Source organism: Arachis hypogaea, chromosome 9, assembly GCF_003086295.3.
Source record: "Arachis hypogaea cultivar Tifrunner chromosome 9, arahy.Tifrunner.gnm2.J5K5, whole genome shotgun sequence".
NCBI classification, from domain to species: Eukaryota; Viridiplantae; Streptophyta; class Magnoliopsida; order Fabales; family Fabaceae; genus Arachis; species Arachis hypogaea.
Window position 1 is genome coordinate 19,803,528 of NC_092044.1, and position 72,089 is coordinate 19,875,616.

The following is a 72,089-nucleotide window of genomic DNA, read 5'->3' on the forward strand; positions in this document are numbered from 1 at the left end:
TATGTATATATTGATATATGCTCGGACCGGTTATCTTCGCAGTCGGATTTTGAGTCTTGATATTCCTGTTTTTGACACTCCTTTGTATATATATAATCTCGCGTTAGTTTATCCTTGTTCGTTACGTTATCGATCGGAGTGTTGCGCTTTCGAGTTGCGATTTTTGTTACCCCTTTTTCTATAAAGGCTCCTAGTTATAATCAATCATTCATACTACTATAAGTACTAAATTTTTATTTTAGAGGTCGTAATACCTTGCCATCTCTGAATTATGACTTAAGCATAAGACTCTGTATGGTAGGATGTTACATCTTTACTATGTCTTTAGAACCGACAGGTCTACCACGCTTCTAGTATGAATTTGTTTCAGTGGCCACTTGTCCAATTAGGACATCTATTTGAATTGGAGCATTTTCAGTAGGTATAGGATTTGGTTATCCTTTTCATATCAGGAAATGTATTGGGCAATTCATTTGCTCTTCCTTGCAAATGTATAATCTTTTGAACTTCTAGTTCACATTGCCCTGATCGAGGATCTAAATGTATCAATGATGATGCATTCCAATTAAGTTCCGTTTTAGGAAGTTTTTTCTCTCCCCCTAATGTTGGAAATTTTGATTAATCAAAATGACAATCTGCAAATCGGGCTTTAAATATATCTCCAATTTGTATCTCAAGATACCTCACTATAGAGGGAGAATCATATCCAACATATATCCCCAATTTTCTTTGGGATCCCATTTTGGTGCGAGAAGGTGGTGCAATGGAAACATATATCGCATACCCGAATATTCTTAAATGGGAAACATTTGGATTATGGCCAAAAGCTAATTGCATAGGAGAGAACTGATGGTAACTTGTTTGCCTTAAATGAATAAGTGTTGCGGCATGTAAAATAGCATGCCCCAAGCCGATGTTGGGAGATTTGTTCTCATAAGTAAGGGTCTAGCAATTAATTGGAGGCATTTAATAAGTGATTTTGCTAACCCATTTTGTGTGTGAACATGAGCTACTGGATGTTCAATGCTTATTCCATTAGCCATACAATAAGCATCAAATGCTTGGAAAGTGAATTTCACCAGTGTTATCAAGACGAATTATTTTGATTGGATTTTCTGGAAACTATGTTTTTAATCGAATAATTTGAATAAGTAATCTCGCAAATATCAGGTTGCGAGAAGACAATAAGTACACATGTGACCATCTCGAAGATGTGTCTATTAAGACCATACAATATTTAAAAGATCCACATGCTAGATGAATAGGTCCACATATATCGCCTTAAATCCTTTCTAGAAATTCAGGGGACTCAAATCCATTCTTTACTAGTGATGACCTTAAAATTAACTTTTCCTGAGAACATGCAGCACAACAAAATTTACTAGATTTAAAAATCTTCTGCCTCTTTAGTGAATGTCCATGGGAGTTGTCAATAATTTTTCGCATCATGGTTGTTCCTGGATGACCCAATCGATCATGCCAAGTTATGAATTCATTTGGGCTAGTAAACTTCTGGTTTACAATGACATGTGATTCAATTGCACTAATTTTGGTATAATATAACTGGTGCACGAAATTGTGATTTCTAACAATGGCGCTCAACTTGGTATGAGCGTTTATAACTCAGTACTTTCTTCACAACTTCGCACAACTAACCAGCAAATGCACTGGGTCGTCCAAGTAATAAACCTTACGTGAGTAAGGTTCGATCCCACGGAGATTGTTGGTATGAAGCAAGCTATGGTCATCTTGTAGATCTCAGTTAGGCGGATAATAAATGGTTATGGAGTTTTCGAATAATAATAATAAATAAACAGAAAATAAAGATAGAAATACTTATGTAAATCATTGGTGAGAATTTCAGATAAGTGTATGGAGATACTTTGTCCCTGTTGGATCTCTGCTTTCCTACTGCCTTCCTTCAATCCTTCTTACTCCTTTCCATGGCAAGCTGTATGTAGGGCATCACCATTGTCAATGGCTACATCCCATCCTCTCAGTGAAAAAGGTCCAAATGCTCTGTCACGGCACGGCTAATCATCTGTCGGTTCTCGATCATGTCGGAATAGAATCCATTGATTCTTTTGCGTTTGTCATCACGCCCAACAATCGCGAGTTTGAAGCTCATCACAGTCATTCAATCCCTGAATCCTACTCGGAATACCACAGACAAGGTTTAGACCTTCCGGATTCTCATGAATGCCGCCATCAATTCTAGCTTATACCGCGAAGATTCTGATTAAGGAATCCAAGAGATATGCGTTCGGTCTAAGGTAGAACGGAGGTAGTTGTCAGTCACGCGTTCATAGGTGAGAATGATGATGAGTGTCACGAATCATCACATTCATCATGGTGAAGTGCAACGAATATCTTAGAAAAGGAATAAACTGAATTGAATAGAAAATAGTAGTAATTGCATTGAAACTCGAGGTACAGTAGAGCTTCACACCCTTAATCTATGGTGTGTAGAAATTCCACCGTTGAAAATACATAAGTGATGGTCCAGGCATGGCCGAATGGCCAGCCCTCATGGTCTAAGAACTAAACATCCAAAGATGTGGTCAATGACTATACTGTCAAAAGACGTTTAATACAATAGTAAAATGTCCTATTTATACTAGACTACCTACTAGGGTTTACAGAAGTAAGTAATTGATGCAGAAATCCACTTCCGGGGCCCACTTGGTGTGTGCTTGGGCTGAGCTTGAGCTTTACACATGCAGAGGCTTCTTTTGGAGTTGAACGCCAAGTTGTAACGTATTTTTGGCGTTCAACTTTGGTTCGTGATGTGTTTCTGGCGTTTGACTCCAGAATGCAGCATGGAACTGGCGTTGAGCGCCAGTTTATGTCGTCTAATCTCGAATAAAGTATAAACTATTATATATTGCTGGAAAGCTCTGGATGTCTAATTTCCAACGCCGTTGAGAGCGCTCCATTTGGAGTTCTATAGCTCCAGAAAATCCATTTCGAGTGCAGGGAGGTCAGAATCCAACAGCATCAGCAGTCCTTTGTCAGCCTTTTATCAGAGTTTTGCTTAGGTCCCTCAATTCTAACCAGAAAATACCTGAAATCACAAAAAAACACACAAACTCATAGTAAAGTCCAGAAATGTGAATTTAGCATAAAAACCAATGAAAACATCCCTAAAAGTAGCTATATCCTACTAAAAATTACCTAAAAACAATGCCAAAAAGTATATAAATTATCCGCTCATCAATAACCCAGATGAAAGTGAGTGTAACTTTTCTAATATAACATTTTCTTTTAATCATGAATTGTGATACATAAGTACTCATGATTTCTCTCATTCGTAATTTCAATATGATATCCATTTCGGCGAATATCTTTGAAACTCAATAAGTTTCTTAGAGACTTAGTAGACAATAGTGCATTATTTATTATGAATTTTGTTCTTCCAGAAAAAAAATTATAGCTCTTCCGGAGTCTTCTATCACATTACCGGAGCCAATAATAGTATTAAAATATTCTTCTTTTGGCACAAGATGAGTAAAATATATATTACTTTTGAGAATGGTGTGCGAACTTGCACTATCCGCAAGACAAATATCTTCATTATATGTTTTTGTCATTTTCTGAGTCTTCCTAAAATTTGATCAGACTCTCGTGCTGATAACATGTTGTAAAATAAATAAAGAAGATATAATAAATATAAAATAAAGAAATAAATATAAAAGACTCTAGTATTAATATTTACCACAATTAATATCTCAATATAATAAAAATTATATATATATATATATATATATATAAAGAAGAGAGAAAAGTGTTTTAGTATAAAAGAGAGATAGAAAATTTTATTGATTGTGTCTATTCTTATCTCAGAATTTGTTCTTCTATTTATATACTTACAGAGTCATTACTTTCAAACTTAATTAAATATATATTTTTTTAATTTAAATTTTATAAAAAATAGACATTTACCTCAAGCTATCTTATCACAATAATAATATGGTATTAGAATGAATTATCATTTCTAGTGTTAAAAAATTTGAATACCGACAATTCTAATTATAAAAAGTATTAATTAATTTGATATCTATAAAAAAATTAAATAAATGTATTTTAAGAAGATATTTAGATAAATTCATTCGAGAAAATCACCAATGTCTAGATTTTTCTCTTGGACTTAATATTTTAGAATGATCGAGTTATATCTTCTACAGTCAAAATTATTATTACTCATTTTTTTCATGGTTAAAAAAATACTAATTTATTTATAAGATAATGTCAAATTTATTTTACGATATTTTTAACACTCATCTAAATAGTTTATAATTTTTAAGAATGACGGAATTGATCCTTAAATTTATAAATTATGACTCTTAGTTCATCCTCAATTTAACTACTATTAATACAGTATTAATATAATGTTAAAATATCCATGTGACAACGATAAAATGACATAGTTTAAATTGTAATATAATTAAAAAAATAGACAAAAGTACATATAAATTTTTATCCTTCTATCACTTGAATAATTTTTCCAATAATAGTGATTGCCAGATAATATCTTATTTACCATAGTAGTTCTGTGCATTATAAGAAAGTTTAATGTAGCTATTAGTTACTGCACTAATTTTTTAATGCTCTTCAATTCTTGATTAATCTCATTAGTTGTATGTAACATCTTAATTTTTTTTACCTTCCATTTACTTTCTTCTACAAACTTCTATTTGTTCTTCATTTTACTCCTAAATCTCCCAATTTACAGCATCAACAACTTCATCAACTCAAACAAAAATAATTACACATCAATTCAACACTTTGCATTCATGAATTCAAGGATAATTTCAGCCATTTCACATAAGTTGCATAACATTTATCGTCACAAACAAAATAAAAATCACATATTTTTCACAACAGACAATGAAAAAACAATCTTCCTAAGTTTTACTTTGTTGCAGACTCAAACACCACTTCGTTAAGTTCATGCAGACACTTGTCGTTGCTATAGTCGAACTCCTTTTTCTTCTTCTTCTTTTTAATTTTTTGGCGCAAAAGAAAAGCCACCACAACCACTCGCACAAAACATAGAATATGTTTTTCGATCGTTGATATTGTGACATTTTGGTATGTTAAGGTTTACAAATCCCTAATATAAGAGATGCGAAAAAGATTTAGATCGAGGATTTTATTTTAATCTCATAATTTTTTATTTTTATTTGTTAAATCTAGGTCACACAATGTATAGTGCTACCATGACAAATAAGGTGCCATCTGCCAGTAATATCGTCGAAAAAATTATTCAAGTTATAAAAGAATAGAAATAACTGACAAAACTTGATATAGGGTGTGTACATAACTCATTAAAAAAATTAGTCTATCAATAATGTAAAAATTTATGTATATTTTTGCTCATTTTTTTTATAATCAAATAAGTGTTTTAAAATTGCTTAGTTGAACTCATTTCGATTAGGCTATCAAGAACCCAATCAAAGATCGCTAGTAGGGGGTGACAATGGGTAGGGTAGAATTTGGAGCTGACTCTAACTCTATCCACAGGTTGAGAATATCTCATGCCTAATCCTATCTGTTTTTAACTGATGGGTACTCAACCCTACCTGCGAGTTATAAAAAAGATGCACATTATTATATAAATTGAAATTGACTTTTATATAAAAAAACGTATTAAATTATTAATTAATAATTTTTTTTAGTGATTAAAGATCTTTTGTATTTAGTGAAAAGTGTTTGGTTCAACATCTATTTAAAATATATTTTTATATAAATATATAATATATGCATATATTGAGTGCATGTTAATCAGATAAGATTAAAGCTCAACTTACATTCTATCTGATTCATACAAAAATTCTATTTGCACTCTATTTAATCGTTGCCAATCGAATTAGATACCCACTAATAGAATGTATGTTGCCACTCCTAATCGCCAGTGCCTCCCGTTCGACAACGCCATCAACATCAAGGGTGCTAGTGTGGGCGCTACAATTTCTTACTAAAAACAAAAAAGATCTAATGCAACCAAGTTCTTGATTATGTCATGTTTGGTTCCTACTATATCATCTCTATATCATCCTGTAGCAACCCAACCTAGATGACGTGCTACTCTATTACAAACAATGGAGAACAAGTACTCATTCAAATTCCAACAGCCCTAGCAAGTACTTTTCTTTGAAGTGTAATTTTTAATTTGAGATGCGATAATTATTTTAGTTTTCATAAAATCAAAGTAGTTTTTGTAGGTTGATTTAATTCATGTTTAGGATTTGATATGATTCATAATTTCATATTTATTACTTATAGAACCTATCTTTAACACATTTAACTACTAAAAGAGCTTAGACAATTAATGTAGCTTTGGTTTTCATTCACAAATCAATTAAATTCTTAAGCTTTCAAAGAATCAATTTGGTCTTAAATTTTATAACTAGTAATCCTTTCAACAAATTTCGTTCCTAACTTTTAGAATAAAAATATTATATTTATAAAAAAAGCTAACCACTAAAGTAACTATCATATATTTATAGGTAAATATATATTATTTATTTATTTTTAGAGTGAAGTATTGTTTTTGTCCCCAACGTTTGGGGCAAATCTCAAAATTGTCCCTAACGTTTCAATCGTCCTATTTACGTCCCTAACGTTTTAAAATTGACTCAATGTTGTCCTGCCGTTAGGGATCCGTTAATAAAATTAACGGCGGGACAAAATTGAGACGATTTTGAAACGTTAGGGACGTAAATAGGACTAAAACGTTGGGGACAAAAACGATACATAGAAATAAATTTTAATTTTATTCTTCAATAATATCAATTTGTTACTGTACATAGTATTCAATTATTTTTAATCATATTTACACTTAATCACCTTATTTTCATTCTAAATAAATTTATTTTTTTAATTTTACACTTAAAGTAATGTATTTTTTATAAATAAATAAATTTTACACTTTTATTCTAAATAAACAATGTAATGTGATTAGAATGAAAGTGTAAAACTATAAAAAAATATAAGTAATGTGATTAAGTAATGAAAGTAAAATTACATTATTTATTTAGAATGAAAGTATAAAATTTATTTATTTATAAAAAAATTATATTACTTTAAGCGTAAAATTATAAAAAAATTAATTTATTTAGAATGAAAATAAGGTGATTAAGTGTAAATATGATTAAAAATAATTGAATACTATGTATAATAAAAATTGATATTATTGAAGAATAAAATTAAAATTTATTTCTATGTATCGTTTTTGTCCCTAACGTTTTAGTCCTATTTACGTCCCTAACATTTCAAAATCGTCTCAATTTTGTCCCGCTGTTAATTTTATTAACGGATCCCTAACGGCAGGACAACATTGAGTCAATTTTAAAACGTTAGGGACGTAAATAGGACGATTGAAACGTTAGGGACAATTTTAAGATTTACCCCAAACGTTGGGGACAAAAACAATACTTTACTCTATTTTTTATTTTTATATATATTTTATATAAATAATTTATTTGATAATTATTTTTTTGTGAATACTCAGAATGGTTGCTTTTATAATATATAAACAAAATTAATCTTTTTTACACATTCTATAATTTCTATTTTAAAGGTATTAAAATAGACTTTAATTTTGATAGAGTGTGAAATATTTTACTCAGTTGTATAAATCATATTCGTTCTTTTAGATGATCATTCACACGATTAATATAGAAGGTAGTTATTTTTGTTGATGTGACATTACGGAATTGAATGCACGTGTAAAACTATTTTATTAAAATAACGTAAATATTAAATAATAAATATTTTAAGACACCAAAAAATCAATGTTTTTTATATTTTAATATTTAAATCAATACTAAAAAAAGGATAAATAGGTTTTTAACTTTTTGATCTGCATTTGAGTCCTGAAAGATTTGAAAATATATTTAAGTTCGTGACATTTTCAAAACTTAGACATGCTAATCTTTTATGTTGGCAAACCTAAAGAAAAATCAAATGTGACTCTCATTGTATTGACCTGATTGATACAGATGTATTTGTGAGAATTTTTAAAATTTGACAAATTAAACTCAAAAACCAATGTGTCCAAATTTTGAAGAGGTTAGAAACTTAAATGTTCATTAACAAAAAGTTAAAATCTATTTATCCTTTTCTCCAAATTTATTTTTTCACAAAAATATTTATAAACATTTCTAGATCAACTTAATCTCTTAGGTAGCATTTGTTTTGAAGTACTGAAACAGAGATTGAGAGACTGAGACTCAGTATTGTGTTTGTTAGTTTAGAGACTGGTACTAAAAGTTCTGTCTCTGTTTCTAAAATTTTTAAAAATAGGAACACAGAGGACTGAAATTTTTAGAGATGGGGACTGAAATTTTCTTAACCTTTGTGCAAATTAAATTAGAGTTTTATTATTGTTTCAATTTCTGTCTCCCATTTTACACCAAACAAAATACTGAAATTTATTTCAATCCCTGTCTCTTAATATTTGTCTGTCAGTCTCAGTCTTTCCGTTTCTGTCTCTCCACCAAAAGCTACCTTATAAACAAAAATACAAAAAATACAAAATTTGATTAGCGTATGTATATCTCCCGGTTTATGGGTAGGTAGGTTGGTGTTGGTCGCATACCTTTTATGAAGGGTTGGCAACTTTAACAGAAAACAAACCCAATCTCCGGTCTCCATTTTCTCTGAATCTCCATTCGTTGAAGCTGCTTTCTACCTTCCGTCGCTTCCATAACACGATCCGTTAACCCTTCTCTGTCTCTGCCTTTCACCACGTGAGTTATTTTCCCCAAATTCTATTTGTTTTTCCCCAATTCCTTTTGGTTTAATATATATTTCTGAAATTTCATAATTTTTCTCTGATTTAGTTGTTTCTGTTGCGGCTGTATAGTATAAATTGCGCTCCGATTTGCGTAGTGGAAAAGATTCAAAACTATAATGGATTTGGTTTCATGCTTTAAGTATCACCGATCAACTAGTATGTTAAATCTTTTACCTTCTAAAAATCCACTTGACGTATAAGTAACTAATAATTAGATATTGAAAATAGGAAGATTCAGTGATATTCAAGTATATATAAAACGGTTATGGAGGCTATCACTATTCTAGACTAGTAGAATGCATGTAAAATTTAATATTATTTGTTTTATACCATGATGACATGTTTAACAATTATAATTCTAAATTATTAAGACAAAATTAAGAAATGCATTGGAAAGTTCGTCACTTCTAAACTCCTTTTTTTGGGGATAACTTTCTCTTTTTAAGCTTTATTCTAAAATTACACCAATTAATGATTTGAATAGAGATTTTAAAAAATATTTTTGGTTGCAAATGTTAAAAAGCGGCTTGATTGGACCACTGAAAAATAGAAAAGCAGCTTTTGCTGTTAGTGTGAATAAAGAAGGTGGTTCAATAAAAGCAGGAGGGGATATGAATCACATAAAATTTGTAAAGGAAGTGTGTAAACGGAATAGCAGCTTTAGTTGGGGAAGGGTGAAATAGGTTTTTTATATGGAATAGAGGGTGTTTTATTAAATTATGTAGTTTGAAAAAATTTGACATAAATATGGACTATCATGAAATTTGCATAGACACTTTTAAAAAAGGTACTGATGAAATATATAATTCGCTAGATTAGCCAATGCCTACCATTTCTCTGTTTTTTTCCCCTTTGGATATGCTATATATGTGTGAAGATATGATTTCAGTATCTGGTTCTATGTGTGGCTTTTAGATTACTTTGTTATGTAATTTGTAAAGAATGTTGTTTGTTGATGATTATGGTTCTTGTGACTAGGTTTGCTTTGTTTGAGTTCAAGGTTTCAAGTAAAGCAAGATGTTGCGTGCTATAAGGCATAAGGTAGGTACCATTTCCTACTTTTGTCTGATACGGTGCTTGGAAGCATCTTACACACTTTTTGCTTTGCAGAGTATCTGCCCTGCCTTCGGTGCATTTAGAGCTTTCGCTTCTGCAGCTAAAGAGGTATGCTTTCTTCCTTTAGTTTATCTCACCTTTCATTTCACGCCTAACTTAATGCATGTTTTATGTTTTCGAAAGAAAATATGTTTCTAACATATTCTAATCTATGATATAACATAACAGATGACAGTGAGAGAGGCTCTGAACTCTGCTCTTGATGAGGAAATGTCTGCTGATCCTAAAGTGTTCTTGATGGGTGAAGAGGTAATTTAGGTGCCTGATTCATACTATCATATTTTTATTTTCGAAAATGAATTCTTGCTGGTCTCTTTACTATTTTCTGTTTCTTATGATAGTTTTGGGTGTATTTAACTGCAGGTCGGAGAATACCAGGGTGCATATAAGGTTAGTTATGGGTTTCTTGGTGGCTGTGCATTTGTGAATTTGTTTTGCTATCATCTGTTTAACTTCTACTTCTTCTTACGTGTAGATTTCTAAGGGGCTGCTGGACAAGTATGGCCCTGAGAGGGTTCTTGATACTCCAATTACTGAGGTTATTTTTTTAACAAACACTTCCTTACTCGTTGATATTTGTTCAGGCACTTATTCGCAAGATCTTAATTCTGTCATTCTGCACCTCCTCTCAAATGTTTACATGTATATAACTTATCTATCCTAAATAAGACTGACTGCAACAGAAAGGGAAAAGTTTAATGCCGACAAGAACAAATAAAACAGAATCCGAATTATCACATAAGGGATAAACCCTATCCATCATTGTCACTGCTTCTGTTTTATTTTACTATTTTAGTGAGGAGACTAATTTGTTTGCTAAATATATTGCAGGCTGGCTTTGCTGGGATTGGAGTCGGTGCTGCTTACTATGGTCTAAGGCCTGTTGTGGAGTTTATGACTTTTAACTTCTCCATGCAGGTTAGAGTTTAACTTGATTAAATCCTTGAACAAAGTGTGAAGTTAAGTGTGTTGTTTTACATTTTTATTAAAGCACCTATTTAATTAAAGTACTGTGATGTCTTTTGAAGTTGGCCAAATTCTTCTTGCCCGATGCTTTTTTTATTTTTTTTATTTTTGGGGATAAAAGAAGAATATACTTAAGACAATGAAAAGAATCAAATTCTTTGTGATTTGAATATCTGGGTCACATTATATGGACATTATTGAGTTCACATTTGAGTCTTGATTACATATATAAATTTTGCCTTTGTGATTGGAGGCAAACTGTTGACCTCTCTCTATATTGGAACAATGTATTCAAGTTACTGTTGGCTGTACTAATCATAAACAATATATTCAAGTTACTGTGTGGTGTTTGACTTGCAGTTTTAGTATCACTGAAACTCCATATGCATTAACCAGGCTTCATAGATGTTGGGACTCATTTTTTGAATTTTTTTGCTTCTTAATTCTGTCCTCTGTTTTAGCCACAGTTCTTAATTTCTCAGAACATATTATGTTAGAATGTGAAGTTTCTTTTCTCTGCATGACAGCAATGTTGAGAAAAAATGTTGCATCAACACATGTAATGAAAGATCACCTTACTAGCTTCTTCATTAGGTTCATAATTTAACCGCTTGCTGCATTTTAATTTGTCCATAGGCAATAGATCACATCATTAATTCTGCTGCAAAATCAAACTACATGTCTGCTGGGCAAATATCTGTACCTATCGTCTTCAGAGGACCCAATGGGGCTGCTGCTGGTGTTGGTGCTCAGCACTCTCAAGTATGGACCTCTAGGCTTTCTACCTTTATGTATAAACTTTCCTCAACTAGTTTTGTGTTTCCTGTTGAGTATGCTCTGGTTACAACCTGTTGAGCACAGATATCATGGTTTTTATTTTTTATTGTATATCCAACAACTTTACTTTTTATGCAGTGTTATGCAGCTTGGTATGCCTCGTGCCCTGGGTTGAAGGTATTGGCACCATATTCATCTGAAGATGCTCGTGGCTTACTTAAAGCCGCTATAAGGGACCCTGATCCTGTTGTTTTTCTTGAAAATGAGTTGTTGTAAGTTGTGCTCCTTGATTGATAATGCCTTTGTTCTTTTTCTTTCCCTCTCACCTTAGCTTATATTTTCCATTCCACAATATCTATTATTCTATTGTCTATGCAGCATTTTTTGTTGAATTATTAATTAAACCTTGATCTATATAAGTGTTCAAAATTATTCTACTATCTCTTTCCTCATTTATTAAGGGTTGCTTAGTAATTTTTCTTTACATTACACTTGATTTTAATTTTCTTAATAATTCCATTCAAATAAAGTGACGTATATAAAGGAATGGAGGGAGTATGTGAAACTGAAAATGAATTTGTGTATTTCCGCTTTAGATATGGTGAGTCATTCCCTGTTTCAGCCGAAGTTCTTGATTCCAGTTTTTGCCTTCCCATTGGAAAAGCAAAGGTAATATTATCTATAAACTATAATATATGAAATACCTGTCTATAAACTCTGAATCCTTGTTTTTCATTATGCATTTTATTAACAGATTGAGAGAGAAGGAAAAGATGTTACTATTACAGCCTATTCAAAAATGGTTGGCTATGCTCTTAAGGTATCTAGATATGTATTGTTTGCTTTTATATCCAATTTATTATTACTATTTGCTGAGGAATATGATAAGATAATTGGGTTCCTTGCACTAACAGGCATTGTAAATTTTGGAAGGCACTGGTCTGTTATGTGGTGTTATACAAACTTTTTAAGAACATTAGAATCTTTATTCTTTCCTTCATTTTTTATTTTTTGTAAAAGATTCAGAATCTTTTTCACACACAGAAGATTTTGGATATAAATAACTCTCTTGCTTGGTCCTTAGGCTGCGGAGATACTGGCGAAGGAAGGAGTCAGTGCTGAGGTAAGCTTTGCCATGGTTTGTGATTGAAAGTCTTCTCCCGATGAAACCTGTGTTTCTGTTATGATAAAAATACTGAGTCAAGGATTTGTCTGCATAGGTTATAAATTTGCGTTCAATTCGGCCACTTGATAGAACCACAATTAATGCTTCAGTCAGGAAAACCAACAGATTGGTGACAGTTGAAGAAGGTTTTCCTCAGCATGGTGTTGGCGCTGAAATTTGGTTAGCTCTTTGCATTGACCTTTTAACTGTTAAACTTGTTAATTGTTGGAAATAAACTAACCTTCTTGCATCTCTTGAGCAGCACATCTGTAGTTGAGGAGAGTTTTGGTTATCTCGATGCACCGGTTGAGAGAATTGCCGGGGCTGATGTTCCTATGCCTTATGCTGCCAATTTAGAGAGAATGGCTGTCCCACAGGTGATTCTTCTAAAGTTAAATTTTATTTTCAGTGAATTTGCCACCCTGATTTGGATGATTCATTCTCTTATGCATATTGATTCAATAAAGCAAATAAGTATTATATATTTCTAACCTAATAGTGTTGAGATGATTGGCTTGGTATGACACAAGTATGTCATGGAAATCAGTGTTAATTTACTGAAAGCTTTGGTACATGTGTATTGGTTAAATTTGGTTTGTTCTGTATGCCGATGTGTAGGTTGAAGATATTGTTCGCGCTGCAAAGAGAGCATGTCACAGATCTGTGCCCTTGGCTGCAACAGCTTGAGTTTATAAAGTACCAGATTATTTTATTTTGATCTCCCGGTTATGGTTAATTCTTCGGTAATCCTAGATATTACCAAAAACATTTTTTGCTCCATTTTTCACCATAAAACAGCAGAAAGAAATTGCAACCAGAGAATGCTGGTTTCAGTATGCGTAGTACTGCAGCCTAAATTTTCGGGAGTTACAGATGCTATATATTTTCTGTAAATTTCGTTTATAACAATGACACAAGGCGGAAAGTTTTCTGTGTCATTTTGTAATTGGCAATAACAGAAGAAATCAACTGCTCGAATTAATTTTCCTGAGTTCATTCTATATTTTCTGTAAAATTTGGGGAATGGCAAATTGGCAATGGCATGCTAACAGAACCACTGCAATTGGTTGTTTCCCTGCTTCCTTTACGATCGAAGCTAGTCTTTAGATATTTTATTGCTTACCCTTTAAAGTTGCAAGTTTTGATAATGTTCCTAATGCATCCTTATTCTTCATATGCTAAAATCTTTTAACTCAGAGCAGAGACTATTGATGGGAAATAATAGGCTAAAACTGATTATGAGAGAAAGGTATTAATACAGAGTTTTTATGAATTTAATTAAACATGATACATTTAGGAGCTCAATTTTACAAAAGAGAAGAAATGCATCCGAACTCTTAGTATGTGTTTGGATTAACGTTCGTAAACGGAGATTTGTATAGAATTGATTTTGTAAAATTGATTTTGTTCAGAAATGAGTTGGTATTAACGTGGTTTATGTTTGGTAATTTTTATTCAAAATAGATTATAGTAAACTAAATATTGTTTGGATTACATTATTCAAAATCATTTTTAGATTAAAAATTATAGAAAATAACATGAATTTAAATAATTATTTTATATTATCTTATAATTTTATTTTATATATTAAAATAAATTTTAATATTTTTTTAGTACTCTCATGTTTTTTAGTATTCTAATAGGATTAATAGAATCATAATACAAAGCAAACAAAATATTCTATACAACAAAAAAAAAAAATAACAATAATGGTAAAAAAATCTCAAGCAAAATATTCCATAATAGAAGTTTTATAAAAAATAATATATACAAGAGAACATTGAAAAAATATTATAAAAAAATAAACATATGAATAGTAAATGACACAATTGGTACATAGAAAATAAATTTTAGTCCAACATAGTCCCAGAACCTTTGGACCACTTAATGGTCCCATTAGAAAACATATTTTTAGAGTTTTTTTAACAATTGTTACATAGTCCTTGAACTAATTTTAATTACAAATTAACCCTATATATTTTATTTAATTATAAAAATTGTTTTTTATTTTATAAATTATTATTTTATCAATTATCTATTATATTTATTAATAATCAAATACAAAAACAACAACCAATTATATCCTCTATTGATCCTAAAAAAGCTTTTGGCAATTCCAATCGATTAAAATATTAAATTTGATCTCGTGACGTTCGTCCATGGCTTCCAAATCGTGTTTCCTTGAAATTCAATCAATTGGTTTATCAAAACAATCGATTGAATTGTAACTCAGTCGATTGAATTACAGTGTATCACAAAACAATCGATTGAAAGTTGTAAGGTAGAATGATTTTCACTTAAACCAATCGATTGTTTATGCTTTCTAATCGAATGAATGCCAAAAAACAATCGATTGTTTTTGTTACTCAATCGATTGAATTCACGAAAACAACATGAATTTGCCAAATACAATCGATTGGAAAGTGATGACATTGAAGTTTTAGCCAAATTCAATCGATTGGTAATGTAATCCAATCGATTGGAAGGTGATGAAGTTGAATTTTTTGGCAACTTCAATCGATTGGTAATGCTACCCAGTCGATTGAAATATGTCCTACGCCTATTTCAATCTTGTTATCTTTTTAGAAATTATCTTATTATTCATCTATCTTATCTTTAAAATTCTATCTTCAATTTTTGCTGTTTTATTTTGATGTAGATAAACCAATCTTATCTTTTCCTTAATATTAACATTATAAATTGGTGAATAATCCATCACTAATTATTCAATCCCACCATTGAAATCGTGTATCATTTTCTTTGATTATAAAAAATTTAATTGTTTTTCTTTGGAACATCCATCTATTTAATATCCACTATTTCTTCATCGTTAATCACCGTTGCAGTAATCAGCAAAGGTCCAATCAAGTTTTTCATTGTAGTGTTCAAAAAACAAACCATTGTTTTGATTACAAATCGAGGCCAGTGAATAGAATATCTAATTTTGCAATTATTTGTTTGGATACTTTATTCGTGAAATTGATTGTGTAAGGAAAAAATATTTTTTTATCTTTTATTAATTCACAAAATTAAGAAATACTAAAAAGTAAATAGATGTTTTTATTTTTTATTATTAATTAATTAGCTAGTAATCAGGGATGGACTTAGAGGGGGCAAGTAGTGGTCTGAACACCCCAAAATTTTAAGAAACTATACTTATCTATAACAATTTATATTAGGAATACAGAGGATTTGGTGTCGAATATTTTTTTCCTATTTTACTCTTATGTTTATAATCTAAAACAACATACTCAATCACGTACTCACGTTCTGTAAATTTTGCATTAACCCATAACAGAATGATGTAAGTGTAACTGCTCGTTAAGATATTCTTATTAGATGTAAATTATTATTACAAATATTTTTATTAAGATATGTTTTGAATGAATAAAAGTAGAATAGTTCAATAAGGATTAATTTTTAAAAAAAATAAATTTACACTAATAAATTTTCTCTTTAAATTATTAACGTACTTTTCTAATATACTCTAAGTACCTACACAATATATAATATCAATTAGCGTTCAAATTTAAGTTCCAATATTGTTATTAACGAGAGATGATAAAAAAAATTTACACACAATAAATTTTGTATCAATATATCATGATTCATTTTAAAATTAATATTTATTCATCTAAGTTATAGAGTGTCTTGAAAAATTATATTTAAATAATTTTTTATTTTTTAACTATTTTATATTTTTAGATTGAAAACTTTGTATTTTTTTATTCAAGTTTTATTTTTATATTTTATTTTAATTGTCTTATTCAAAACTATTAATATGAATTTTTATTTTGTAGGATAAATAAAAAGATGAGATTTTTTTAATAAATTAAATTATTAAAAAACTTACTTATTATAAAAGAAATTAAGTATATTTCTTGATTATAAGAATACATATAATTCATTTTTGAATGTAATCAAAATAAATATAAATTTATTCAATTTTTTAAAATTTACATTAATTATTAAAATTATAACATAATGAATGTACTCCTATACAAATTTATTCTTATTTTTGTGCTTTATTTTAATTTTGTTAAACAAAAAGTTTAAATATTATTTACTTTTAATTGGGTAGCATTACCAATCGATTGAAGTTGGCAAAAAATTCAACTTCATCACCTTCCAATCAATTGGATTACATTACCAATCGATTGAATTTGGCTAAAACTTCACTGTCATTACTTTCCAATCGATTATATTTGGTAAATTCATATTGTTTTCGTGAATTCAATCGATTGAGTAACAAAAACAATCAATTGTTTTTGGGGCATTCATTCGATTGGAAAGTATAAACAATCGATTGGTCTAAGTGAAAACCATTCTACCTTACAATTTTCAATCAATTATTTTGTGATATACTGTAATTCAATCGATTGAGTTACAATTCAATCGATTGTTTTGATAAACCAATCGATTGAATTTCAAGAAAACACGATTTGGAAGCCATGGACGAACGTCACGAGATAAATTTAATATTTTAATCGATTGGAATGGCCAAAAGCTTTATTAGGATCAATAGAGGATATAATTAGTTGTTGTTTTTGTATTTGATTATTAATAAATATAATAGATAATTGATAAAATAATAATTTATAAAATAAAAAACAATTTTTATAATTAAATAAAATATATGAGGTTAATTTGTAACTAAAATTAGTTCAGGGACTATGTAGCAATTGTTAAAAAAACTCTAAAAATATATTTTCTAATGGAACCATTAAGTAATCCAAAGATTCTAAGATCACTGAATCCTGAGCCAACTTTTAGTAAACGTGAGTTAAAAGTAGGGGTGTGCAAAAAAACTGGTTTCACTAAACTGAACTGAAACTGAACTGAAACTGTTTTAAATTAACCAGTTTTTTTAAATAAAAAACTGAACTGAAACCATAGTTTTTATGAAAAACCAGTTTATTAAAAACCAGTTTTTATGGTTCAGTTTAGTTTTAAACCAAATTAAAACTGGTTTTATTTAAACTCCAAAATTAATTTTACATACTCTTTCTTTCTCTTTCTCCCTTCACTCTCTCTCTCCCCTTTCTCTCTCTCTCTCTTTCTCTCTCTCTCTCTCCCCTTTCTCTCTCTCTCTTTCTCTCTCTCTCTCTCCCCTTTCTCTCTCTCTCTTTCTCTCCCTCTCTCTCCCTTCTCTCTCTCTCCTCTCCCTCTCTCTCCTTTCCCCTCTCCCTCTCCCTCTCCCTTCCTTCCTCTCTCTCTTCCTCTCTCTCATCTCCCTCCTCTTTTTCTCCCACTCCCCTCTCTCTCTCTCTCCCTTCCTTTTTCTCCCTCTCCCTTTTTTTCCTCTCTCTCTCTCTCTCCCTCTCTACCTCTCCTTCCCATTCCTTCTTCTCTCTCCTCCCCTCTCTCTTCCTCTCTCTCTCTCCCCTTTTTTTCTCTCTCTCCTCTCCCTCCTCTCTCTCTCCCTGTCCTCTTTCTTCCTCTCTCTCTTCTTCTCCTCTTTCTCCCCCTCCTCTCTCCCTTCTTTCTCTCTCTCTCTCTCTCTCTCCCTCTCTCTCTCTTCTGTTTCTTTCTTCTCTCCCTTCTCTATCTCTCTCTTTCTCTTTCTCTCTCTCCCCCTCCTATTTGTCTCCCTCTTTTTCTCTCTCTTCCTCTCCTTCTCTCTCTCTCCCCCTCTCTCTTTTCTCTCTCTCTCTCTCTCTCTCTCTCTTCTCTCCCTCCTCTCTCTCCCCTCCCCTTTTTTTCTCTCTCTCTCTTTCCCCTCCTCTTTCTCCCTCTCCCTCCAGTCCCCCTCTCTCTCCCCCTCCCCCTCTCCCTCCCCTTCCTTCTTCTCTCTCTTCCTCTTTCTCTCTCTCTCTCTCCCTTTTTTTCTCTCCCTCCTCTCTCTATCTCTCCGCATCCCCTCTTTCTTCCTCTCTCTCTCTCTCCTTCTCCTCTTTCTCTCCCTCATCTCTCTCTCTCTCTCTCTCTCTCTCTTTTCTATCGCTCTCTCTCTTTCCTTTTCTCCCCTCTCCCCTTCCCATCCCCCTTCTCTCTCTCTCCCTCCCTTCCCCTTCTCTCTCTCTTTTCCCTCTTTCCCCTTTTGTTTCTCTCCTCTCCACCCCCTCTCTCATCCTCTTTCTCTCTCTCATTTTTCTCTTTTTTCTTTCTCTTTCCTATTCTTCTCTCTCTCCTTCCCTTATTTCTCTCTCCTTTTCTCTCTTTCTCATTCCCTTCTTTCTCTATCCTTTTCTCTCTCTTTTTCTCCTTCCTCTCTCTTCTTATTCTCTTTCTCTCTTTTTTTTCTCTTTTTTCTTTCTCTCTCATATCCTTTTCTCACTTTATATCCCTCTTCTCTTTCTCTTCCTCTTTTCTCCAAAATAAGAGAGAGAAGGAGGAGAGAGAGAAGAAGAGAGAGAGGAGAAGGAGGAGGAGAGAGAGGAAGAGAGAGAAGAGAGGGGAAAAAGAGCGCAAGGAAAGAGAGAAAAAGGAAGAGAGAGAGAAAAATTGAGAGAGAGAAAAGAGAAAGAGAGAAATGGGAGAGAGGGATAGGGGAGAGAGAAAAATGAGAGGGAGAAAAGGAGAGCGAAAGAAAGGGGAGGGGAAGAAAGAGGGGCAGGGAAGAGAGAGGGGAAGAGAGAGAAAAGGAAAAGGTGGAGAGAGAGAGAGGAAGACAAAGAGAGGGAGGGGGAGAAAGAAGGGGAGCGAGAGAGAAGAGGAAGAGAGAGGAGGGAGAGAGAGAGAAGGAGAGAGAGAGAGAGAGAGAGAGAGAGAGAGAGAGCAAAGAAGAGAAAGAGAGGAAGAGGGGAAGGAGAGAGAAAGAGAGAGAGGAGGGAGAGAAGGAGAGAGGGAGAGAGGACGGAGAGAAAGAAAGAGAGAGGGGGGAGAGAGAGGGGGGAAGAGAGAGAGGGGGACAGGAAAGGAGAGAGAGAGGAAGAGGGATATGAGAGAGAGAGAATGAGAGAAAGGGATAGAGAGGGAGAAAAGGGAGAGAGAAAGAGAGAGGGAGAGAGAGAGGAAGACAAAGAAAGTGGAGGGAAGAAAGAGGGGAAGGGGAGAAAGAGGGAAAAGGAAAATAGAGAGGAGGAAGAGAGAGAAAGGAGGGAGAGAAAGGGAGAGAAGAAGATAGAGAAAGAAAGAGAGAAAGGAGAGAGAGGGAGAGGAGAAGAGAGAGAAAAAAGAGAGAAAGGAGAGAGAGGGGAGAAGGAGAGAGTGAGGGAAGAAGAGAGAGAGAGCAGAAAAGGAAAAGGAGAGAGAGAGAGAGAGAGAGAGAGAGAGAGAGAGGGAGGGAGAGAGAGAGGGAGGGAGGGAGAGAAAAAGAGAGAGGAGAGAGAGAGTGAGAGGGGAGAGAGAGAGTGGGGAGAGAGGGGAGAGAGAGAGGGAGAGTGTGAAAACTAGTTTTAGCCTATAAACCAGTTTAAACTGGTTTTTTTAGTTAAAACCAGTTTTATTTTTATGAACTGGTTTAAACTGGTGCACTGTATTATAAACTGATTTAGAACCAGTTTCATATGTGACAAAGCAGTTTGGTTCAGTTTTTAAACCATTTAAAATGGTTTAGTGCAGTTTCAGTTCAGTTTATAGAAAAACTGAACCATGCACATCCTAAGTTAAAAGGTAGAAATTACCTTTGCGGTTAGAAAATAAAAAAAAAGTTGACAAATATAAAAATAAAGCATTGAATAGACGCAAACCAAGCTTTTCTCTCCTCCAACACAAAACCAAACACACTATAAATTGTCTTTTAAAAGACAGTTTCCTTAAATTATTTAAAAAAATAAAAGTTTTACCAAATTAATTTTATATCTATTATGAATGATTTGAAATAAATTGAGACAAATTATTTAAACGAATAAATATAAATTCTTCTACTATTTTATCTATCTCATATAATCAGTTCAGTTGTACATCTTTCCGAAAATTTAATTCATAACAAAGGTTTCAAAACAATGCAAACCATCAAAGTGTGGTGCCACACTTGGTTTCTTAATAGCCTTGGTTTGTTCTTCCAATACTCTTGTTGACCTTGTTTCTTGATCAGATGCTGAAATTCCTTTTGTAAGTTTCTGCGTTTATAGAAATCTTGATGTTACTTTTTGGAATTATATGACATTTTATATGAACATAAATAAATAAATATCTTTTTCTTACCTTCGTATTATAGAAGAAGAATCCAACTCCTGCAGCTACAGCAGGAGAGATGCATAAATCTTTCGCATGGCCATTGGTGTAACGATGGATTGATAGAAAAGAATAAGAGCCTTGTGATGATATTAATATACATATATGTATGAGTCCAGAGAAAATATTAAGAAGATCAGATACTTTGTTAATGATGAAAATTTGGGAAGCAAACAATGGTTTATAAAGGGACGTAACGAGTAGAAAAAAGAGAAAGCATAGCGTTTTATCTTATCTTATTTTAATTTAATCCATGTGGTAATGAATTAAATTTTTTGGTGACTTGGTAAGGAATTAAATTTAGAAGTGCTAAAAGATTTGTTCTGTTTTAAAATTTGAGGGATGAAAATGACTTACGTCTACACTTTTAAGGACTATTTTGACTAATAAAATTTTTTTTATATGTCAACTGACACGTGACATGCCACGTGTTACTGACTTGCTACATGACGTGTCACGTCATCATGACACGTGGCACTTAACGTGACACATCATCATTCAATTGATGGAAGAACTATTTTGACTAATAAAAAACTTGTTTATATGTCAAGTGACACGTGGCATGTCACGTGTTACTGACCTGCCACGTGGCGTGTCACGTCATCATGCCATGTGGCACTTAACATAACACATCATCATTCAATTAACGGAATGACTAATTTGACTAACAGTTTATCTTTCAGGGACTAATTTGATTAAAAAAATCATTCGGGGGACGAAAATAAAGATCACGTGATCTTTCAGGGACGAATTTGAACATTAACCCTAATAATATACGTTATTTTTATCTTTTAAGTTTAAATTTTCTAAATTTAAAACTATTTTTTAAATCAACTTTTTTTTTAAATTAATGATGTGTCAAAATATAAACGAAATAAAGTAAAAACTTTTATCTTTCTTAAAATATATCTAAAATTTTTTTAAATAATTATTAGTTTTATAAATTAATTCTGTATTTCAGATTTTAATTATGATTTTTAAAAAGACTTCAGTTAAAATTTAAAATGCTATATATTTAATCAAAATATTCATAGATAATATTTTTTATTTGATAGTGATAAAAATATTTTATTCTTATATTCTTAAATATAATTTAATGATCGTATAAATTTTTTTTGTTGTTGTTTTAAAGATAAAATTAATTTTAGTCCAACAAAATCAAAGTCAAAATTAAGTTAAAATAAAAAAATTAATTTGTATCAAATCTAATCAAAAGCAACTAATTTATCTATATCCATTTAATTTTTCTTTAATTTTATCTACCGCTATTTTAAAGTGAATCTGAAATCTCTTTTTAAACAGTAAACATAAATTAAGGATCAATCCTGACTTTTGATTCATTAGAAATTTGAATTAAGTTAATAAATCCAACTAATTTTAAATAATAAAAATAATTATTATCAAATTATAGAATTAATAAACCGATCATAAAAATAAAATTAATTTAAAAATAATTATTTTTTATATAAAAACTGACTTTTTATTTAAAAATCAATCTTGTGTTTAAAAATAGTTTTTTCCTTTAAACACATACATCTCATATATATATATATATATATATATATATATATATATATATATATATATATATATTTTGCTGAATTCACATAAACTACTAGTGAAAGATATATATATATATATATATATATATATATATATATATATATATATATATATATATATATATATATATATATATATATATTGCTGAATTCACATAAACTACTAGTGAAAGATACTACATAATTTTTATATAGCCTACTACCACAGAATATAATATGTGCTTGATTTGATTTGAATAACTCTTCTTCTTAAAAGAAGTAAATACCAATTCGGTATTTAAAAGATTTTATCGTTAACAGGGACGGAGTTACATACATTGAAAGGGGGTAATGACCTCTCCTAATTTTAATTTTTTACATATAAATTATATGTAAATTTTAGTTTAGTTTCCTCTTAAAATTTTATTTTAGTCTTATTTTCTTATGTAAATATTTTTGATTCCCTCTAATATTTCATCTAACTCCACCCCTGATCGTTGATAAGATGATATTTAATTTTTGTTATTAACAAAGTAATTTTCAAAAAATTTTAAAATATGACAAAATGACCTACCATAAATTAAGTTATTTAGAGTAAAAATTTAGAGAATGACTTGTCCGTTAACAATAACCATAATTACAAAATTTATTCACTTTTAATTTTTATAATTAGTTTTATTTTCCGTGTCTTGTACAGGAATTTAAATTATAATCCTAAATAAATATTCTTTAGTATGAATATAAATTAATTTAATTTAAAATAATTAATACTTATATAATAATATTTGATATGTAATTTATTGAGAATTAATTTATTATTTAAAATTATTTCCATAAAATTTGTAGCATGTAAAATAGTATTTTTATTATTTAAAAAATGATCCATAATTTTTTAATTATATAATTAACTTAGTTAATAACTTTTATTATTGCTTTATTTTCTACCAAAAAAAATTAGTTTATACTATTTAAATATTTTTTAATACTAATATAATTAAAAAAATAGCATATTATATTTATTGTCTTATATAATGATTTAAGTTGTTTATTTGGTATGCAAAATAATATTAATGACATCTTAATATATCTATACGAAAAGAAAAAAAATTATACAATATATTATATGTTATAAAGATTAGATGATTTATACATAAATTAATTATATGGTTATTACAAAAGTATCAAATAATTATTTATCATATATAATAATCTTAGATATATATAATATCATGAATGTAGTAATATAATTTATTTTAATAATGTGAATAATTATTTGTTATTGTTATTGTTATTTTTATTTTTTATTATATTAATAAATAATATTTTAAACTAAAAGAGAGAAAAAATAATTACAATTTTTTTAACTTAAATTAATTTTTTTTGGTAAGTATATCCAAAATTTTATATATATTAAATGGTTATAATATTTAATAGTATAGTATTTATTATAGTAATGACTTAAAAGTTAAAATACTAATTTAATTTATCATTTTTTCTTTTTTAAGATTTTTTTCGTTTTTTGATTACGCACCATTGGATGAATACTTTCAGTGTAGTGTTTTTAAGAAATCCCTACGACCCCACCTTTTATTACGCTGTCCTATTTTTTAACATCTTTGTATTTTATTTTTTAATAATTAATAAAATATAACCTACTATTTTTGAAAAAAAGAATACTAATTTAAAATATACTTAAGTAGATCCAAGCAAGTAAGATTAGTTTAAATTTAAACTTAATGTGAGAGTCTCAAATCGATCAGGATTCATTTTTTAAAGTTTAATCTGGATAAAGTTCAGTCACCACAAAAAATTTGGACAAAGTCCATGCGTTCCCACTTAAATTGGCTCTAGATCTCCGTTGCCTGTTATAAGCAGGGTAATGGGTACTTATAAGAGTGCGACAGATACTCCTTTTTATGTTCCTCGTTCTTATTTAAAAAAATATCTCTCCTCTCCTTTCCATCTTCCTCTCGAGTTATCTTTAGATATTCCTTTAGAGAAGGTAGATACCTGCAAATATTTATATATTCTTTTAATTTTTGTAAGTAAAAAAAACTTAACCAATTAAAACATAATATAATCATCATGAAATAATCAATTCAACACAATTCATAATATGTTCATTATGAAAAATAATATTTAAAAAAAAATAAAAACATATTTTAACATAATAACGTAACATAATTTGTTAGGATGAGACTGGACGTACGTGTGTGTTTGGATTATAGTTTGCAAGGAGTTTGCATAAAATTTATTTTGTAAAATTGATTTTGATGAAAAGTAAGTTTGGGTTAACTTGATTTATATTTGGCAATCTTTATATCAAAATTAATTATAGTAAAATAAATATTGTTTAGAATATACTACTCAAAATTATTTTTAGATAAAAAATTACTAAAAGAGACATCAATTTAGATAACTTTTTTATATACATGCAAAATCAGAACACTAACAAAAAAATATAAAAAAATATTTATTATATAAATAAAATAAATACAATAAAAAATAAAAATATGAAAGAGAGTACTATAAATTTTATAATGTCAAACACAAAAAAATTTTATAATTTTTAGGTATGGTTAGTACTCTTTAATTTAGTATTATTTTGAATTATAAATTTTCATTATTCATGACTCTATTGTTATTTATAATTAATTTTTTATTTATTTTGTCCTTTTTTATATAGGACCATAATTTATATTATACAAAATCTTGATAACAAACGGAGTATATAATAATTATAATTATAAATTTTACAAAGTAAGAATTAAAAATAAAAAAAATTAATACAAAACAAAAATAGAGTATATCAAATAATAAAAAAAATTATACAAATAAAAAATAATAAAAATTTCATAAAATCAACAACATTTATCATATGAACAAAAAAAATACAATAAAAAGTGAATAAAATTCATATAAATAAAATTAAATAAAAAATAAAAAAATTTCATACACAACATAAATACAATTCAGTAAAGAATAAAAAAAATTTATATGAACAAAAAATAATAAAAATATCATAAAAATTAATAAAATATCTGAAAAATCAGAACCTATAAAAAAAAGTCAACAATATTTGTCATATGAATAAAAGAAATACAATAAAATAAATAAAAAATCATATGAATAAAGTCAATAAAAAAAATTCATAAAAAAATATATAAAAAAATAATATAGTAAATGATAAAAAACTCATAAAAACATAACATGAGAAATCAGAACACTACACAAATAATATAAAAATATTTATTATATAAATAAAAATATAATAAAAAAACATAAAAATTAAAATATAAAAATGAAAACTAAAAATAATAAAAAAATTAAAATATTCAATTTGTTAGTGATTGAAACAAACTTGAACGATTTTGATGAAAAAAAGTTGGAACGAAAAAACTATGAAGAAGTAGAAATAACTACAAAGAAAAAGTAGGAATAACTACAAAAAACTACTGTAAAAGTAATAGTTATTGGTATCTTTTTTATTGAAGAAAAAGAAGAGTAGGGTTAGTAAAAAAAAAAAAAATTTTTACCAAATTTTACAAGGATAATCAACATCCATGAATGTAAAACAAAGAAGCTACAAATTTTAGTTTCTCTTAAACGTGCGTTCAGAGGCAGAATCATTTCTGCGTTTAGAAAGATAAAAATTGCTAAACATAAAAGTGAAACATAATCTTTTTTGTTCTTTTTAATATTGTTACTTTTTAGATATTAAAAGTTATTAATATTTAGGTTGGACTGAACTTTTATTTATACTAGACTAAATATTAATAAATTTAAAAAAAAATTAAACCATACTTAATAAGTTATTACTATTTAAATCATATTGTGATTATAAATGTGAACATAATTTGATTGTATTACGAAATTTAATTATAATTATGACTATTAGTCATTTTGTAACACTAAAATATACTTAAATTATTTTATTGATGACAAAAATGTCTCTAAATTTTGGTATCAACAAAAATATCTTTAAATTATTTAAAGAGGTAATGATCAAATCAGTTCCCGAAAGATTCAAATGCTGACATTTTGGTATTTCACTATTGTTATAGATAAAATGGTCCTTAAAAGATTTTAAAATTTGACAAGCGTACCCACGAGTTCACCGAAGCACATTTCCGGCAAATACAGTACTGACATGGCCACTGCGTTTTCATGACATGGCAAATACCCTCCCCCACCCTAATTCTTCTCCTTCTCCTTCCCCTTCCTAACGCACTCCCCCCTTCCCCTTCCTGAATGCATTCTCCCCCTCCCCAACCCTAATCCTTCCCTCCCCCTCTCTAACCCTAATCCCCTATCTCCAACGCACTTTCCCCCTCCTCAGTCCAAAATCTCCCTTTCTAGATCCTAATCCCCTTCTCTTGCCTCTTTGAATTCTAATTCCTTTTTCACCACAGTGTCTCCTCTGTCTGGGTTCCATCTTGGCTCCATCGTGTCGTGTTCCCTCTGTGTCTAGTGTTCTTCTTCTATTCTTGCTTTGGTGGTGTCTGTATTAAGTTTTATTTTATTTTATTTTGGTTATTGTATATAAATTTGTTTGTTTTCTATGAGTTTTATTGTGATTAATCTTTTTGAATAATAATTTAACCTAAAAATTTGGGACAATTCATGATTTGGGACAACTCTGTTGATGTTGAGATTGTTGTTGCTTTGAATGGTGGTGTTGAGGGAGGGAGAAGAAAGTGTGCGTTGGAGAAGGGGGAGTAGTGGAGGTTGTTGTTGCTGTTGATGTTAAAGTTGTTGTTGCTGTGAATGGTGGTGTTGAGGGAGGAAGGAAAAGTATACATTGGGGAGGGGTTTGTGATGCGGCGGGGACTGCGATTGAGGAGAAGTGTGCGTTGGGGATGGGAGCTGTGACAGGGAGGGAGAGGGAAGGGGAGGGAGTGTACGTTGAAGAGGGAACTTTGGAGGTGGTTTGCCAAGTCACCAAAATACAGTGGCCACATCAGTACTGTGCTTGCCGAAAATGTTCTCCAATGAACTCGTGGATATGCTTGTCAAATTTCCTTGTCAAATTTTAAAATCTTTTAAAGACTATTTTGTCAATAACAATAATGAGGTACCAAAATATCAGTGTTTGAATCTTTCGAGTACTGATTTGGTAATTACCTCTTATTTAAAAATATGAAAAAAATACACATTCGCGAATCAAAACGTTTTTACATTAACAAAAAAAGTGACGTGACAAACTAAACATTCTACACAAGTACTATTAACAGAATAGGTCTTTTTATCATGACAGTATTTTAACGTATTTTTAAATTATTTGAATATATTTTTATCGATAATGGGACATTTTTGTACGAGTGCCAAAATAATTGGATGCATTTTTTGTATACCCTTTTGTTTATTCGATACAGCCAATTAGTTTCTGGTGTTTCATGAAGCATAAGAGTTGAAAATAAAGGATCATCTCGATAGCAACTGTAAAGAAATTAAGCTTTGAAATGAGGTATGCAGAAATTAAAAGTATGTGAGACAAATCTGTAAATATTAAGGGTCAACTTTAGTAACGTGACATCGAAACGAAGTTCTATAAGACGAGAATCAGGAACGAATTACACAAAGTAGGGCAATCTATATATATTATAAAAGGGTCATTCAATCACTCCACTTACCATAGGATTAGGATCCACGGTAAAAACAAAATAGCTATAGCCTATAATTACTAGTGATGAGTTTCATAATGTAAATTACAAAAAGTTTGCTCGACATAGGTCAAGTGATACCATATGCAGTAACAGCAAAACTACGCCATGATCAACATTGTGCATTGACAAGGGGGTAACTGAGATCTATTGCCAATTGGAACAGATTTTCATTCAAATTTCTTAATCAACGATAGGTCATTTAACATTTTCTCAATGGCTTCATCATCCTGCGCCCTTCCTCTAGTCTGCAACATTAACGTAACAATTGCTTTTAGGTTGATGAAACATGCTTAGCATCTTCATGAAACCTAATTAAGCAAGCCTATAATTTTTCAATCAACTATTTGGCCTATTTTTATCTTCAACAAATGCATAAAACCTTATATCAACAAACATTTGAGAGGAGAAAAATCAATAACCACTGATTATTAATTCTGCATAATAGGAAATAGATGTAAGCCATGTCCAATGGGAAAAATATTTGACGCTTGTAATTCCATAGCAACTAAAGACGGAACAATTTATCTGATGGACCGTGTTTAGAGGGGCGACGATGAAAGGAGGAAGAGAAAAGGAAGGATATTTCCGATTACCCAAAGGAGTTTCTGGGCAAATGACTACTACCTTTATAGAAGAGGATATATTTATAATATGATTATAGATGGAACAAATGACTACTACCTTTATAGATGGAACCATAGCAATAGCTTCCTCCACAGTTTCTGGGCAGAGATTACCAAGGACACACAGCTGCAACAAATTCAAGTAAACACAGATTTCATATATCGTGATGTGCAAAATGTGAAACTTGGTTCCTAAACAGACTTCATAAAGGGAACAGAGATATTACCTCAAATTCAGCCAATTGATATCGTGCAAGAATTCTGTACATTAGTTAAGATCACAAATTCACAATTTTAATGCAAAGCGTCACAATTCCACAATCCACACACACACACACACACACACACCAAACACGTCACAAATTCACAATCCTCATGCAATGCTTTTAAAGTTTCAAGCTTCTTAGTTCTCAACTCCATAAAGTGGATTATACACTAAACTTTTCTGTAAGGTGTACTAACTAAAATACAATAGACCTTAATTTATCAAACAATGAACACAATTCCTCTTACAAAAATTATAATAAAATAATTTTTGTTTTTAGAAAGACTAAAGCTGAGAAGAAATAAAATGATACTACTCTAAGGAAAATTCAAAAAATCAAGAAAGATAATAGAAAAGTTCAGTCAGTATATGAAACAAAATTAGGTCAATCATCATTAACAAACACAAGATGAACAACATAATGTGATTGAATGTATATATTAAGGAAGAAACAGCACGCAGGCTTTTCAACTCAGTTTTGAAGGATACTCTCGGACTTGTCTAACAGCATCAGGATTTTTGTAGCGGCTAAAGCGCTTCACATACTGCAATGATTTTTCAAATACCCTGAAAATGTCAAAAAAGAAAATTAATACCATATGATGACAAATATCTTAAACAACTTTGTTCCTTTTCTATTTCAATTTTGTCAAGTCTATACTGGCAAGATATCAATTTTGTACAGGGAAATTATTAAAAAAGTGTAAAAATAAAGTGCTTTGTAATGGTATGGAGCAATTAAGTGCTCTTATTCCAATAGTTAAATTGGTGATTAATAAAAATCATAGGCCATCTGCTATTTTGTTTTCGCAACCAATCATGAGGTAGTGTTGTTTTTCTTTACAAATAAAAACTTGAGCATCTAACATCCAGTCTATTCATAATGGAATTCCAACAGTAAATGCCATGACAGTTCCAAGACCCTAAAAAGGAACTACATAACCGATATTTATGCTGAACCCACCCATCAGAAAGATAAAGGATTTCACTCACTGAGAAACTTGATTCATGGGATCATCAGAAGTCTGTTGAAGCTGCTCATACTTATGCTCAAGAATCAACGAAACTTCACAATTCATCAAACACTTCGCCTTCAAAAAATCTGGAGGGAAAAAAACCTACTTTATCAGAATGAAATTTATGCTATGATACCATATATACCAACCAAAAATGTTCAGGCAATAACACATAAAAGCATTAGAAGAACCAATCAAATTTCCGCAAGTAGCTATCACCATTAACAATTTGTTAAAATAACTAATAACTATCTCATCCTCTTTTGATGACTGTATTATTTTCATCTTTATTGCTTTGACTTGTTCCAAGTCTTTGGTCAACCTTTCCTACAGTGTATAAGCCTGCACGTACTCTTTCCCATCTTTGAAACCTATAGATCATGCATCACATGTTCTAACTCCTGTCTTGGTTACCACTTACTATCCTTTTTTGTATCTTGTTGAGTAATTCATAATTTCCTATTTACAGCATTTTCACACAAGAATCACACAGCATTCTTCTAATCTTAACCTTATCTTACTTGTCTCCTCTAGCTCAAGTTCAAATCAAATCTCATTAAAAAATATATAATAAGAAAATAAGAAAGGACACGATTACCATCTCCAATTTTCAGTTCGGCAGCATTTTCTTCCTCTTCCCCAGACATGTTTCAGGCAAAAAACTGATTCCCTGCTCAAGTGAGAATACAAACAAGTTTAAGCAATTAAATCATAGAGTATGCAATCAGTTCCAAAAATTCAACAAATAAATAAACAAACGCAATGCCGTGTTCAAAACCCACCACGCCATAACCAGTACAACAATAATAACTTCTTAAACTTAAACCTAATACAAAGTGCAGGTGATTAAAAACTTCTAATCTATGGTATTCCAGAGATGGATATGCAACATATTGGCGTTAAATTGAAAAAACGGTGATTGAATTGTAAACAAATGGCTTTAAATATTGGAGTCGAAGTAGAAAAAGATAGGGGATCGAAGGAGGAAGCGAACCCTGAAGGAGCAAGTTGAGAGAGCGCAAGAGGATGCCCTAGCGGCACGAGAGAGAACACACCGGCGCCGGGGAGGTCAGAGCGGCGGCGAAAGAAGGGTGTTGGCGGCGAAACTGGGGAGAGGCCTCGGTGTGTGTGTGAGAGAGAGAGAGAGAGAGAGAGAGAGAGAGAGGATCTAATAAGGATTAAGAACGTCGGTGTTCTTGAAGCAATTTTCTTTCTCAATTTTATTTGAGAGGTCAGATATCGTGCTAATTTAGATTGACTTTTTTAATAGAAAAGGTATTTTTTAATAAAATATTTATATTTAATTTAAAATTTATTTGAGATATTTTAAAAAAATATTTTTATTAAAAATCAATTTAAAATAATCTATTATCTTATCATCGATAAAATTTTTTGATATCGATTTAATATTTATCTCTTTATTTAATTATTTTTTATTAATTTTACTTAATTTTATTTAATTTTTTAAAATAATAAATTGATCCAATTTGAATAAAATGACCTCATATTTAATTTTAATATTTATATTAAAATTTAACATTTTATTAGTTTAAATCAAATACTGTTTTAGAATTTTAAATATAAAATAATGTTAACTAATTAAATATTAAAAAAATTATTAATTTTAAATTTTAATCAAATTATATTAAATTATTTTTATTAAAATATTTTCTAATAATCGTTAAAATCTAATTACTAAAAACTAATATAAATGGATAATAACAAATGTTTAAAAAAACATAACAAAATACTACACATGAGTGTTTCTCACAAAAAAAAAAAGATATTTAATGTATGTTTTATTGATTTTAGAAAATAAATATTTGTTTTGATTTTTTTTACTTAAATTGAGAAAGCAATTGATCCCTCGTATTATTAAAAACTATAGATTCGACTATCCAAAATTTTTTTGTAAAAACTACTTCTCTTTATTGTTAATTATTTTTTATTTGTATTCTAACTTATTTTTTAAGAAAAGTTTATTTGTTTTATTTTATTTCATAAAATAACAATTTGTATATAAAAAAATTATTAATATTTTTTAAATTACTTATAAAATTAAAAAAGTTCTTCCTGCATTAGAAAAGTAAAATATATTAACCGAAATTCTTAATTTTTTTGTTTAAGGAAGAGAGCATCAACTCGCTCTATTTGCTGTGTCAGAAAATTAAATTAATCTTCCATTTTAAAACGCATTTTTCATTAAAAATATTCTCAAACACATTTTTAACAAAAATAATAACTTCTCTATGTTCAGCCAAAGAGTAGGTAGTATGCGACTTACTTTTCTTTCAAGCCTTTTAAACACTTTTTGAGAGAGGGGTGAGATGTCCAAACTACTTAGGGTGTGTTTGGATTTACGTTGGAGAAGAGAAAAGCTCGTTTGAGCTCTTTGAACGCTTCATCTTCATGTTTGGCAATGGTTTTATTCTGTAAATGTAGAAGTGATTTTTGTCTTCAACCCACGTTTACCAAAAGCTAAAAATTCTAGCTTTTCCGTTCAGCTTTTCACGTTGGATTAAACTTTATGTTCTATGTATCAATTATACCCTTTATTATTCATATATTTATTATTTTCTTTTTTATAATATATCTTTTTAATACTTTCTTATGCATATTATTTTTTATAAAACTTCTGTTTTTTTATATGAGTTCTTTTACTGTTATTGTTATTTCTTTTTTGTATAGAATATTTTTTTACTTTGTATTATGATTCTATTAATTCTATTAGAGTACTAAAGAATACTGATAATACTAAAAAAATATTAAAATTTATTTAAATATTTAAAATAAAATTATAAGATAACATAAAATAATTATTTAAACTCATGTCTTTTTTTGTAATTTTCTATCTAAAAGTGATTTTGAATAATGTAATCCAAACAATATTTAGTTTACTATAATCCATTTTGAATAAAAATTACCAAACATAAACCACGTTAATACTAACTCACTTTTGATGAAAATCACTTTTACAAAATCAATTTTATACAAACCTCCGTTTGCAAACGGTAATCCAAACACACACTTAGAACTAGAAAAGCCTATTACCTTTAACCTTTTTCAAACTCTGACAGCGAAGTAACGTTAAGATAATAATTAGAATGGAACCTAGCCAGATTTTTCACATAACCATTAAGAAAAACTAAACATCAGGAGTTTGTAGCCATGACATGATCTAAACACTTAGAGATGTAGTTATTTCTTGGAATATGTTTAAACCATGTGAACTGAAAGCTCATAACACCAGAGTATAAAAAATTGTACTTCCACATCATCTCTTCAAATTTATCTGTTTTTTGGTGTAAGAAATTATCTTCTTTTATTTCTGGTGAGAGTAGAACTTACCAATAGCCATCCAAAAATTAAGGTAAATATTGAAAAAATTAGGTAAGAATTTTCAAGCCTTTTCTCTTTTACTAGGAATCAGGCTAGCATAAACCATCACACAAACCCAACAAAAATTACCATGTGAAAACTCAACACAAATAACTTGATAATAAGTATCAATAATAGTGTATGATTCTCAACCAAAAAGATAACACACAAATACTACTAGTGTGCTCTTGTACTTTTTCAATATGAACAGAAAAATATTTTAGTTTGTGCCGGAATAATTGCAACTTTTGGAAAGAACAATTGATTTTCTAAAACAATAAAAATAGAGAATTTAAAATTTGTTACCAATTGTTTGAGATAAACATGAGCCAATTAGCTACTGACTTCTCTCACATTCCAACCAATAATATTGTCATGATCCATAAACCATTGCTTGAAAAGAGAGATAAGAGTCTATGATTAATGATATTGCATCACTAGAGGTGCGACACTGGCCCTTAGAGGATTTACTTCTCCATCTTTATACCTGGTAGATTTTTTAGAACTTTGCACCTTTCCTAACATAAACTCTTTCGCTGGAAAATTATTAAGAAATGTTGGCCTCTATTATTTATTTGTTCCACACAAAAGAGTTTGCAACATCAAATGAGATGTAGTTGCCTGACTTTCCACTATAGTACCCTATCAGATAATTTCTATCTTTAGTATTGGGCATAGATTAGTACCAAACTTCGACTGCGCATGATCCATGTTGATTTGCTTCAAGTCCGAGTCTCGAGGTTTGAATAAGAGGCTTTATCAACATCTTTTCCAGCAGAGCCAGTCTAGGATGAAATGTCACATTTGCTCTTTTTCTTCCTCTTAACCTTAATTCATTGATTCTTCCTTACATCACCTCCTCAATCGGCCACTTGTCACATATCAAAATAAAAATTTTTGTACTCAATATTTTACAAGAATCCATCTACCTCGAACTTACGCGTTATAAGAATGCTAAAGTTAATCTGTATACACTCAAGCATATTTTTCTCTATCCACCAATTTAGTGGCAAGATTAACCTTGATCGGATTTTTTGATAGTCGTAGCTATTCTCATCATTACATTTTCATGATAGTAATAAATGCTCGGCCCCTAGATCATTATCCACACAGGTGTAGAATCAAAATATTTTTCACGGTCGAAAAGTCTGATGACCATGGGTTCATTGCTGCATAAATTTAGATAGGTTTAGTTACTCTATAGGTCTCTATAATTTTATCGAATTTTCAATTGAGTCTCTATACTTTATTTCTTTTCAATTGGGTCTCTATACCATTTTTTTTAAATTAAGTCCCTACTAACGTTAAACATCTAAAAAATGTTAGTGAAGTGTGAATTTACTTATTTACCATACCCTACACTTATAATTTTCACCCTCACCACCGTTCACCACTCCCTCCACTTCGTCCACCATCTCCTCACCCTCCTCCTCCGTCATCACCCTTCCAATACCAACATGTTTTCTAATTAGTTAAATCTCTATTTTTGTTCCCTAATCAACATAAATCCATACTAGCATAATCAAAAACATAATTTTTGCTATAACATAATCAGTTAATTACAAGCAAAATAATTACAAACAAAACATATAATTAGAACTCATAATCAGCACAATCAAATTAAGCAAAAATAAAAACAGAATGAAGTAGAAGCAGCAGAATAAAGCAAAAATAGAATGAACAATTAACTATACAAATTCCTCTTTGGCAACAACAGATTTATATAAAAAAATCATCAATAAAATTACAGTCAATAATTCCTGATCCAGAATTAACAATTCAATTATACAAATTCCAAATTCTAGGGTCATCAACAAAACCATGACAAATTCAACTCACAACAACAATTTTAGATCTGCAATTGGAGCTTCTGATTTAGGAACCAACCTACCTGAATGGGGAACACGAACTTTGGACGCTGGCAATCTTACGTGATGGGAAACAAAACCAGCTAAGGAAGACGACGACCTCCACAATGGCAAAATTACCCGACGCGACGATGGCGTGCGTCAGAAACGACACTGTCATGAATGGGAAGGTGGAGACAAAGGTGCACAATATGGCTGGTGTGCATGGAGAGAGAGAGAGAGAGAGAGAGAGAGAGAGAGAGAGAGAGAGACCCAGCCGCCCTCACGACGGCTGTTCCTCCATCTTCGTCATTGAACCACTGCCTGCTTCATACTTGCCGCCGCTGGTTCACCACTTGCATCCGCTTTCCATAAATCTTCTTGTCTTTGTTGGTTCTGCGAAGCTTTCTATTGGTATGTGCTTATAGTCCTCTTCTTCAAACTCTATAAAATGGATAGAGTTGGCTATGGGAGAGAGCAGAGGTGAGAGTGGGGATGAGAAAAGGAGGACAAAACACAATGAGGCGACAAGTTTGTTATTTGTAAGAGGAAAAAGCAAGTTATGGGCTAGGGAGGGTGAGGGTCTGATTGAGGGAGAGGGTTTCCACACCCAGCATTAGAGCTCAATGAAAATGCAGCAATGGTTTGGAGTTTTTGAGTCTGGAGAGAACGATAAGAGTGATTTTGGAATTTAGAAAATACTGAGGTGTTTTTTATTAGGTTTTCTGTCCTTAACTTTAGAATATTCATTTTTTAAACAGAATATTCCGTTCTTTCATACTTTTTTTATGGTAGGGACTTAATTAAAAAAATAAATGGTATAAGAATTTAATTGGACTAAAATTTTAAAGTGGTCCCTGAGATTGGATGAGTTACTCATAATCGTCCTTGACTTCTAAAATTCCCTAAAAGCATCCCTCACATTCAGCTCTTAGACCCATAGTTGTCATGCTACCCTTTCCGGTGTACAGTCAGCAAACGAAGTAATGATGTGGCACCTCTTATGCCATGCTGGAGCCAGTAACGACTAGCTGACGTGGCAAATATTCATTTTCTACCCAATGTGGTCCTGGTCCCTTTAAAAACCTAAAAGCTAAGAATCATTACTATATGCAGTATTTATTCTTCCATTCTCCTTCATCCCATAATTGTGGTCCACCATTGTGATTTAACAGAGATTCCATTAAAGCTTTGAAGCGATGTTTTAAGGAAGTTCGATACGCTTAACAAGTAATGGATACAGGGAGAAACCGCAAATTCGTAGCACGGCTGCGCGTGTACCAGAATGGTGTGGTTGCGGCTACCGACTTGTTTTCCGGTAGTCTAGGACAAATTCCAACCCAAATAAGTCCTTTTTTTTTGGTGTCCAAATTATAATATTAGCTGTAATTGTTAGTTTTACTGATATTTCATTCCTTCCCTAACTTCTAATTTGGTTATTAAATCATTCATTTATTGTAGACAATTGGTAAAAGATGGTGTAGTTTGTTTGTTTGGACAAATGTCGGGTAAGAGGCTGTGCCTGCAAAATCAGAAAGTGTTAACTACAATGATGACCAGAAGATCATAGAAGGTTGGAGGCTGGAAAAATTAGAATCCGATGTTATGAGTCAAAAGTTTATGATCCAATTGTTGTTTCTGGTTGTTTCTGTAATGTTATTGTTCTTACTAGTGATATTTTGCAAACTTTAAACTCAATGTTGAGTAATGATGCGATTGAGATCATATGTGTAATATTTTTATGAATGAAAAAAATTTGTTGAACATCTAACTGTGTTAGCCAACCTTTCAGATATATTAAATATTTTTGTACCACTAAAGGTAATCTGGATAAATAGCAATAGCAAAATATAGTAATCATTTTGAATCAACAAAGTCATGAGTCATAAGTTTTAATTGGATTACAAAGCCATAAGCAAGGTGCTGCTAACAAAATAAATATAACCATATGTCTGGTAATAAAGTAGTGATAAACACAAAGATATCCTAACAAAATAAAGGGCCACATAATATAAACAAAGGAAATGAGTTTTTTTTTTCAAACTTTCAAATTGCCCTATACAAAATAACTCCCAACACAACAAGCATGTTATACAAAAGTCTTCAATTTTTCTTTCTAGGTGTCTTGAATCCCAGAGTGGGAACGAACTTGAAGATACTGCCAAATCTTGCAACTATTCTGGAGCTAGTACCTTGCATGGGATTAACTGGTGCATGGGCAGAAGTTGGTGATTTAGACGATTCTCTTTTTAGTGGCAACTTATCCGATCTTGACTTAGTGATGAAACATACTTCAGTAGCCTAAAAAATTTGTAGTATATTAGAAGATGCTCTTATAATTACACGACACTAAACAGTTTACAAGTTGTTATTAGATGAAAAATAAATTGATTACCTACTACGACTCTTCTGGTTCATAGTAAATTAGTTGAGAAAGCTCAACTTCAACTGCTTGGAGCCTTGGACATTAGTGTTTGTAGAGTCAATTAGAGCATCTTCAACAACATTGGTGTTGTCAGCAGCATTCGGGTCAAGTTCAGCGTTAGGGTCAGGTTTAGCAGCATTTGGAGCATCTTCAACAACATTAAGTTTAGTTCCACTTATTTTCTCAGCGGCAGCTTCTGCTTCTACCGCAGCAACATCTACTAATTTTTTCTCTTTACAACCCCTCCTTGTGTGGACCTTTTTCCCATAGAAGCTGCATGTGAATGGTGCCAGCTGCCTCTTTAGGTTTGTATTGTTCTTGGTGGAAGTGTGTTTGAATTTCTTGCGGCCACCTTTAACTTCATCTGTGTCTATCTGCCTTTTTATTGTAGTTTTCCTAGCTTCCTCTTGATCTTTGGGGGTTGGGGTTTAAGAAATTCTAAAACCTCCCAGAAGGTCTGCCCAGGAATGAGATTGATATGATGCTGATATGTCTTCCTATATGATTACATAGTAACTAGTTTATGGCAGAAATTCTCTAGACTTTTGTTCACCCTAGCTAGTGCAGCACAAGCATGCACACAAGGTATTCCTACATCCAAAACAACAATGAATCAGGTTATAGATAGTGTATGTTAGTAATGTATAAATAAATATTACTTTCCATAAAATAAAATTCACCTGTCAGCATCCAAAATCGACATGTGCAAAGGCGCTTTCCTATATCAATAATATGGTTAGCCGGGTAACCATGTACCTCAAATTTCTCATAACTGGTATCACCTGTCCATATAGGGTGCCAATGTTTTGACTCTTTTTTCACTTTCTCCAATCGACTGTTAATTACTGGTGGTAATTTACCTACATGATTAGCCAATTTAACCTTGTTCTTGGCTATTGTTCTCATAACAAACATTTTCACACCTTCAAGTAAAGTAATGATTGGCTTGGCCCTGGCCTCTTTAAATTTTAAATTGAACACCTCACACGCATTATGGCATATGCTATCCAACTTCGGCTTGTGACTGAATTGACTTCTCGTCCAATGTTCTCCTCCCCATTGCGATAGATATGCCCATGCATCCTCATTGATGCGCTTGATCTTGTCCATATTGTCTTTAAACTCTTGATACGTGGTGGCTCGTGCCGCTCCCATAGCAAGGATCTTAGTTGTAAATCCTTTCATTGTTTGTTAAAATTCCTCCACAAGTGCCAAATGTAAAAGCGGTGATGCACACATGGCATCACCTCTTACGTTGCCGGCAACAAATCATGGGCACAAATTAGATACAAAATCATATACAACATTAGTATAATAGTCTCTAACTCTCGTTGTTGTTCACCATAATAGTCTCTAACTTTGGATAAGTTACACATAATAGTCCCTGCCTTTGGAAAAATTATACATAATAGTCCCTGAATTTAACCATCAATACTCATATAGGTCCATTATATCTATCGTTCATTATCCTAAGTAATAAAATTCAGCATAAACATGAATAACAAAATACTTGTTGCATACATACTAATGGGTATCCAGCATACATGTTCAACACATGGAAGAATTAAATAACCAAACATAAATCCCAATTCTTATTAAATTTTCATGCATACTCATGGATAACAATGCACCTTTTTCATACATACTCATGAATAATAAATTACCTTTTGCATGTCAGAGATAAAATACCACCCATGTTGCTTGTAGTCTCCAAGGTCTTGATGTAGAACTCAAGAAACCACTTTTAATTCTCCTTGTTTTCTACGCCAACAATTGCCCAAGCTATTGTGTAGATATGGTGATTAGCATCCTGCCCCACTACTGACAGAATTTGCCCACTAAATTAAATTTTTAGGAAAGCACCGTCCAGTCCAATCAACGGTCAGTAGCTGACTTTGAAACCATTCTTGCATCCATTCAAGCACACATACATTTTCTCAAACACTGGATTAGATTTTGGTTGGGGAGTGCAACAAATTTCAATTATTGATTCAAGATTAGTCTTAAAAAGTGTAAGGCCATAATCTCTCAGCATTTTGTATTGTTCTTTTTTATCCCCGTATACCACATTTCTTGCATCAAAGAGGGTCCTTGATATTGAGTTCTTGTTCAAAGACAAGTCAAACCTTGACTTGAAGTAGGTAGCAATATCACAATGCCTAAAATTTGGGTACTTCCTAACCTTCTTGACTAGTTTTCTCGTCACCCAATTTCCGATAGCTGCCCTATTCTTATCTTTCTTTGGGCACGTATGACCATTAATGAAGGTCTTTATTTTCCAACAAGTATCTTCATGATCCCTTGATACAGAACCACCCATGGACATCCTTTCACTTTATAAGTAACCCTCATCCTCGCATTGTCATTCTTCGTGAACTTAACCCGCCTGCCCTCTTGGATTGTGAACTCCCTAACAGTCTCCTTAAAGTCTCATTTTGTGTTAAATTTCATGCCAACTTTCAGTTGAAATTCTCCAAATCTTATACCTTCTATAACCACTAGACAAACATCTTCAGACTCCCTATCTGTCCCCTCATCCTTAGAATTTGGAGGAGTCTTCATTTTCTCAGAATGTCATGAATTTGCCCCATCTGAGTCAGCCCCTGGATCGTATGCATTATATGCATCATCCTCTATTCCTCCCACAAAGCCTAGGTCTACATACCCATCTGAGACATGCTTAAATCTGATGTCTTTTTTAACAGTCTTAGTCTCACAAACATCATTAGCATAATCATCATCATCAGAGAAACTATCTTTAACCCATGGCTTATACAAACTATCTTTGGCACTATCATATGAATCAAAGGATTGTTCATGACCTACCTTCTATCGTGCTTCCATCAGTGCCTTTTCCTTAGCAACACTCCTCATACAAGGCCTAAAATTATGGGTGGTTGTTATCGTTTTCTTTTTTATGGTGGATTTGGGTGTTTCAATAAACTTTGGTGTGGGTTTGGGTGTTGCAATCGATACACTTTTAGGGAAATTATGCTTAGTAGGAGGCTTTGGCTTTGGATTAGTAGGAGGCTTCGGCTTTGGATTATTAGGAGGCTTTGTCTGAGATTGAGCATTTGGATTGGCAAGAGGCTTCTCCTGACTTGAAGATTTTGGATTAGTAAGAGATTCTGCCTTAGTTGGAGGTGTTGGATTAGTAGGAGGTATTGGATTAATATGAGCCTTTGGATTGTCCATAGTGTTGATAGGTATTGGCTTGTTTTGGGGGGATTGATTAGTGGGGTTCCTCGTTGTGTTATTAGGAGTGACCATAACACCTTCTCCTTCTGCAACATCCACTCATTTATTGTCCATACATACCTTTTTCTCCTGACCTTGTAAATAATCTGGAGATGACACCCATTGCTCAAAATACACATCCACCAATCTATTATTCTTGTGAGCAAGGAAGCACATCTCCCTTAGTTCGTCGTCACTGTTTAGATTCCTTAATCCAGTTTTTAAAGTCCTCCCAGGTACTAGCCACCAACAATGTTGCATCTTGTCATAGCCTAACTCCTTGTAATAATTCCTTATGAAGAAAACTAGGGGTGTGATGAGCGGATAATTTATACGCTTTTTGGCATTGTTTTTAGTATGTTTTTAGTATGTTTTAGTTAGTTTTTAGTATATTTTTATTAGTTTTTAGTTAAAATTCACTTTTCTGGACTTTACTATGAGTTTGTGTGTTTTTCTGTGATTTCAGGTATTTTCTGGCTGAAATTGAGGGACCTGAGCAAAAATCTGATTCAGAGGCTGAAAAGGACCGCAGATGCTGTTGGATTCTGACCTCCCTGCACTCAAAGTAGATTTTCTGGAGCTACAAAATCCCAATTGGCGCGCTCTCAACTGCGTTGGAAAGTAGACATCCTGGGCTTTCCAGAAATATATAATAGTCCATACTTTGCCCGAGATTTGATGGCCCAAACCGGCATTTCAAATCAGCTCAAAACTGCCCGGCATTAAACGCCGGAACTGGAACAAGAATGGGAGTTAAATGCTCAAACTGGCACAAAAGCTGGCGTTTAACTCCAAGAGAAGTCTCTACACGAAAATGCTTCAATGCTCAGCCCAAGCACACACCAAGTGGGCCCGGAAGTGGATTTTTATGTCATTTACTCATCCTTGTAAACCCTAGGCTACTAGTTCTCTACAAATAGGACATTTTACTATTGTATTCTTATCGGGGTAGCTATCTTTAGTCTTATGCTATCTTAGATCATGGGGGCTGGCCTCACGGCCATGCCTAGACCTTATTCTTATGTATTTTCAACGGTGGAATTTCTACACACCATAGATTAAGGTGTGGAGCTCTGCTGTACCTCGAGTATTAATGCAATTACTATTGTTCTTCTATTCAATTCAGCTTGTTCTTGTTCTAAGATATCACTTGTTCTTCAACTTGATGAATGTGATGATCCATGATACTCATCATCATTCTCACCTATGAACGTGTGCCTGACAACCACCTCCGTTCTACCTTAGATTGAGTGGATATCTCTTGGATCCCTTAATCAGAATCTTCGTGGTATAAACTAGAATTGATGGCGGCATTCAAGAGAATCCGGAAGGTCTAAACCTTGTCTGTGGTATTCTGAGTAGGATTCAATGATTGAATGACTGTGATGAGCTTCAAACTCCTGAAGGCAGGGCGTTAGTGACAGACGCAAAAGAATCACTGGATTCTATTCCAACCTGATTGAGAACTGACAGATGATTAGCCGTGCCGTGACAGGGTGCGTAGAACATTTTCATTGAGAGGATGGGAGGTAGCCACTGACAATAGTGAAACCCTACATACAGCTTGCCATAGAAAGGAGTAAGAAGGATTGGATGAAGACAGTAGGAAAGCAGAGAGACGGAAGGGCAAAGCATCTCCATACGCTTGTCTGAAATTCTTACCAATGAATTACATAAGTATCTCTATCTTTATCTTTATGCTTTATTCATAAATCATCCATAACCATTTGATTCTGCCTGACTGAGATTTACAAGATGACCATAGCTTTCTTCATACCAACAATCTCCGTGGGATCGACCCTTACTCGCGTAAGGTTTATTACTTGGACGACCCAGTGCACTTGCTGGTTAGTTGTGCGAAGTTGTGATAAAGAGTTGAGATTACAATTGTGCGTACCATGTTGATGGCACCATTGATGATCACAATTTCGTGCACCAAGTTTTTGGCGCCGTTGCCAGGGATTGTTCGAGTTTGGACAACTGACGGTTCATCTTGTTGCTTAGATTAGGTATTTTTCTTCAGAGTTCTTAAGAATGAATTCTAGTGTTTCAAGGTGATGTTCTTATCATCACCAAAGCTGATTGATTTTCATCAATTTAGCTATTGAATGCAATGTCCTGCTGAAGCTTGGCTAGCCATGTCTAATTCCTTTAGACTGAAGCTTTAGACTAACATTGCATGATTCCTGGAATTCTCATTAAGAATTTTGATATCTTTATTTTCTTTTCCACTTAATTTTTGAAAAAACCAAAAAAATTACAAAATCATAAAAAAAACCAATAATATTTTATGTTTCTTAATGAGACACTAGTCTCATTTTAAGTTTGGTGTCAATTGTATGTTTCCGTTCTTCTTGCATTTATCATGTGTCTTCAGTGATCTTCAAGTTGTTCTTGATGATTTACTTGCTCTGATCTTTAAATTCTCTTGTCTTGAGTGTTTTGTTGTTTCTCATATGCATTCTCAACTTGTTAGTGTCAATAGTATACAAACTTATAAGTTTGGTGTCTTGCATGCACTGTTTATTTGATTTCAGTTGCATTTTGATTATTCCTCATTATTAAAAATCCAAAAAAAATTTTAATTTGTGTCTTTTCAAGTCAATAATACAGAGAATTGAAGATTCAGAACATACTGCAGAGGAATTACACAGAAAAAGTTGGGCGTTCAAAATGCCCAGTGAAGAAGGAAAACTGGCGTTTAAACGCCAGCCAGGGTGCCTGGCTGGGCGTTTAACGCCCAAAAGGGGTGAGTTTTGGGCGTTAAACGCCAGAATGTGCACCATTCTGGGCGTTTAACGCCAGGATGGCACAAGAGGGAAGATTTTGTTTTTAATGCCAATTTTTTTCAAGTTTTCAAAATTTTTCAAAATCAAATCTTTTTCAAATAAAATATTTTCAATCAAATCTTTTTCAAAATCAATTTCTTTCCATTTTCAAAAATACTTGCTATCAATTAATGATTTAATTCAACATTTCAAGTATGTTGCCTTTTCTGTTGAGAAAGGTTTAATGTTTGAATCATATCTTTTCTTGTTAGCCAAGTCATTAATTTTCAAAATCAAATCTTTTTAAATTATTTTTCAAATCATATCTTCTCAATCATGTCTTTTTAAAACTATATCTTTTCAATCATATATTTTTCTCACATCTTTTTCAAAATAGTTTTCAATCATATCTTGTTGATTTCTAATTTCAAAATCTTTTTCAAAAATCACTTGATTTCTTTTCCACTCTTGGTTTTCGAAAATCAATTAGTGTTTTTCAAAATGTTTTTAAAATTTCTTACTTAATTTTCGAAAATTTCTTCCCCTCTTCTCACATCCTTCTATTTATGGACTAACACTCCTCCTTAATACACAATTCGAACTCCATCTTTCTTGATAAGTTCGAATTCTTCTACCTCTTCCTTCTATTTTTCCTTTCCTCTGACACTTCAAGGAATCTCTATACTGTGACATAGAGGATTCCATACTTTCTTGTTATCTTCTCTTTCATGTGAGTAGGAGCAAAGACAAAAGCATTCTTGTTGAGGCTGACCCTGAACCTGAAAGGACCTTGAAGCGAAAGCTAAGAGAAGCTAAGGCACAACTCTCTGTAGAAGACCTAACAGAAATCTTCAAACAAGAAGAAGACATGGCAGCCGAAAACAACAACAATGCTAACAATGCAAGGAAGGTGCTGAGTGACTTTACTGCACCTACTCCCGACTTCTATGGGAGAAGCATCTCTATCCCTGCCATTGGAGCAAACAACTTTGAGCTTAAGTCTCAATTAGTTTCTCTAATGCAACAGAATAGCAAGTTTCATGGACTTCCATTGGACGATCCTCATCAGTTTCTAGCTGAGTTCTTGCAGATCTGTGACACTGTCAAAACCAATGGGGTTGACCCTGAGGTCTACAGACTTATGCTATTCCCTTTTGCTGTAAGAGACAGAGCTAGAATATGGTTGGACTCATAACCTAAAGAAAGCCTGAACTCTTGGGAAAAGCTAGTCAATGCCTTCTTGGCAAAGTTCTTTCCACCTCAAAAATTGAGTAAGCTTAGAGTGGAAGTCCAAACCTTTAGACAGAAGGAAGGTGAATCCCTCTATGAAGCTTGGAAAAGATACAAACAATTGATCAGAAAGTGTCCTTCTGACATGCTTTCTGAATGGAGCATCATAGGTATCTTCTATGATGGTCTGTCTGAACTGTCCAAGATGTCATTGGATAGTTCTGCTGGAAGATCTCTTCATCTGAAGAAGATGCCTGCAGAAGCTCAAGAATTGATTGAAATGGTTACAAATAACCAATTCATGTACACTTCTGAAAGGAATCCTGTGAACAATGGGATGAATCGGAAGAAAGGAGTTCTTGAGATTGATACTCTGAATGCCATATTGGCTCAGAACAAAATATTGACTCAGCAAGTCAATATGATTTCTCAAAGTCTATCTGGAATGCAAACTGCACCAGGCAGTACTAAGGACGCTTCATCTGAAGAAGAAGCTTATGATCCTGAGAACCCTTTAATGGAAGAGGTGAATTACATGGGAGAACCCTATGGAAACACCTATAATCCTTCATGGAGAAATCATCCAAATCATCCATGGAAGGATCAACAGAGACCTCAACAAGGTTTCAACAACAATAATGGTGGAAGAAACAGGTTTAGCAATGGCAAGCCTTTTCCATCATCTTCTCAGCAACAGACAGAGAATTATAAGCAGAGCCACTCTGACTTAGCAACCATGGTCTCTGATCTAATCAAAACCACTCAAAGTTTTATGACTGAAACAAGGTCCTCCATTAGAAACTTGGAGGCACAAGTGGGTCAGCTGAGTAAGAAAATTACTGAACTCCCTCCTAGCACTCTTCCAAGCAATACAGAAGAGAATCCAAAAGGAGAGTGCAAGGCCATTAACATGACCTACATGTCCGAATTTGGAGAAGAGGAAGAGGCAGTGAGCGCCACTGAGGAAGGCCTCAATGGACGTTCACTGGCCTCCAATGAGTTTCCTAATGAGGAACCATGGGAATCTGAGGCTCACACTGAGACCATAGAGATTCCATTGAATTTACTTCTGCCATTCATGAGCTCTGATGAGTATTCTTCCTCTGAAGAGGATGAAGATGTCACTGAAGAGCAAGTTGCCAAGTACCTTGGAGCAATCATGAAGCTAAATGACAAGTTATTTGGTAATGAGACTTGGGAGGATGAACCCCCTTTGCTCACCAAAGAGCTGGATAACTTGACTAGGCAGAGATTACCTCAAAAGAGACAGGACCCTGGGAAGTTCTCAATACCTTGTATAGTAGGCACCATGACCTTCAAGAAGGATCTGTGTGACCTAGGGTCAAGCATAAATCTCATGCCCCTCTCTGTAATGGAGAAGCTAGGGATCTTTGAGGTGCAAGCTGCAAAAATCTCACTAGAAATGGCAGACAATTCAAGAAAACAAGCTTAAGGACTTGTAGAGGATGTTCTGGTAAAAGTTGAAGACCATTACATCCCTGCTGATTTCATAGTCCTAGAGACTGGAAAGTGCATGGATGAATCTATCATCCTTGGCAGACCCTTCTTAGCCACAACAAAGGCTGTGATTGATGTTGACAGAGGAGAATTGATCATTCAAGTGAATGAAGAATCCCTTGTGTTTAAGGCTCAAGGATATCCCTCTGTAACCATAGAGAGGAAGCATGAAGAGCTTCTCTCAAAACAGAGCCAAACAGAGCCCCCACAGTCAAACTCTAAGTTTGGTGTTGGGAGGCCACAACCAACTTCTAAGTTTGGTGTTGAACCCCCACATTCAAACTCTAAGTTTGGTGTTGGGAGGGTTGACAAACCCCAATTTAACGGTTTATCTTGTATTGATTTTAGGGGATTTTATAACCTTTTACCCACATTTATTCAATGAAATAGCATGGTTTTGTATATTCTCCTTTAATTGTGCTTAAGAGTGAAAACATGCTTTTTAGGCCTTAAAATAGCTAAATCTAATTCACCTTGATTCCATTATATGCCTTGATATGTTTTTTAAGTGATTTAAGGTTTAGGAGGCAAAGAGTGGATCAAGGGAATGAAGAAAGAAGCATGAAAAGTTGGAGAACTCATGAAGAAATGAAAGAACCGGAAAGCTGTCAAGCCGACCTCTTCGCACTTAAACGACCATAACTTGAGCTACAGAGGTCCAAATGATGCGGTTCCAGTTGGGTTGGAAAGCTAACATCCGGGGCTTCGAAATGATATAAATTTTACTATATGTTGCTTCGCGTTCAGGGGCGCGCACGCGCACTTTGCGCGCGCGCGCCGATTCTGCCCGTGGCCCACTTTAATGAAATCGTCCCCAGCGGTTTTAGGAGCCTTGTGGGCCCAATCCAACTCATTTCTGATGCTATTTAAGTCAAGGATTGAAGAGGGATGAGATATCTAGTTACCATTAGTCATAGTTTAGTAGTTAGAATTAGTTTCTAGAGAGAGAAGCTCTCACTTCTCTCTAGAATTAGGATTAGGATTAGGATTAGTTCTTAGATCTAGGTTTTAATCTTTGCTTTCTTCTACTTCTACATCTCAATTCTTTGTTGCTACATTCTTCTTCTTCTATTCTTTTATTGTAATTTTCTTTATGTTGTTCTTGCATTTTGTTGTAGATCTACTATTGTTCCTTCCATTTTCTTTCACTTCCATAAGAGGTAATTCATAATAATTGTTCTTCTTTGCTTTTCTATTGTTGATCTCTTGCCTTTGTAGTTAGATCTCTCTTTAATTCTTGCAATTTATGTTGTTTACTTTTATTGCCTTTTATGTGTTTGTTGAAATGCCTCTTCTAGATATAGTATAGATTTTGTTCCTCTTGGCCTAGGTAGAGTAATTAGTGACACTTGAGTTATCTAATTCCTTTGTTTATTGATAATTGGAGAGATTGCTAATTGATTTGAATACCTCTAAAGCTAGTTTTTCCTTTAGGAGTTGATTAGGACTTGAGGAATCAAATTGATTCATCCACTTGACTTTCCTCCATGGTTAGAGGTTAACTAAGTGGTAGCAATGAACAATTCTCATCACAATTGAGAAGGATAACTAGGATAGGACTTCTAATTTTCATACCTTGCCAAGAGCCTTTTATAGTTGTTAGTTTATTTTCATTGCCATTTACTTTTCATGCTTCTTATCCAAAACCCCAAAATAACTCATAACCAATAACAAGACACTTTATTGTAATTCCTAGGGAGAACGACCCGAGGTTTGAATACTTCGGTTTATAAATTTAGGGGTTTGTACTAGTGACAAACAACTTTTTGTATGAAAGGATCATTGTTTGGTTTAGAAACTATACTTTACAACGAGATTCTATTAGTGAAATTCTAAACCGTCAAAAATCCATTCGTCAAAATGGCGCCGTTGCCGGGGAATTGCAATGGTGTTATGTTATTGGTTATTGTATATATGTGAATATTGTGAATAGCTTGATTTTTTTTTGGATTGCTTGCTAGTTAGGACTTTGTTTCATTATTTCTTAGTAGTTTTTGTTTTTATTTTCTCTTTTCACCATGAATTCTCATTTTGGCTATGAGTGTGATTACAACTATGTTGTAGGTGATGAGAACTTCAATGAAGAGATGCATCAAGGATGGGACAATCAATGGTGGGAGGAGCCATATGCATATGATCAATCTTCATGGCAACAACCCCCACCAATGCACTATGAAGAAGAGCCATTTTTTGATGCATATCGATCCAATGGCTATGGTGAATCTCCTTGTGACTTTCAAGAGCCACCACCATATGCTTATGAACCCCCTCCTCAACATGGCCCCCAACCACACTCACAAGCCCCTTTTCACCAACCACCTTCATATGACCCTAATCCATATCCATCCTACCAACAACCATATGAGCCATATGAAACACACATAGAGCCACCACAATTCCAACATCAACATTTTCAAGAGCCACCCCCTCCATATTATTACCAAGATGAACCACCCCCAATATATGAAAATTTTCAACCACAAGATGAATTCTACCTTTCACCACAACCTCCCATGGAAGAATATTCATGTCTTTCAATCCAAGAGCCTTATGGTCCTACTCATGATATCCAAGAGGAACAAGAGTCAAGGGATCGTCTCAAGGAAGCATTGGATCAATTTCAAGCAACCATGGAGTGTGTTGTGCAACAAGTGGAAAGAGTGGAGAATATTGAACCACCACAACTCTACCAAGAAGAATGATGAGCGGATAATTTATACGCTTTTTGGCATCGTTTTTAGTATGTTTTTAGTATGATCTAGTTAGTTTTTAGTATATTTTTATTAGTTTTTAGTTAAAATTCACTTTTCTGGACTTTACTATGAGTTTGTGTGTTTTTCTGTGATTTCAGGTATTTTCTGGCTGAAATTGAGGATCCTGAGCAAAAATCTGATTCAGAGACTGAAAAGGACTGCAGATGCTGTTGGATTCTGACCTCCCTGCACTCGAAGTGGATTTTCTGGAGCTACAGAAGCCCAATTGGCGCGCTCTCAACGGCATTGGAAATAAGACATCCTGGGCTTTCCAGCAATATATGATAGTCCATACTTTGCCTGAGATTTGATGGCCCAAACCGGCATTCAAAGTCACCCTCAGAAATTCCAGCGTTAAACGCCGGAACTGGCATAAAACTTGGAGTTAAACGCCCAAACTGGCATGAAAGCTGGCGTTTAACTCCAGAAAAGGTCTCTACACGAAAATGCTTCATTGCTCAGCCCAAGCACACACCAAGTGGACCCAGAAGTGGATTTTTACGTCATTTACTCATTTCTGTATACCCTAGGTTACTAGTTTACTATTAATAGATCTTTTGACACTGTATTTGGACCTGATGACACTTTACACGTTTCTCATTGTACTTCTTACGGCATGAGTCTCTAAACCCCATGGTTGGGGGTGAGGAGCTCTGCTGTGTCTTGATGGATTAATGCAATTACTACTGTTTTTCATTCAATCATGCTTGCTTCCATTCTAAGATATTACTTGTTCTTAAACCGAATGAATGTGATGATCCGTGACAATCATCATCATTCTCAACTATGAACGTGTGCCTGACAACCACCTCCGTTCTACCTTAGATTAAGTAGATATCTCTTGGATTCTTTAACCAGAATCTTCGTGGTATAAGCTAGAACTGATGGCGGCATTCAAGAGAATCCGGAAGGTCTAAACCTTGTCTGTGGTATTCTGAGTAGGATTCAATGATTGAATGACTGTGACGAGCTTCAAACTCCTGAAGGCGGGGCGTTAGTGACAGACGCAAAAGAATCACTGGATTCTATTCCGGCCTGATTGAGAACCGACAGATGGATAGCCGTGCCGTGACAGGGTGCGTTGAACATTTCCACTGAGAGGATGGGAGGTAGCCATTGACAACGGTGAAACCCTACATACAGCTTGCCATGGAAGGAGACTTGCGTGCTTGAAGAAGAAGACAGTAGAAAAGCAGAGATTCAGAAGATGGAGCATCTCCAAAACCTCAACCTGTTCTCCATCACTGCAAAACAAGTACTTATTTCATGTTCTTTTACTCTTCACAATTAATCCTGATAATTTCTGATATCCTGACTAAGATTTACAAGATAACCATAGCTTGCTTCAAGCCGACAATCTCCGTGGGATCGACCCTTACTCACGTAAGGTATTACTTGGACGACCCAGTGCACTTGCTGGTTAGTTGTGCGAGGTTGCAAAAGTGAGATTGCAATTTCGTGCACCAAGTTTTTGGCGCCGTTGCCGGGGATTGTTCGAGTTTGGACAACTGACGGCTTATCTTGTTGCTTAGATTAGGACTGTTTTGTTTTTGTTGGTTTAGAGTCTTTTAGTTGAGTCTAGTTTTATATTTTAAGTTTGGTGTCAATTGCATGCTTTTACTTTTCTTTTAGTTTTTCGATTTTGCATGTCCTTAGTCTCTTTTTGATCTATAAAAATTCTAAGTTTGGTGTCCTCTTTGTGTTTTTCCCTTAAAAATTTTCGAAAATTAGTGTTTGATTTTCTAAAAGTTTTAAGTTTGGTGTCATTTTGTTGTTTTTCTCTTTCCTCTTTTCAAAAATCAAATCTTTTTCATAGAAATTTTTCAATCATATCTTTTTAATTGCTCTTTTCAAAATCTTTTTAATTAACTAATTGATTCAGTTCTCAATTTGCTTTGATCTTATTTTCTTTTTGATTTTCGAATTTTTATCTTAATTTCCTTTTATTTTATTTTATTTTTTTTCGTTTAATTAAAAAAAAAACAAAATATTTTATCTATTTGCAATCCATATCATTTCCCTTTATCCATTATGGACCTAAGTGGAATTGATCAGTCCAGAAGGACTCTGGGGTCATATGCTAACCCCATTACAGCTGCATATGGGAGTAGCATCTGTACACCTCCCATCAAAGCAAGCAGCTTTGAGCTAAATCCTCAACTCATTATCATAGTGCAGCAAAATTGCCAGTATTCCGGTCTTCCACAGGAAGAGCCTACTGAATTTCTGGCACAATTCTTACAAATTGCTGACACAGTACATGATAAAGAGGTAGATCAGGATGTCTACAGACTATTACTGTTTCCATTTGCTGTAAAAGATCAAGCTAAAAGGTGGTTAAATAACCAACCTACAGCAAGCATAAAGACATGGAAACAGTTATCAGACAAATTCCTGAATCACTTTTACCCTCCAAAGAGGATGACACAGCTAAGGCTGGACATCCAAGGCTTTAAACAAGAGGATAATGAATCCCTTTATAATGCCTGGGAGAGGTATAGAGGTATGCTAAGAAAGTGCCCCTCTGAAATGTTTTCAGAGTGGGTACAGTTAGACATCTTCTACTATGGGCTTACAGAAAAAGCTCAGATGTCTTTAGACCACTCAGCTGGTGGATCTATACACATGAGGAAGACAATTGAAGAAGCTCAAGAGCTTATAGACACTGTTGCTAGAAACCAATATTTGTACTCTAGCAATGAGTTCTCTCCAAAAGAGGAAGTCATGACAGTAGTCACTGACCCTAATCCTCAAGAACAAATGATTGAGCTTAATCAACAATTGCTCCTGATGACAGAACAGTTAGCAGAATTTAAAGAGATGCTTCATGAAACTAAAGTTGCTAACAAGAACATAGAACTGCAGTTGAATCAAGCAAAACAGCAAATATCTAAACAGATAACAGAGGAATGTCAAGCAGTTCAACTGAGGAGTGGGAAGACACTGAATAACACTGCTCAAAAGAGCAAAAGGCCAAATAAGGAACAATTGACAGAGGATAACCAACCCACTGTTCAAAATCCCTCTGAGGACAGTAAGAGCCCAGAGAGGAATACTTTTGGCGTTCAAACGCCAGAGAGGGAAGGAAAGTTGGCGTTAAACGCCCATTCCTTGCCCAGTTCTGGCGTTCAAACGCCAGAAAAGGGGGAAAAGTTGGCGTTAAACGCCCATTTTCCACCCAATCCTGGCGTTCAGACGCCAAGGGAAGATCAGACACCTGAGAGTGCTGACAGTAATCCCTCTAACAAGGCTTCTTCAACCACTTCTGTAAGGAATAAACCTGCAGCATCTAAGGTTGAAGAATATAAAGCCAAGATGCCTTATCCTCAAAAACTCCGCCAAGCGGAACAGGATAAGCAATTTGCCCGCTTTGCAGACTATCTAAGAACTCTTGAAATAAAGATTCCGTTTGCAGAGGCACTTGAGCAAATACCTTCTTATGCTAAGTTCATGAAAGAAATCTTAAGTCATAAGAAGGATTGGAGAGAAACTGAAAAAGTGTTTCTCACTGAAGAATGCAGTGCAGTCATTCTAAAAAGCTTACCAGAAAAGCTTCAAGATCCAGGAAGCTTTATGATACCATGCACATTAGAAGGTGCTTGCACCAAGACAGCCCTGTGTGATCTGGGGACAAGTATCAATCTAATACCTGCATCCACTATCAGAAAGCTTGGCTTGACTGGAGAAGTCAAACCAACCCGGATATGCCTCCAACTTGCTGATGGCTCCATTAAACATCCATCAGGCATAATAGACATGATTGTCAAGGTTGGGCCATTCGCCTTTCCAACTGACTTTGTGGTGCTGGAAATGGAGGAGCACAAGAGTGCAACTCTCATTCTAGGAAGACCTTTCCTAGCAACTGGACGAACTCTCATTGATGTACAGAGAGGGGAAGTAACCCTGAGAGTCAATGAGGATGAGTTCAAGTTGAATGCTGTAAAAGCTATGCAGCATCCAGACACACCAAATGACTGCATGGGCGCTGACATTATTGACTCTCTGGTGGAAGAGATCAATATGACTGAAAGCCTAGAATCAGAGCTTGAGGACATCTTCAAAGATGCTCAACCTGATCAAGAAGAATCAGTGGAAACAAAGGAATTTTCGAAAATTCCTCAGGAGGGAGATAAGCCTCCAAAACCTGAACTCAAACCACTACCACCATCCCTGAAGTATGCGTTTCTGGGAGAGGGCGACACTTTTCCAGTGATTATAAGCTCTGCTTTAAATCCACAGGAAGAGGAAGCACTGATTCAAGTGCTAAGGACACACAAGACAGCTCTTGGGTGGTCCATAAGTGATCTCAAGGGCATTAGCCCAGCTAGATGCATGCACAAGATCCTGTTGGAGGATAATGCCAAACCAGTGGTTCAACCACAAAGGAGGCTAAATCCAGCCATGAAGGAGGTGGTGCAGAAAGAGGTCACTAAATTACTAGAGGCTGAGATTATTTATCCTATTTCAGATAGCCCTTGGGTGAGCCCTGTCCAAGTTGTCCCAAAAAAGGGAGGCATGACAGTGGTTCATAATGAAAAAAATGAACTGGTTCCTACAAGAACAGTCACAGGGTGGCGTATGTGTATTGACTACAGAAGGCTCAATACAGCCACCAGAAAGGATCATTTTCCTTTACCATTCATAGACCAAATGCTAGAAAGACTAGCTGGTCATGATTATTACTGCTTTTTGGATGGCTATCCAGGCTACAACCAAATTGCAGTAGATCCTCAAGACCAAGAGAAAACAGCATTTACTTGCCCTTCTGGCGTGTTTGCCTACAGGAGAATGCCTTTTGGTCTGTGCAATGCACCCGCAACCTTTCAGAGGTGCATGCTCTCTATCTTCTCAGATATGGTAGAAAAATTTCTGGAAGTCTTCATGGACGACTTCTCAGTATATGGAGACTCATTCAACTCCTGTCTTAATCACCTAGCACTTGTCCTGAAAAGGTGCCAAGAGACTAACCTGGTTTTAAACTGGGAGAAATGTCACTTTATGGTGACTGAGGGAATTGTCCTTGGGCACAAGATTTCAAGCAGGGGAATAGAGGTGGATAAGGCAAAGGTAGAGGTAATTGAAAAATTACCACCACCTGCCAATGTTAAGGCAATCAGAAGCTTTCTAGGGCATGCAGGATTCTACAGAAGGTTCATAAAGGATTTTTCAAAAATTGCAAAACCTTTGAGTAACCTGCTAGCTGCTGACACACCATTTGTGTTTGACACACAGTGTCTGCAGGCATTTGAGACCCTGAAAGCTAAGCTGGTCACAGCACCAGTCATCTCTGCACCAGATTGGATATTGCCATTTGAACTAATGTGTGATGCCAGTGACCATGCCATTGGTGCAGTGTTGGGACAGAGGCATAACAAGCTTCTGCACGTCATTTATTATGCCAGCCGTGTTCTAAATGACGCACAGAAGAATTACACAACCACAGAAAAAGAGTTACTTGCAGTGGTCTATGCCATTGACAAGTTTAGATCCTATCTAGTGGGATCCAAAGTGGTTGTGTACACTGACCATGCTGCTCTTAAATACTTACTCACAAAGCAGGATTCAAAACCCAGACTTATAAGACGGGTGTTGCTTCTGCAAGAGTTTGATATAGAAATAAGAGACAGAAAAGGGACAGAGAACCAAGTAGCTGATCATCTGTCCCGAATAGAACCAGTAGCTGGGGCGTCCCTCCCTTCTACTAAGATCTCTGAGACCTTCCCAGATGAGCAACTCTTTGCCATTCAGGAAGCTCCATGGTTTGCAGATATTGCAAACTATAAAGCTGTGAGGTTCATACCCCAGGAGTACAGCAGAGTGCAAAGAAAGAAATTAATTTCAGATGCCAAGTACTACCTATGGGATGAACCATATCTCTTTAAGAGATGTGCAGACGGAATGATCCGCAGATGTGTACCCAGAGAAGAAGCACAAAGGATCCTATGGCACTGCCATGGATCACAGTATGGAGGACATTTTGGAAGTGAGCGAACAGCCACTAAAGTCCTCCAATGTGGCTTCTACTGGCCTATTCTCTATAAAGATTCCCGAGAGTTTGTGCGTAACTATGACAGTTGCCAAAGAGCTGGTAACTTGCCTCACGGATATGCCATGCCTCAACAAGGGATATTAGAGATAGAATTGTTTGATGTATGGGGAATTGACTTCATGGGTCCATTCCCACCATCATACTCAAACACTTACATTCTGGTGGCAGTGGACTATGTATCTAAGTGGGTAGAAGCAATTGCTACACCCACTAATGATACCAAGACCGTGCTGAAATTCCTCCAGAAACACATCTTCAGCAGGTTTGGTGTTCCCAGAGTACTAATCAGTGACGGGGGCACTCATTTCTGCAATAGACAGCTATATTCTGCTATGGTTAGATATGGAATTAGCCACAAAGTGGCAACTCCATATCATCCACAGACAAATGGGCAAGCTGAAGTCTCTAACAGAGAGCTAAAAAGAATCCTGGAACGGACTGTGATAGCCCGGAGAAAGGATTGGGCAAAGAGCTTGGATGATGCTCTGTGGGCATACAGAACAGCATTCAAGACTCCTATAGGAACCTCTCCATACCAACTGGTGTATGGGAAGGCCTGTCATCTGCCCGTGGAACTGGAACATAAAGCCTACTGGGCAACCAGATTCCTAAACATGGATGCTCAGTTAGCTGGTGAAAAAAGATTACTCCAGCTAAATGAGCTAGAGGAGTTCAGACTCAATGCCTTTGAGAATGCAAAAATTTACAAGGAAAAGGCAAAGAAATGGCATGACAAGAAGTTGTCAACCAAAGTCTTTGAGCCAGGACAAAAAGTTCTGCTCTTCAACTCTAGGCTCAGACTGTTTCCAGGAAAACTTAAATCCCGGTGGAGGGGTCCGTATGTGATTACAGGAGTGTCACCATATGGATATGTTGAGCTTCAGGATATTGATTCTGACAAAAAGTTCATTGTTAATGGACAGAGAATCAAGCATTATCTTGAAGGCAATTTTGAGCAGGAATGCTCAAAACTGAGACTTGAGTGATTCTCGGTAAAGGTCCAGCTAAAGACAGTAAAGAAGCGCTTGCTGGGAGGCAACCCAGTTATTAGGAGGTTATATAATTTGTTCCTACAGAGGCAAATATCAAAAATGAAGGAATTTACAGAGTTACAGAAGGATTCAGCTCGAAAAGCAGAGAAAAAGAGCTTACTGGCGATTAAACGCCAGAATGGGCACCATTCTGGGCGTTTAACGCCAGGTGTGCAGCATCCTGGGCGTTTAGAAAAACGCCCAGTGATAAAGGAATTCTGGCGTTTAACGCCAGCCAGGGCACCTGGCTGGGTGTTAAACGCCCAAAAGGGGCAACAAATGGGCGTTAAACGCCAGAATGGGTGCCATTCTGGGCGTTTAACGCCAGAAAGGTGGGGGGACCACAATTTTGTTTTCAAATCAAATTTTTTCAAACTTTCCTCTTCTTACCCATATTTTTCTACAAAAACACATTTCAATCTCTCATCATTCACTTTCAAATTTTCAAAAATCTAAAATCATTCTTCAATTCTCTCAAATCATTCCCAAATTTTGTTCAAAAACTCACCCTTCTCTCAATTTCTTTCCATATCTTCTCAAATCTCCTTTCAAATTTTTCTTTTTTTTCGAAATCTCTCCTCCCCACCTTATAAATACACGTTTGGCCCCCCTCATTCTACCACACCATTCGAATTTACTCTTCCTCTCTCTCTCCTCTTTCCTTTCTTTTGCTTGAGGACAAGCAAACCTCTAAGTTTGGTGTGCTTTTCCGTGATCACTAAGCCAAGATTCATCAAGATCATGGCCCCTAAAGGAAAACAAACCAATTTAAGAGGAAAGAAAGAGAATAATCCAAAGAATCTTTGGAATCAAGAGAAGTTCTTAACCAAAGAACATGAAGACCATTATCACAAAATAATGGGTCTGAGGTCAGTGATCCCGGAAGTAAAATTTGATCTGAAAGAAGATGAGTATCCGGGGATCCAAGAGCAAATTCGAAACAGAGGATGGGAAGTTCTAACCAATCCTGAAATAAAGGTTGGGAGGAATATGGTTCAGGAATTCTACTCAAATCTGTGGCTAACAGATAAGCAGAGAATGACTGGAACTGCTTACCATACCTACAGAACCATGGTCAGAGGGAAAGTTATGTACTTCCATCTAGACAAAATAAGAGAAATCTTCAAATTGCCTCAACTGCAAGATGATCCTGAATCCTTTAATAGGAGAATGGTGAGAGCAGATAAAGGGTTTGATCAAGTTCTAGAGGACATATGCCTCCCTGGAACTAAGTGGATAACCAATTCTAAGGGTGTCCCAAACCAACTCAAGAGGGGAGACCTCAAACCAATTGCAAGAGGTTGGCTAGACTTTATTGGGCGTTCCATATTGCCCACTAGCAACCGTTCTGAGGTCACTATCAAGAGAGCAGTGATGATTCATTGCATTATGCTTGGAAAAGAAGTGGAGGTTCATCATGTGATTGCTTGTGAGATCTACACAATTGCAAATAAAAATTCCACTGAAGCCAAATTGGCTTACCCAAGCTTGATCTCCTTGCTCTGTAAAGAGGCTGGGGTAAAGATGGGAGTAGATGAATTCATACCCATTGAACATCCAATCACCAAGAAGTCAATGGAAGGACAAATGCAAGACAACTCTATCAAGAGGAGGGCGCATGAGTTTCTCCCTGAATTCCCTGAAATTGGCTACTGGGCCAGCCTAGAAGCATCTATCAACAAGCTGCAAGAGACTATGGAGCAACTGAAGGAAGAACAGCAGAATCAGAACTGCATGCTCTGCAAATTGCTGAAGGAACAAGAAAAGCAGGGGCGTGAGCTCCAAGAGTTGAAACGCCAAAAGCTCTCCTCTCAAGCTGAGGGAGCATCCACTTCTCAAAATCAAGGTTGTTGAGTCCTAACTCTGTGAAAACCTCTATCATTAGGAGCCTAGTTTAAATTTTTGCTTTCTAATTTTATTTTTTTTAGTCTCATCTTATATCTATTTTTGAGTCTTGTTCTTAATTCATAATTAATAAAATTTAAAATTCATGTCTTAAAGCTATGAATGTCCTATGAATCCATCACCTCTCTTAAATGAAAAATGCTTTAATCACAAAAGAACAAGAAGTACAGGATTTCGAAATTTATCCTTGAAACTAGTTGAATTAGTTTGATGTGGTGACAATAATTTTTGTTTTCCGAATGAATGCTTGAACAGTGCATATGTCTCTTGAAATTGATGTTTTGAGAATGTTAAAATTGTTGGCTCTTGAAAGAATGAGGAAAAAGAGAACTGTTATTGAGGATCTAAAAAATCATTAGATTGATTCTTGAAGCAAGAAAAAGCAGTGAATACAAAAAAAAAAATTTCGAAAAAAAGAGAAAGAAAAAGAAAAAGAAAGAAAAAGAAAGAAATAAAGTTGTGATCCAAGGCAAAATGAGTGTGCTTAAGAACACTGGACACCTCTAATTTGGGGACTCTAGCAAAGCTGGGTCACAATCTGAAAGGGTTCACCCAATTATGTGTCTGTGGCATGTATGTATCCGGTGGTAATACTGGAAGACAGAGTGCTTTGGGCCACAGCCAAGACTCATACACTAGCTATGTTCAAGAATCATTATACTTAACTAGGAGAATCAATAACACTATCTGAGTTCTGAGTTCCTATAGATGCCAATCATTCTGAACTTCAAGGGATAGAGTGAGATGCCAAAATTGTTCGGAGGCAAAAAGCTACTAGTCCCGCTCATCTAATTGGAGCTATGTTTCCTTGATATTTTGGAGTCTATAGTATATTCTCTTCTTTTTATCCTATTTTGATTTTCAGTTGCTTGGGGACAAGCAACAATTTAAGTTTGGTGTTGTGATGAGCGGATAATTTATACGCTTTTTGGCATCATTTTTAGTATGTTTTTAGTATGATCTAGTTAGTTTTTAGTATATTTTTATTAGTTTTTAGTTAAAATTCACTTTTCTGGACTTTACTATGAGTTTGTGTGTTTTTCTGTGATTTCAGGTATTTTCTGGCTGAAATTGAGGATCCTGAGCAAAAATCTGATTCAGAGACTGAAAAGGACTGCAGATGCTATTGGATTCTGACCTCCCTGCACTCGAAGTGGATTTTCTGGAGCTACAGAAGCCCAATTGGCGCGCTCTCAACGGCATTGGAAATAAGACATCCTGGGCTTTCCAGCAATATATGATAGTCCATACTTTGCCTGAGATTTGATGGCCCAAACCGGCGTTCAAAGTCACCCTCAGAAATTCCAGCGTTAAACGCCGGAACTGGCATAAAACTTGGAGTTAAACGCCCAAACTGGCATGAAAGCTGGCGTTTAACTCCAGAAAAGGTCTCTACACGAAAATGCTTCATTTCTCAGCCCAAGCACACACCAAGTGGACCCAGAAGTGGATTTTTACGTCATTTACTCATTTCTGTATACCCTAGGTTACTAGTTTACTATTAATAGATCTTTTGACACTGTATCTGGACCTGATGACACTTTACACGTTTCTCATTGTACTTCTTACGGCATGAGTCTTTAAACCCCATGGTTGGGGGTGAGGAGCTCTGCTGTGTCTTGATGGATTAATGCAATTACTACTGTTTTTCATTCAATCATGCTTGCTTCCATTCTAAGATATTACTTGTTCTTAAACCGAATGAATGTGATGATCCGTGACAATCATCATCATTCTCAACTATGAACGTGTGCCTGACAACCACCTCCGTTCTACCTTAGATTAAGTAGATATCTCTTGGATTCTTTAACCAGAATCTTCGTGGTATAAGCTAGAACTGATGGCGGCATTCAAGAGAATCCGGAAGGTCTAAACCTTGTCTGTGGTATTCTGAGTAGGATTCAATGATTGAATGACTGTGACGAGCTTCAAACTCCTGAAGGCGGGGCGTTAGTGACAGACGCAAAAGAATCACTAGATTCTATTCCGGCCTGATTGAGAACCGACAGATGGATAGCCGTGCCGTGACAGGGTGCGTTGAACATTTCCACTGAGAGGATGGGAGGTAGCCATTGACAACGGTGAAACCCTACATACAGCTTGCCATGGAAGGAGACTTGCGTGCTTGAAGAAGAAGACAGTAGGAAAGCAAAGATTCAGAAGATGGAGCATCTCCAAAACCTCAACCTGTTCTCCATCACTGCAAAACAAGTACTTATTTCATGTTCTTTTACTCTTCACAATTAATTCTGATAATTTCTGATATCCTGACTAAGATTTACAAGATAACCATAGCTTGCTTCAAGCCGACAATCTCCGTGGGATCGACCCTTACTCACGTAAGGTATTACTTGGACGACCCAGTGCACTTGCTGGTTAGTTGTGCGAGGTTGCAAAAGTGAGATTGCAATTTCGTGCACCAAGTTTTTGGCGCCGTTGCCGTGGATTGTTCGAGTTTGGACAACTAACGGCTTATCTTGTTGCTTAGATTAGGACTGTTTTGTTTTTGTTGGTTTAGAGTCTTTTAGTTGAGTCTAGTTTTATATTTTAAGTTTGGTGTCAATTGCATGCTTTTACTTTTCTTTTAGTTTTTCGATTTTGCATGTCCTTAGTCTCTTTTTGATCTATAAAAATTCTAAGTTTGGTGTCCTCTTTGTGTTTTTCCCTTAAAAATTTTCGAAAATTAGTGTTTGATTTTCTAAAAGTTTTAAGTTTGGTGTCATTTTGTTGTTTTTCTCTTTCCTCTTTTCAAAAATCAAATCTTTTTCATAAAAATTTTTCAATCATATCTTTTTAATTGCTCTTTTCAAAATCTTTTTAATTAACTAATTGATTCAGTTCTCAATTTGCTTTGATCTTATTTTCTTTTTGATTTTCGAATTTTTATCTTAATTTCCTTTTATTTTATTTTATTTTTTTCGTTTAATTCAAAAAAAAAACAAAATATTTTATCTATTTGCAATCCATATCATTTCCCTTTATCCATTATGGATCTAAGTGGAATTGATCAGTCCAGAAGGACTCTGGGGTCATATGCTAACCCCATTACAGCTGCATATGGGAGTAGCAATCCATATCATTTCCCTTTATCCCCCTTCCATGCATTAACCCGAGAGTTAGGCCCGCACTGTGCGCGCGTTGTGCCTTTGGCACAACCCCACTTGCGCGTACGCGCACATGACGCGTACGCGCCATTCTCGAAATAAGCCATCGACGCGGGCGCGCCATGTGCGCGTACGCGTGGATGCCCTTCCTTCACTACATTTCTTTTCTTTTCATTTTTCCATTTCTTTCCTTCTCCTTTCTTCTTTCCTCCTTCTATCCCTCATCCAACACTTCCAAACACCATGGATAACCATTTATTTTAGTTAGTTTTAGTTTGGTTTTCATTTTATTTTCTCTCTTTTCATTACAAGTGTTAGATTATTGACTTTGTTTACTATGCATTGCTTCCCCCTTATTGCCTAAATGCTATTTTAGCATGAATATTTGTAGATAATCTTTGTTGGATTCTATGATTGAGGTTATATTTAACTTGGTTTTGAATTTTTCATGCTTACCTTTTGAAAATACCAAGTGATGAGAATTGCCTTCGAGTTTGTAACTCTTCGTGAATTGCACGATTTGGCCACCATGTAATTTGAATCTTTTTCCTTGATTAGGCAACCTCTTGATAGATGATGTTGTGCATTTACCTTAATGCATTGTGTTTCATGATCATATGCATCCGTAGGCTTTAGCTTGAATGCTTCCATGCTTCTTTAATGCTTGTCTTACCTTACAAGTTCACTTAGAGCATCTCAAGCACACTAGGATAAGTGAAGTGCATGCTTCTTTTGTGACATAGCCTTTTATGCTAATGTGTGTTCTAAACCGCGCGATTTCGAATTCACACACCTAATATTTCTTAATGTCACACTAATTCACTCACTCAATTCTAGTGATTTACCTCATTCCAACAATTATGCTTCCTTGCTTTTGTATTACCCTACCTTATGGTGTTATATTTCTTATTTTCATGATGAATGCACCACGAGCAATAACGGAAGCAAGACTAAGAACACGTAGCAATCCGGAGAGTCGCCGTACCCCCTTGCTCATCTTTGAGTGCACCGAGGACGGTGCAAACTTTTAAGTGTGGAGAGGTCGTCCGACCGGTCGGCAATTTCGGGTGACAAATTTCTAATCTCAACACTTTTGCATTTCATTTTAGGATTTTTACTTGCATTCTCTTAATTTTTGCATATGTATACACAATAAGCTTAGTCAAAATAATGAAAATTTTCAAGATTTCTATCTATAGGGCACTTCAATTGATTTGAGTAAAAACTTTTCATTAAACTTGCTTGAAATATATATATTATGGATCATGTTTTTTGAGCTAAGAACACAAGCAAGTGAGTTTTGAGCCTAATGGTGTGGTTACATCCTATAACCACTTATTTTCCTTCTTGTGTGCATTATTCTTTTTTTATGAATGTAATCTTTGATTAGTTTGATTCTTTATGTCCATTATTTTGTGTATTCATGCATTTATATGATTGAGGCCATCATTTCATTAGCTCACTTATCCAAATAGCCAACCTTTTATATTTCTTTGTTAGCCATATTTGAGCCTACGATTAACCCACTTGTTCTTAATTTTAGCACAATACAAGCCTAAAGCGGAAAACAATAATTGTCCTTAATTTGGATCTTTGATTAGCTTAGGCTAGTGTGTGTGAGTATCATTCAAGTGTGGGAACCTTGGGACATTGGGTGAATAAAAGGGTAGTTTTGTATTATTATTGGAAATATTGGGAATTGGGTACATACTCATGTATTGATCAAATGTAAAACCTTATGCATTGAGGTTCTTGTATATAGAAAGAAAAAAATGAGAAAAACAAAAGAAAAAGAAAAGAAAAATAATATGGAAAAGAAAAAAAGAAAAAAAATATAGAAAAAGAAAGAAAAAAATAAGAAAAAGAAAGAAATAAAAAGGGGACAAAATGCCCCAAATCAAAGTATAGTCCAATAAGATCAATGCATAGGTGTTGTGAAATTGAAAAGGAATACATGAGTATGTGAAAAAGTGAGGAATGGGTAGTTAGATTAGAACTTAATTGTATAGGATGTCATAGGTTAGGTGGGAAGTTTAAGCTTATCAAAGATTCAAATTTCAAACTCACTTAACCAAATATGCATCCTACCTTGACCCTAGCCCCATTACAACCTAAAGAAAAGACCTCATGATACTTGTATGCATGCATGAAATATATGTCGATTGTTAGAAGAAAAAAACAAATCTTAGAAAGCATGATTAGGAGAGAATTGAGTGAATCAACCCTAAACACTTGAGTGAATAGAGTGCAAATACATCCGGTGAGGGTTTGATGCTCAATTACATGTTTCCACCAATGATCATCTCCTTTCATGCAAGTTTGTAAAACTATTTAATAGCTCAATTCAATTGTGGTTTGGCATGGTTGTTAATACCTTTTGCCCTTGTGCTTATATATGCTTCTTGGGAATTAATTTATTTTGACCAAGCAATTGCATTCATGTAGATAGTTGCATATAGGTAGATTGCATTTAGTTAGTTTTCATTGAATAAATGTTGATCCCTTTGCTTTCTCTTGGTTTAAGCATGAGGACATGCTTGGTTTAAGTGTGGGGAGGTTGACAAACCCCAATTTAATGGTTTATCTTGTATTGATTTTAGGAGATTTTATAACCTTTTACCCACATTTATTCAATGAAATAGCATGGTTTTGTATATTCTCCTTTAATTATGCTTAAGAGTGAAAACATGCTTTTTAGGCCTTAAAATAGCTAAATCTAATTCACCTTGATTCCATTAGATGCCTTGATATGTTTGTTAAGTGATTTAAAGTTTAGGAGGCAAAGAGTGGATCAAGGGAATGAAGAAAGAAGCATGAAAAGTTGGAGAACTCATGAAGAAATGAAAGAACCGGAAAGCTGTCAAGCCGACCTCTTCGCACTTAAACGACCATAACTTGAGCTACAGAGGTCTAAATGATGCGGTTCCAGTTGGGTTGGAAAGCTAACATCCGGGGCTTCGAAATGATATAAATTTTGCTATATGTTGCTTCGCGTTCAGGGGCGCGCACGCGCACTTTGCGCGTGCGCGCCGATTCTGCCCGTGGCCCACTTTAATGAAATCGTCCCCAGCGGTTTTAGGAGCCTTGTGGGCCCAATCCAACTCATTTCTGATGCTATTTAAGTCAAGGATTGAAGAGGGATGAGATATCTAGTTACCATTAGTCATAGTTTAGTAGTTAGAATTAGTTTCTAGAGAGAGAAGCTCTCACTTCTCTCTAGAATTAGGATTAGGATTAGGATTAGTTCTTAGATCTAGGTTTTAATCTTTGCTTTCTTCTACTTCTACATCTCAATTCTTTGTTGCTACATTCTTCTTCTTCTATTCTTTTATTGTAATTTTCTTTATGTTGTTCTTGCATTTTGTTGTAGATCTACTATTGTTCCTTCCATTTTCTTTCACTTCCATAAGAGGTAATTCATAATAATTGTTCTTCTTTGCTTTTCTATTGTTGATCTCTTGCCTTTGTAGTTAGATCTCTCTTTAATTCTTGCAATTTATGTTGTTTACTTTTATTGCCTTTTATGTGTTTGTTGAAATGTCTCTTCTAGATATAGTATAGATTTTGTTCCTCTTGGCCTAGGTAGAGTAATTAGTGACACTTGAGTTATCTAATTCCGTTGTTTATTGATAATTGGAGAGATTGCTAATTGATTTGAATACCTCTAAAGCTAGTTTTTCCTTTAGGAGTTGATTAGGACTTGAGGAATCAAATTGATTCATCCACTTGACTTTCCTCCGTGGTTAGAGGTTAACTAAGTGGTAGCAATGAACAATTCTCATCACAATTGAGAAGGATAACTAGGATAAGACTTCTAATTTTCATACCTTGCCAAGAGCCTTTTATAGTTGTTAGTTTATTTTCATTGCCATTTACTTTTCATGCTTCTTATCCAAAACCCCAAAATAACTCATAACCAATAACAAGACACTTTATTGTAATTCCTAGGGAGAACGACCCGAGGTTTGAATACTTCGGTTTATAAATTTAGGGGTTTGTACTAGTGACAAACAACTTTTTGTATGAAAGGATCATTGTTTGGTTTAGAAACTATACTTTACAACGAGATTCTATTAGTGAAATTCTAAACCGTCAAAAATCCATTCGTCAAGGTTCCAACATTGCTCTGAGCATATGTGAAGCTCCATGAGAGCCCACTGTCAAGCTACTGACATTAAAGAAGCGCTTGTTGGGAGGCAACCCAATGTTATATTTATCTATTTTTCATTTGTTATTTTATGTTTTCTGTAGGTTGATGATCATGGGAAGTCACAAAATCAATTGAAAAAGCAAAAACAGAATGAAAAACAGAAAGAAAAATAGCACACCCTGGAGGAAGACCTTGCTGGCGTTTAAACGCCAGTAAGGGCAGCAAATGGGTGTTTAACGCCCAGTCTGGCACCATTCTGGGTGTTTAACGCCAGAAAGGGGCACCAGACTGGCGTTAAACGCCAGGAAAGGGCAAGAAGTTGGCGTTAAACGCCATAAATGGGCACCAGCCCTGCGTTTAACGCCAGAATTGGCATAAAGAGCATTTTTGCTCACCACTTGGTGCAGGGATGAATTTTCCTTAACACCTCAGGATCTGTGGACCCCACAGGATCCCCACCTACCCTACCACTCTCTCTCTTCTTCACCCATCCTCCAATCACCTCAATACCTCTTCCCCAAAAACCTCTCACCTATCAAATCCCATCTTTTCTCTTCACCACTCACATCCATCCTTCATAAAACCCCATCTACCTCACCATTCAAATTCCAAACACTTTTCCTCCCAAACCCACTCATACATGACCGAACTATACACCCCCTCTCCACTCCTATATAAACCCATCTTCACTCCTTTATTTTCACACAACCTAAACACTACTTATTCCCCTTAGCCGAACCACAAAGCCTCATCCATCTCCTTCATTTCTTCTTCTTCTACTCTCTTCTTTCTTCTTTTGCTCGAGGACGAGCAAACCTTTTAAGTTTGGTGTGGTAAAAGCATTGCTTTTTGTTTTTCCATAACCATTTATGGCATCCAAGGCCGGAGAAACCTCTAGAAAGAGGAAAGGGAAGGCAAAAGCTTCCACCTCCAAGTCATGGGAGATGGAGAGATTCATCTCAAGGGTGCACCAAGACCACTTCTATGAAGTTGTGGCCATGAAGAAGGTGATCCCCGAGGTCCCTTTCAAACTCAAAAAGAGTGAATATCCGGAGATCCGACATGAGATCCGAAGAAGAGGTTGGGAAGTTCTTACCAACCCCATTCAACAAGTTAGAATCTTAATGGTTCAAGAGTTCTATGCCAATGCATGGATCACCAAGAACCATGATCAAAGTGTGAACCCGGACCCAAAGAATTGGCTTACAATGGTTCGAGGGAAATACTTAGATTTTAGTCCGGAAAATGTAAGGTTGGCATTCAAGTTGCCCATGATGCAAGGAGATGAACACCCTTACACTAGAAGGGTCAACTTTGATCAAAGGTTGGACCAAGTCCTCATGGACATTTGTGAAGAGGGCGCTCAATGGAAGAGAGATTCAAGAGGAAAGCTGGTTCAACTGAGAAGGCATGACCTCAAGCCCGTGGCTAGGGGATGGTTGGAGTTTATCCAATGCTCAATCATTCCCACTAGCAACCGGTCCGAAGTTACTATAGACCGGGCCATCATGATTCATAGCATCATGATTGGAGAAGAAATAGAAGTTCATGAGGTTATATCCCAAGAACTTTATAAGATGGCGGACAAGTCCTCTACCTTGGCAAGGTTAGCCTTTCCTCATCTCATTTGTCACCTCTGTTATTCAGTTGGAGTTGACATAGAGGGAGACACCCTCATTGATGAGGACAAGCCCATCACTAAGAAAAGGATGGAGCAAACAAGAGACCTCTCTCATCATGAAATCCCTGAGATGCCTCAAGGGACGCACTTTCTTCTACAAAACTATTGGGAGCAAATCAATACCTCCCTAGGAGAATTGAGTTCCAACATGGGACAACTAAGGGTGGAGCACCAAGAACATTCCATCTTCCTCCATGAAATTAGAGAAGATCAAAGAATCATGAGAGAGGAGCAACAAAGGCAAGGAAGAGACATTGAGGAGCTCAAGCACTCCATAAGATCTTCAAGAGGAAGAACAAGCCGCCATCACTAAGGTGGACCCGTTCTTTAATCTCCTTGTTCTTTATTTTTCTATTTTTTGAAAATTCATGCTTATGTCCATTCATGTTTGTGTCTTATGATCATTAGTGTCTTAGTGTCTATGCCTTAAAGTTATGAATATCCTATGAATCCCTCTCCTTTCTTGAATGAAAAATGTTCTTAATTGAAAAAGAGAAGAATTGCATGAATTTTAAATTTTATAACAGATTAATTATTTTGATGTGGTGGCAATATTTTGGTTTCTGAATGTATGCTTGAACAGTGCATAAATCTTTTGAATTTGTTGTTCATGAATGTTGGCTCTTGAAAGAATGATGAAAAAGGAGACATGTTACTGAGGATATGAAAAATCATAAAAATGATTCTTGAAGCAAGAAAAAGCAGTGAATACAAAAAAAAAAGAAAGAGAGAGAAAAACGAAAAAAAAAGAGAGAGAAAAGAAAAAAAATAAAGTTGTGATCCAAAGCAAAAAGAGTGTGCTTAAGAACCCTGGACACCTCTAATTGGGGACTCTAGCAAAGCTGAGTCACAATCTGAAAAGGTTCACCCAGTTATGTGTCTGTGGCATGTATGTATCTGGTGGTAATACTGGAAGACAGAGTGCTTTGGGCCACGGCCAAGACTCATAAAGTAGCTGTGTTCAAGAATCATCATACTTAACTAGGAGAATCAATAACACTATCTAGATTCTGAGTTCCTATAGAAGCCAATCATTCTGAATTTCAAAGGATAGAGTGAGATGCCAAAACTATTCAGAGGCAAAAAGCTAAAGCCCTGCTCATCTAATTAATATTGATCTTCATAGATGTTTCTGGAGTTCATTGCATATTCTCTTCTTTTTATCTTATTTGATTTTCAGTTGCTTGGGGACAAGCAACAATTTAAGTTTGGTGTTGTGATGAGCGGATAATTTATACGCTTTTTGGCATTGTTTTTAGTATGTTTTTAGTATGTTTTAGTTAGTTTCTAGTATATTTTTATTAGTTTTTAGTTAAAATTCACTTTTCTGGACTTTACTATGAGTTTGTGTGTTTTTCTGTGATTTCAGGTATTTTCTGGCTGAAATTGAGGGACCTGAGCAAAAATCTGATTCAGAGGCTGAAAAGGACCGCAGATGCTGTTGGATTCTGACCTCCCTGCACTCGAAGTGGATTTTCTGGAGCTATAGAAGCCCAATTGGCGCGCTCTTAACTGCGTTGGAAATTAGACATCCTGGGCTTTCCAGAAATATATAATAGTCTATACTTTGTCCGAGATTTGATGGCCCAAACCGGCGTTCCAAATCAGCTCAAAACTGCCCGGCGTTAAACGCCGGAACTGGCACAAGAAAGGGAGTTAAACGCCCAAACTGGCACAAAAGTTGGCGTTTAACTCCAAGAGAAGTCTCTACATGAAAATGCTTCAATGCTCAGCCCAAGCACACACCAAGTGGGCTTGGAAGTGGATTTTTATGTCATTTACTCATCCTTGTAAACCCTAGGCTACTAGTTCTCTACAAATAGGACCTTTTACTATTGTATTCTTATCGGTGTAGCTATCTTTAGTCTTATGCTATCTTAGATCATGGGGGCTGGCCTCACGGCCATGCCTAGACCTTGTTCTTATGTATTTTCAACGGTGGAGTTTCTACACACCATAGATTAAGGTGTGGAGCTCTGCTGTACCTCGAGTATTAATGCAATTACTATTGTTCTTCTATTCAATTCAGCTTGTTCTTGTTCTAAGATATCACTTGTTCTTCAACTTGATGAATGTGATGATCCGTGACACTCATCATCATTCTCACCTAAGAACGTGTGCCTGACAACCACCTCCGTTCTACCTTAGATTGAGTGGATATCTCTTGGATCCCTTAATCGGAATCTTCGTGGTATAAGCTAGAATTGATGGCGGCATTCAAGAGAATCTGGAAGGTCTAAACCTTGTCTGTGGTATTCTGAGTAGGATTCAATGATTGAATGACTGTGACGAGCTTCAAACTCCTAAAGACTGGGCGTTAGTGACAGACGCAAAAGAATCACTGGATTCTATTCCAACCTGATTAAGAACCGACAAATGATTAGCCGTGCCGTGACAGGGTGCGTAGAACATTTTCACTGAGAGGATGGGAGGTAGCCACTGACAACGGTGAAACCCTACATACAGCTTGCCATGGAAAGGAGTAAGAAGGATTGGATGAAGACAGTAGAAAAGCAGAGAGACGGAAGGGACAAAGCATCTCCATACGCTTATCTGAAATTCTTACCAATGAATTACCTAAGTATCTCTATCTTTATCTTTATGCTTTATTCATAAATCATCCATAACCATTTGATTCTGCCTGACTGAGATTTACAAGATGACCATAGCTTGCTTCATACTAACAATCTCCGTGGGATCGACCCTTACTCGCGTAAGGTTTATTACTTGGACAACCCAGTGCACTTGCTGGTTAGTTGTGCGAAGTTGTGATAAAGAGTTGAGATTACAATTGTGCGTACCATGTTGATGGCGCCATTGATGATCACAATTTCGTGCACCAGGTGGCAGTGGGGCGGGTAGGGGCGGGTTTTAGCCCTATCCGACCCGCCCCGCCCTCCTTGCATTCCACTATTACCTGCCCCACCCCTACCCGCGGTAGTAGGCGCCTGTACCCTAACCCGTTACATATGTCCTTGGCAAGTTCCCACTCCTCATTACTTGGCACAGTTTTATATTGGGGTTCCTTTTGTCTTAACCTAGGAAAGACAGCTCTATACAACAATGCAGTGTCTAACATCAAATAAGTTGAGTTCCACCTAGTCGGACAATCAAGAATCAATTTCTTAGTAAATGCAATCGCTGTTTTAGCATACCAACTCACAAAAGTTTCATTCCTTTTCGGCGTTGCAGTCCAATACAATACACTACTACGAATCTTTTCAATACTTTCCTTAACTATACTCAAACCATCCTTCACAATCAAATTCAGTATATGAGCACAACAATGCATATGCAACAATTTACCCCTCAACATCAAGAATGAAGAATCTAGCCACCCCAACAATTCATCTATCATAGCATCATTAGTAGAACAATTATCCAATGTAACAGTAGACAATTTTCTATCAACATTCCATTCTAACAATATTTTCATCAATGTTTGAGTAAGAACTTCACTTGTATGGGGATAAGGAACATAACAAAAGCTGAAAAATAAAACAAACATGCATGCATTTTAGATGTCAACATACTAATACAACACAATATACAGAAGTTTATGAAGTTTATGAAGTACCTCAATAGGCGCATTTGCAACTTCCACGAACTATCGATATAGTGAGCTGTGACAACCATGTAACATTTTTCTTGATTGGAAGTCCACATGTCGCTAGTTATTGCAACTCTGCTATCATTTTCATCTAGTTGAAGAGTTAGCTTCAGCTTTCATCCCCAAACATCTTCAAGATGTCTTTCCTAACCATGTTGCGACTAGGCATTTTAAATGTTGGTTGCATTGATGCAACCAATCGCCTCAGTCCATGGTGGTCCACACAACTCAAAGGATACTCATGCAGGATAATCATTTCGGCGACACACTTTCTTGTCTTTGAAGGATCAAACACAAAGCCATCTTCATTTACTTTTTGCACATGTGCTTGTTTTGCTAGTGATTCAACAATTGATGATTGTCTTGAGTTCACCACTTTTATTCTTTTACAGTAGTGGTCCACATGGTTTCTCAATGACTTAGTACCATTCTTCGGATTTGCACTAAGCACACTCTTGCAAAATTTGCATTTTGTCTTCCATTCACCTTCAACTTTTAAATGATCAAAATACTCCCAATAAGCACTCTTAACATTAGCCTTATTGTCACCTTCAACAGTATTTGATCCTTCTAGATTTGAGGCATTATTATCCGTTGGTTGTGGAGTTTCTGAAGTTGGATTAGCATTACTCTGAACTTCAACTTCAATATCAGTAGGAACATTATTGCTTTGTGTGTCTTCTCTAACATTACTAGCCATGAAACTATCTTAACAAACCTACATTGAAAATACCTATATCAATAAAATCCTCCCAATAAATGCATAAAGATCAGAATGCATAAATGAAAGAGTAGAGAATTGGAAGTTTAAGCCACTAAGATAAGTAAACACAAATTGAAGTACACTAAAAATCATAATAAGCCACATAAACCACTTGACATAGTCATTGAACTATGCAGCAGGCAACCACAACCAGAACCAAAGGGTAACATATAGCTGAGGTGAAAGGGTAACATATGCTTTTGAAAGCAACCAAAATGCATGACATGAAAAAAGAATATTAAAGAATGAAATACGAATATTAAAGAATGAAAAAAGCAACATAATCTAACAATTTTATTTTAATTTTATCCAATCTTTTCAGTAAAATTATATTAATTGAAATTTAGTAGGATTTAAATAGAATAATAAATAAATTAAAATTTCAAAGCAAAAACTCCTCATAAATTAAAAGACATTGCAGTCCCAAAAATCATGACAAAAAGTGGTTCAATTACAAGTACAATATTCAGATATTCATTGAGATACACAACTACTAAAGAAGAGTTTTCGAGATCACAAAAGTGAATAAACTGCATCTATTTGTATACAAACTTTGAAAAAGTAGTACAAGGTGGGAATTAGATGCA

The 72,089-nt window shown here is 34.6% G+C and overlaps 2 protein-coding genes, 1 long non-coding RNA gene and 1 other non-coding gene across 4 annotated transcripts; 1 reads left to right on the forward strand and 3 right to left on the reverse strand.

Annotated features, from left to right (window-relative positions):
- Positions 1-8,533: 8,533 nt before the first annotated feature.
- Positions 8,534-13,806, forward strand: LOC112710629 (pyruvate dehydrogenase E1 component subunit beta-1, mitochondrial). Its single transcript, XM_025762938.3, has 15 exons — positions 8,534-8,753; positions 9,779-9,841; positions 9,911-9,964; positions 10,085-10,165; positions 10,280-10,306; positions 10,392-10,454; positions 10,748-10,834; positions 11,519-11,644; positions 11,798-11,931; positions 12,256-12,328; positions 12,414-12,479; positions 12,744-12,782; positions 12,880-13,004; positions 13,087-13,201; positions 13,443-13,806. Exons 2-15 carry the CDS (start codon positions 9,818-9,820, stop codon positions 13,509-13,511), a joined length of 1,083 nt encoding a protein of 360 aa, XP_025618723.1. The 5' UTR covers positions 8,534-8,753; positions 9,779-9,817; the 3' UTR covers positions 13,512-13,806.
- A 14,250-nt stretch (positions 13,807-28,056) lies between these two features.
- LOC112710630 (DNA-directed RNA polymerase II subunit 4) lies at positions 28,057-31,296 on the reverse strand. The gene is made up of 7 exons (XM_025762939.3): positions 31,048-31,296; positions 30,652-30,723; positions 30,031-30,139; positions 29,527-29,604; positions 29,000-29,033; positions 28,831-28,899; positions 28,057-28,394 (listed from the first exon to the last, which is right to left on the reverse strand). Exons 2-7 carry the CDS (start codon positions 30,698-30,700, stop codon positions 28,317-28,319), a joined length of 417 nt encoding a protein of 138 aa, XP_025618724.1. The 5' UTR covers positions 30,701-30,723; positions 31,048-31,296; the 3' UTR covers positions 28,057-28,316.
- Positions 31,297-33,786: 2,490 nt separating this feature from the next.
- Positions 33,787-35,970, reverse strand: LOC140175293 (uncharacterized). Its single transcript, XR_011865521.1, has 2 exons — positions 35,323-35,970; positions 33,787-34,302 (listed from the first exon to the last, which is right to left on the reverse strand). It is a non-coding gene; the product is annotated as an uncharacterized lncRNA (long non-coding RNA).
- Positions 35,971-44,981: 9,011 nt separating this feature from the next.
- LOC112713688 (small nucleolar RNA R71) lies at positions 44,982-45,089 on the reverse strand. Its single transcript, XR_003158659.1, has one exon. It is a non-coding gene; the product is annotated as a small nucleolar RNA R71 (small nucleolar RNA).
- Between the last annotated feature and the right edge of the window lie 27,000 nt (positions 45,090-72,089).

Coding starts and splice junctions, on each gene's coding strand:
- LOC112710629 (XM_025762938.3), top strand. CDS start 9,818: ATGTTGCGTGCTATAAGGCATAAG. Junction 10,455..10,747: donor TTGATACTCCAATTACTGAG/GTTATTTTTTTA, acceptor AATATATTGCAG/GCTGGCTTTGCTGGGATTGG. Junction 12,783..12,879: donor AGGAAGGAGTCAGTGCTGAG/GTAAGCTTTGCC, acceptor TTGTCTGCATAG/GTTATAAATTTGCGTTCAAT.
- LOC112710630 (XM_025762939.3), bottom strand. CDS start 30,700: ATGTCTGGGGAAGAGGAAGAAAATGCTGCCGAACTGAAAATTGGAGAT. Junction 29,034..29,526: donor GCTGTTAGACAAGTCCGAGA/GTATCCTTCAAA, acceptor ACTAATGTACAG/AATTCTTGCACGATATCAAT. Junction 28,395..28,830: donor CTATGGTTCCATCTATAAAG/GTAGTAGTCATT, acceptor TTAATGTTGCAG/ACTAGAGGAAGGGCGCAGGA.